Source organism: Bidens hawaiensis, unplaced genomic scaffold (genome assembly GCF_021521415.1).
Source record: "Bidens hawaiensis isolate Kalapana, Puna unplaced genomic scaffold, B.hawaiensis_p1.1 tig00005498_1, whole genome shotgun sequence".
NCBI lineage: Eukaryota > Viridiplantae > Streptophyta > Magnoliopsida > Asterales > Asteraceae > Bidens > Bidens hawaiensis.
This window is the reverse complement of record NW_027491353.1, coordinates 3,941-76,029: the sequence shown is the minus strand read 5'-3', so window position 1 is coordinate 76,029 and position 72,089 is coordinate 3,941. Positions and strand designations below refer to the sequence as shown.

General features: G+C 36.2%; 2 protein-coding genes and 1 long non-coding RNA gene across 3 annotated transcripts; 2 read left to right on the top strand and 1 right to left on the bottom strand.

Moving 5' to 3' along the window:
• Positions 1–10,718: 10,718 nt before the first annotated feature.
• LOC143629969 (GDSL esterase/lipase At5g45670-like) lies at positions 10,719–12,645 on the bottom strand. Its single transcript, XM_077099105.1, has 5 exons — positions 12,156–12,645; positions 11,928–12,052; positions 11,582–11,827; positions 11,104–11,359; positions 10,719–11,020 (listed from the first exon to the last, which is right to left on the bottom strand). Exons 1-5 carry the CDS (start codon positions 12,409–12,411, stop codon positions 10,797–10,799), a joined length of 1,107 nt encoding a protein of 368 aa, XP_076955220.1. The 5' UTR covers positions 12,412–12,645; the 3' UTR covers positions 10,719–10,796.
• Positions 12,646–41,795: 29,150 nt separating this feature from the next.
• On the top strand, positions 41,796–42,154 carry LOC143629968 (uncharacterized). The gene is made up of 2 exons (XR_013153059.1): positions 41,796–41,881; positions 41,946–42,154. It is a non-coding gene; the product is annotated as an uncharacterized LOC143629968 (long non-coding RNA).
• A 19,574-nt stretch (positions 42,155–61,728) lies between these two features.
• On the top strand, positions 61,729–63,275 carry LOC143629967 (ADP,ATP carrier protein 1, mitochondrial-like). Its single transcript, XM_077099104.1, has 3 exons — positions 61,729–62,217; positions 62,303–62,677; positions 62,979–63,275. The coding sequence occupies exons 1-3, from the start codon at positions 61,729–61,731 to the stop codon at positions 63,273–63,275; spliced, it is 1,161 nt and encodes a 386-aa protein (XP_076955219.1).
• Positions 63,276–72,089: the final 8,814 nt, after the last annotated feature.

The window sequence follows — 72,089 nt, the reverse complement described above, 5'->3', positions numbered from 1 at the left end:
GTGGTTGGCTACCATTAGGGTTTGTGTTTCTTGGATCATTAAATTCAGTGAGTCCACCACCTTTGAGTTGGACCAAGATCTTAGGTGTCGGCTTATCTTACTAGTTAGTTGATCGGGCTAGTCGTTGCGAGACCACGTACAGTTTTCCCATTGTCGGCTAGGTTAAGTTTGTAAGTTGAGTTATTTTGTCCATAGTATTGAATTACCCCTCTTCTTCTAGGTTTGTAATAGCTTGAGCCTTAGTGAGATCTGTAACTTAGACATGGACCAAGTGATGAGTTATTAGGGTACGTAGATAAATAACCACGAATTAAAAAGCTATCTAGACGTCGTTAGGGTGTTATGGTAAAAGTGACCGTAGGGACCCAGTTGCCTTGACCTCACCTATGTTAGACCATCTTCAGAACCTTGGCTTCAACCACATGTTAGTAGCCGTGTCATCTTACGACTGTTTACTCATCCTACCTAGGTGATTCTCTTTCTTATTATCGTTAGTTCCGTTAAGTTTCACCGTTAGTAAGGTCAAGTTAGTTAAGTTTAGTTAGTTTAAATAATTAAGATAAATAAATATATTGTTTAGGCTGGACTTAGATTAGGGTTAATTATCTGAGCCGTTCTCACGTGTCTTTGTGTTCGACATATGGACTTCCATTAGAGTGTGTTGCTACGCGACCGGTACCCTTGCCGTTTGTGTGAAGCTTAATTAGGCTTATTTGGTTTTATAAATTTAAGACTTTGCGAGAATTAGTTATTAATATTTATATATAGCTTTTCGCACATCACACCCCATCCATCTAATGATCAAATGAAGACAAATGCCCAAACTAATCATTAACTTTACATCAAACCCACTTAGATCGTACATGTTGCTAGCCTTTTATGATGCTAGTTCGAATCTTCTCATTTCTTGTAATCTTTTCCATATGAAGTTTCCCAACAATGCACATCCTGAAAAATGCAATTTCTCACAAAGTGTTCCGTTAGTACCACAATAGAGGATCGCAACCTTTTTTTTCAGATTTTATTGCGATAACTTATTGATATAGTTGTGTTAAAGGTTTTATGCGTTCCTGTTTTCCTTGAGTTTATTTATTACTTATCTATGCATGCATCAGAGTAGAAGGTTTATTTTGAACCCAAAAAATTATTGGGCAATGTGCGGTGGCCTAGCCCGCACATGCTATGGGCCGGCCCTGCTAAAACACTAGTGGATGCGAGCATGTATCGGACCGTTCTCTGATTTTCTTACTTTGTTAACATCCCACCTTTTATTATTGTTATTGATATTATCCACAAGGTTTATTAGGATGTCAACTGTTGACTCGGAACTAGTTTTTAACACCTTTTTTTTTTCTTTTTTTCTTTTTTTTTCTTTTTTTGCCAAATCACCATTTCAGTTGTAAACTTCAAGATTTAGGATAAAGTTGTACATTTTTCTCGCCTTCATAACTCAATCTAATAACGCACTAAATTCCCAAGCAAACAGTACTTAAACAAGTGACATTTTCACTAAAAACGTACCTCTTTTCTTTGGGAGTTCGGTTTTGGGACTTGAATTTTGAATGGGTTTAGATCTTGATGGTCGCTTGCTTCCTTTTTTTTTTCCTTTTGAATCCAAAACAGCAAGAAACAAGCTTTCAATTTCCTTCTTACCCTTAACTCAAAATGGTATGAAATATGAAGTGTGTGTTTCGAATGTGTAGATGAAATAGGGTTTAAGGAGGGGTTTAGGGTGTTTTTATAAGCTAAGCCTATGGACCTAATGTTTTCATTTCTAAGTCCATCTTTCAACTAATTACTATTTAAAATAAGATAAATAACAACGCACAATTATATTAATATTCCTTTATTTATTATTTCGATAAAAGCCGCATGTTACTACACATAAGCCTTTCTATCTAAGAGAAAAATATGTGGTTATAGTGCTCACCACCATGTGGATATGCAATCTAATTTACTTGTATAGTAACCTACAAACAAGGACCGGAAGGCCCAAAACAACTTGTTATGTCTAAGTGTGTTAGGCCATATGTACCGGGCGACAAAGAAGGGCGACAAGGGGCGAATTGGGGCGCGAACACCGTCTCCGTGAGCGATTTTTTGGGCGAATTGGGGGGGGGGGGGCACGAGGTATTTCTCGCCAGTGTTGTGTCTGTGTATTACTATTATATATATGCGTGTATGATATATATATATATATATAGGGTGGGGTTAAAATAAGAAGTGGAGTTTGTCTAAAAAGTGTAAGAAGTAATCTGGCGCGTTAGATATGTTGATCTAATAGTGAAAACACACTTTTTACACTTCTTAAGAAAAATCTACTTCTTATTTTAACCTTACTATATATATATATATATATATATATATATATATATATATATATATATATATATATATATATATATATATATATATATATATAAATATATATAAGGGGAGGATTATCCTAAAAATAAGTAGTTTCCTAGGAAGACTAAAAATAAATCATAGCCATTGGATCATATCAATCAATGGTTGAGATTTAAAATTACCAAAAACCGTCATAGTTTTCTAGAATTACTCTTTCACCATTATAACCGACATAGTTTTCTAGAATTATTCTTTCACCATAGGTTTTAATGCCAAATGTCAAAATTTTATTGGTTCTTACCATTCCTAGGAAACAACTTCTTTTTATTTGAACCATTTTCTATATATATATATATATATATATATATATATATATATATATATATATAACATGACGCAAAACGCCTCATTGTAGTCCCTCCACTATACATAGCCTTATAGACAAAACAACCTATCTAACACATTGTGGGACCATCAAGACCCAAATAGTGTACAGAAAACCACGCACATGTGATGTATATGAAGCCCTAAATAGAGATGACAAGTGAACCTGATCCTGACGAATAGATCCGATAACAAAATAATGGGACGGGTATTGTCCTTAGTATTGAATTACCCCTCTTCTCCTAGGTTTGTAATAGCTTGAGCCTTAGTGAGATCTGAACTTAGACATGGACCAAGTGATGAATTGTTAGGGTACGTAGATAAATAACCACGAATTAAAAGCTATCTAGATGTCGTTAGGGTTTTATGGTAAAAATGATCGTAGGGACCCAATTCCCTTGACCTCACATACGTTAGCCCATCTTCAGAACCTTGGTTTCAACCACAAGTTAGCACCCACCCGTGTCATCTTACGACCGTTAAGTTATCCTACCTCGGTGATTCGTTTTCTTATTATCGTTAGTTCAGTTAAGTTTCCTCGTTAGTTAGGTTAAGTTAGTTTAAATAATTAAGATAAATAAATATATTATTTAGGAAGGACTTAGAATAGGTTAATTATCTGAGCCGTTCTCACGTGTCTTTGTGTTCGAGACCTGAACTTCCATTAAACTGGGCTGCTACGCGACCGGTAAACTTTCCGTTTGTGTGAAGCTTAGTTAGTTTTGTTTGGTTTTGTAAATTTAAGACTTAGTGTTAAGTTGCGAGAATTAGTTATTAATATTTATATATAGCTTTTCGCACATCAAGTTTTTGGCGCCGTTGTCGGGGACACGGTTTGAGGCAATTAGAGAACGACCCGCGTTTTGGGACTTCCCTTTTGTATTTTTGCTTATATTTAGATTAATATAGTTAGTTTAGTTTATATTTTGTTTTATTAATTGTATAGTTTTAGTTTAATTTTAGTTTTAATTAATTTTCGTCTACTACTATCTAGTACCCGTGATCCGTTTCTATTTAAGTTTGCAGTAATGGAGACTTATGGGAATGGCTTTAAAGAAAAAAAAAACGTTAAACCATTTGGCATATGGAGATAAAGAGGATTTTAGATTGCAATGAGAGAAATCGAGTGAAACCCCAGTTACGTTTGATGTTTGATTTAAGGGGGAATCTTCTGGGTTATGAAAACTAAACCGGTGAATTCATTGAGCAAATACCAGATCCGGATGAGGTACTGTTTAATTGGTTACGCATCATCCATGATACAAATCCAAATGCCCCATTTCCGACCCAACAAGCTTTAGATGGAATTCGGCTTGGTTTAATGAGTTAGTCACAACTTAGTGAGCCGATTATCGAATTTGAGAATGGAAAAGCAGTCAGAGGAGTATGTTCCCTAGTGGGAAGACGAGTTTAGGGGTGAGTTTGGTGAAGAGTTGATAGATTTTACCATGATGGATGAAGGAGAGTTTGACCCACTTGGTGATTTAAAGTTGCTTGAAGATCTATTGTATAATGAGCCAAGTGTGGGGATTAAGAAGGAGCCTTGTGAGGAGAGCCATGAGGTGGTTGGTGATTCAGTTTTTCCACTATTGCACTTTAATTGTGGAAAACCAAAACATGAACTGTACTCAATCTCCATTCGGGACGTGTCGAGGTTTAAAAAGTTGGCTAAAAGAATTAGAAGGAGGATATCCGTGCTCAAGGATCATAGTATGATGAAGAGTTTGAATTCCCCACCTCACTTTACTGAATCATTTTCGGGGGAATTCAAGGATTGGTGGTTCGAGTTGAATTCAAATTTTCAGGGCCACATGAGTTTTGCAGTTGGTTTCTTCCCTACTTATTGTAAACAGAGAGTGTTGAGGAGCGTTGATGGGAAGCGGGTAAAGGAGAAGCCTCCTGCTTGAGGTTTAGGGAGTCAGTCCGGCTGAAGACTCTCATATAAACTTAGCGCTTCCCGGCAGGCAACCCGGTAATATGTTTCATTTTATTTTGTTTTAGTTTTCGGTTTTGTTTCTCAGATACTCCAGTTGCTTCTTTTCTTAATTACAGGTTGTTTAATTGCTGGTTGATGACGGTTGATGAGATGATTATAAAGAAGTGTGGGGATGCCACTTGTTATAGAGGAGTCGCGTTCGTGAGTGAGTGACAGCTTGGTAGAGAGAACTTGAGTTTGAGGCTTGCGTTCAAATTGTAGGGCATGGAACATGACTCATGACACATGTTCACTTCTATTTACCAGGAGAGTCTATTCTAGTTTTTTGTTATTTTATTTTTATCTTTTTCCTGTCTCATATTGAGGACAATATGAAATTTAAGTGTGGGGGTAGGGAATTGATGTGTTAAATGTACTAATAAATAACAAAAATAAAATTAAAGAAAGGCTTAGAAGAAAATTTGATTAAAAATGGTAAAGGATTTTAAAATTGTTGTCCCTTGTTTTCAAATTTTATATGCATTAAACAGAAAATAATATTAACTACCGATCATTATCACTCTTGAATTCTTAAAAGAAAATGATTTATTTAAATTAGAGCATATAATTTGGGATGTGTCGGTGGGCCCAGCTCTTTAGTTGATATAGACAGTACATGTTTGACTTTAACTGATTCTTAAAATTGCTTGAACTTTAGTGGGATGCATTATAATAATTTTGGGATGAAAGCCTAGGCCGTACTCAAGCCTCATGTTTGATTTGATTGCTAAATTTTTATGAAACCCTGAATGCTGAAATACGATGCTTGGGTAGGTTTAACGTTGGGGCATACTAGTTAGCCCGTTATATAAACTTAAAAACATACTTCTAGTTTAGTGGTAGACACTTCATAGGTGTACGGTTTTATAACCTTAAATCTTGTATTGATGGGATGCTCCAGGGTTCGGAGACTATGGGTCGGTATACGGTATTTCATCTGGGTATTCACATCGCTTAAGTGGATTTGTGAATATTTAAATAAGTTAAAATTAGCAAACCCGTAATTTATTGCCAAATCACAAGTCATAAAACTTGATCACTCGTGCTTTAAATTACAAATTACATTACTGACTTGATCAAACCATGTTGTTAGCCATATGATATCTCCTTGCTCGCGTCCTATTACCATTAAGAAACAGACCAGAAGGCTCACGTCATATGTAAACCCACAGATGAATTCGTGTATACTCAACGATGGTGATGGTCCCGGGGTGTTTATTGATAACGTGGGTATGTCATGTAGTGGGGAACACTAGCTAGTTAGTTCTTAATTTCACTTAATTGAGTATCTAAGTGGTTGCCTAGTAGACCTTAATGCTTAAACTTTGGTGGATATACAATATCCTTGATCGTCTCAGTTTTGCTTAAATGTTATATAATAGTTTTACTCAGTTAGATATGAGGTTTAAGTCAACTTGGGGTGGTTCCGGGTCAGTAAAACCGAGCAAAAGAAAGATATTTATTAATCTTGGCATCCACTAGTTCATATAAATTTAAAAACCGTCACATCATGTTATTTGTCTTGTTGCGTGTGGAAAGGGCATGGATTTAAAGTGGACCAACACACTGGCAATCGTAGTTAATGTTTTGATAATTTTTTTGAATATTGAAAAATTCAAGAGTTGAGTTGCTACTATATCGATTATGATCCTGTGGCTGTGCATACTTCTTTTTCAGGACGAAAAAGGTTTAAGTGTGGGAATGTTTGATGTGATGTCAAACACACATTTTTCCTTGCTAGTTTCTATGTCGTTTTACGCTTAAACGTTAATGAATATCATTTGTTTTTGCATTAATTTACATGTTTGTGTATGTGATAGGTCCCATGTTGAAGAGAGCGAAAAAATGAGATTAATGAAGAAGAAATCAGCTCAAACGGGATTCGATAAAGCCGGTATGCACTTTTGAAGATAAGTGAGTCAGGAAACGAAAAACCAGCCAAGTGACCTGGCCACACCACGCAGCCACCTAGGCCTTGGTGGTCACATTGCGCGGCGCCCTAGGGGCTGCCCAGACCTTTGACTTTCGTTGACCACAACTATTTTGTTTCTTTGTGGGCTTGTTTTGGACCTAGTTTTGCTTGTTAATCAAGTTTAAGTAATCCATTTAAACCCTAAAACCCGATGAACTAAATAGACCTTCCCAGCCGTCCAAGACCTGTTCCAGGCAAAATACCAAGAAGAAGGAGCTTCTGGATCGGAGTTTCATCAACCGGTTGTCGTTTTGCTTGTTTTAACGTTTGTGAGTTCTTTTTGAGTTTTAGACTTTGAATAAAGTTCCAATCAGTATGTAACGGATACTCTGAGATTAATTATGATGATTGGCTAAACTTGTTTGAATCGCCTAGTTTGATGTTAACGTATATATTAACTAGTTTAGGGTGCTTAACAAGTGGTTGATTGTTTTTCTGTTGTAAAGTTCATATTTTGTGATATTATTCCGTGTACACCCGCTGCCTTAGATATATCTCAGGTTGCATGTGCACCGTGTGGTTGATTGTTGAACGAATTAGTTTCGTGTAGGCGTTAATTGCATGTTTCGGTTAATACTTTGCGTGTTGATTGATTGTGGTTGGCTACCATTAGGGTTTGTGTTTCTTGGATCATTAAATTCAGTGAGTCCACCACCTTTGAGTTGGACCAAGATCTTAGGTGTCGGCTTATCTTACTAGTTAGTTGATCGGGCTAGTCGTTGCGAGACCACGTACAGTTTTCCCATTGTCGGCTAGGTTAAGTTTGTAAGTTGAGTTATTTTGTCCATAGTATTGAATTACCCCTCTTCTTCTAGGTTTGTAATAGCTTGAGCCTTAGTGAGATCTGTAACTTAGACATGGACCAAGTGATGAGTTATTAGGGTACGTAGATAAATAACCACGAATTAAAAAGCTATCTAGACGTCGTTAGGGTGTTATGGTAAAAGTGACCGTAGGGACCCAGTTGCCTTGACCTCACCTATGTTAGACCATCTTCAGAACCTTGGCTTCAACCACATGTTAGTAGCCGTGTCATCTTACGACTGTTTACTCATCCTACCTAGGTGATTCTCTTTCTTATTATCGTTAGTTCCGTTAAGTTTCACCGTTAGTAAGGTCAAGTTAGTTAAGTTTAGTTAGTTTAAATAATTAAGATAAATAAATATATTGTTTAGGCTGGACTTAGATTAGGGTTAATTATCTGAGCCGTTCTCACGTGTCTTTGTGTTCGACATATGGACTTCCATTAGAGTGTGTTGCTACGCGACCGGTACCCTTGCCGTTTGTGTGAAGCTTAATTAGGCTTATTTGGTTTTATAAATTTAAGACTTTGCGAGAATTAGTTATTAATATTTATATATAGCTTTTCGCACATCACACCCCATCCATCTAATGATCAAATGAAGACAAATGCCCAAACTAATCATTAACTTTACATCAAACCCACTTAGATCGTACATGTTGCTAGCCTTTTATGATGCTAGTTCGAATCTTCTCATTTCTTGTAATCTTTTCCATATGAAGTTTCCCAACAATGCACATCCTGAAAAATGCAATTTCTCACAAAGTGTTCCGTTAGTACCACAATAGAGGATCGCAACCTTTTTTTTCAGATTTTATTGCGATAACTTATTGATATAGTTGTGTTAAAGGTTTTATGCGTTCCTGTTTTCCTTGAGTTTATTTATTACTTATCTATGCATGCATCAGAGTAGAAGGTTTATTTTGAACCCAAAAAATTATTGGGCAATGTGCGGTGGCCTAGCCCGCACATGCTATGGGCCGGCCCTGCTAAAACACTAGTGGATGCGAGCATGTATCGGACCGTTCTCTGATTTTCTTACTTTGTTAACATCCCACCTTTTATTATTGTTATTGATATTATCCACAAGGTTTATTAGGATGTCAACTGTTGACTCGGAACTAGTTTTTAACACCTTTTTTTTTTCTTTTTTTCTTTTTTTTTCTTTTTTTGCCAAATCACCATTTCAGTTGTAAACTTCAAGATTTAGGATAAAGTTGTACATTTTTCTCGCCTTCATAACTCAATCTAATAACGCACTAAATTCCCAAGCAAACAGTACTTAAACAAGTGACATTTTCACTAAAAACGTACCTCTTTTCTTTGGGAGTTCGGTTTTGGGACTTGAATTTTGAATGGGTTTAGATCTTGATGGTCGCTTGCTTCCTTTTTTTTTTCCTTTTGAATCCAAAACAGCAAGAAACAAGCTTTCAATTTCCTTCTTACCCTTAACTCAAAATGGTATGAAATATGAAGTGTGTGTTTCGAATGTGTAGATGAAATAGGGTTTAAGGAGGGGTTTAGGGTGTTTTTATAAGCTAAGCCTATGGACCTAATGTTTTCATTTCTAAGTCCATCTTTCAACTAATTACTATTTAAAATAAGATAAATAACAACGCACAATTATATTAATATTCCTTTATTTATTATTTCGATAAAAGCCGCATGTTACTACACATAAGCCTTTCTATCTAAGAGAAAAATATGTGGTTATAGTGCTCACCACCATGTGGATATGCAATCTAATTTACTTGTATAGTAACCTACAAACAAGGACCGGAAGGCCCAAAACAACTTGTTATGTCTAAGTGTGTTAGGCCATATGTACCGGGCGACAAAGAAGGGCGACAAGGGGCGAATTGGGGCGCGAACACCGTCTCCGTGAGCGATTTTTTGGGCGAATTGGGGGGGGGGGGGCACGAGGTATTTCTCGCCAGTGTTGTGTCTGTGTATTACTATTATATATATGCGTGTATGATATATATATATATATATAGGGTGGGGTTAAAATAAGAAGTGGAGTTTGTCTAAAAAGTGTAAGAAGTAATCTGGCGCGTTAGATATGTTGATCTAATAGTGAAAACACACTTTTTACACTTCTTAAGAAAAATCTACTTCTTATTTTAACCTTACTATATATATATATATATATATATATATATATATATATATATATATATATATATATATATATATATATATATATATATATATATAAATATATATAAGGGGAGGATTATCCTAAAAATAAGTAGTTTCCTAGGAAGACTAAAAATAAATCATAGCCATTGGATCATATCAATCAATGGTTGAGATTTAAAATTACCAAAAACCGTCATAGTTTTCTAGAATTACTCTTTCACCATTATAACCGACATAGTTTTCTAGAATTATTCTTTCACCATAGGTTTTAATGCCAAATGTCAAAATTTTATTGGTTCTTACCATTCCTAGGAAACAACTTCTTTTTATTTGAACCATTTTCTATATATATATATATATATATATATATATATATATATATATATATATAACATGACGCAAAACGCCTCATTGTAGTCCCTCCACTATACATAGCCTTATAGACAAAACAACCTATCTAACACATTGTGGGACCATCAAGACCCAAATAGTGTACAGAAAACCACGCACATGTGATGTATATGAAGCCCTAAATAGAGATGACAAGTGAACCTGATCCTGACGAATAGATCCGATAACAAAATAATGGGACGGGTATTCATGTATGGGGTACTTGGCATGGAATCAGTTTTAAAAATTCCGTGGGTAAGAGACGAGTATATATGGTATCAGGTGGTACCCGAAACACGTATTCTAGTTTACCAAACCATACATGTAAATGTTATCTATTTTGTTTTCTATTCCTTTGTTCTTGGTTAATAGAATAATTTACTAATTCATTTACTTTTGGCTTTAATATATTTTAATTTCTTTGACTAATAAAATTATATATATGAAACTATAAATAGGAAGAAATGCATTTTAAATCCCAATCGGAAGTTTTTGACAAACCTAGTTACATGCTCAATACTCGGTGAGCATGGAGCCGGATTTGAGACATGGCTTAACAAATGTATTCGTATACTTAAGCTTAAACTTGCTGTTTTCATTTCATTAACAATATCATAAATACATTTATCAAAACAATCACAGTAGACACAATTTATCAAACACAATTGCAAAGGTAATAGATACCTACTGAAGTAGTTGGTATGTGGGATCTAAAACCAATATTTTGCCTTCTCAAAAAATTCCTGTATTCTGACCCGTAGGTATGGCGAAACCTAGTAAGTTTAAAGCTGAGCCAGTTGACGGATATCAATCGGATAAGCATCAGACGATGACTGAGCATTGTAAGATCTCCTGCCAACGATTACATTTGCGGCTTCAGTAGGGTGAAAAGCGTCCCAAAATAGATGTTCATCTCTGTTTGGGCAAGGTGTTTGAGCAGGAAGACACGTGATTTGCCCGTTGTTCTTTCCCACTCCACAACATCCGGCATTTGTCACTGTGAAACCTACATGTTTCATTGATCAGAACAGTGTTAATTTCTTGAAAAATGTTCCTTCGAATTACAAACTATTTGATATAAATATATACCGTAGGACTGAGCGTTGTTGATCAAGTCTTGGAAAATGTCGTAATTGTTGATGTAGATGAATTTTGCATCGGGTAGGTCCCTGTTGAAGTTATCGACAAGAGATATTAGCTCGTTGTTGAACAACTTGTTCGCAGAGTTTATTTTCTCATCACATGTAGATCCGTCGGCACTGTTTTGAGCCAATGCGTTTGGACTACACCCTATCTGTCCAATGCCATTCAACACAAGTTTCCTTGCACCATAGTTATATAATTCCTGATAGTACCAAAATTCATATATCTCGTTATTCTTGAAAACAAAATGTCAACAGAGTTTACCCATCTATTATAGTTGTTGTTATTTGATTTATTTTGACAGTGTTTATATGCTACTATTGTATCTTCCATTTGAATATTAGGATAGTTATTGAAGTTTTATCATTACCTTATTATCTTGTAATCCAGTAACACCTGTTGAAATAATAATTCTATTACTTACTCGTATTAGCTCCGAATATTGTTGAATGAGAACTGAAGCATACTGCTCCGGTGTATACTGACTGCTAGTTCGGTAGTAATTAGGCATGAAATAGTTATTAAGGTAATCGTTGCTTCCTAATCCGACCGAGTATATACATTGTCGAAGATAATTCGCTGCCGAATCTTGGTCTCCGAGTATATTCACCACTTGTGACACTGTATTTTTATAGTTATTCACCTGCCCACCGAAGCTAATTCTTGCACCCTATAAATCGATGAATGAATTATTAGCGTGTAGTTGGGTAATTAAGAAATGTTTATAGATGTGCCAGCAACATCATTTTATAACTTTAGATAAAATGTACCAATTGTTGTCCTGTTTCATCTCGGATTCCTGCTGCTGCTGAGGCGTAATTTACGCCCTTAAGTATCGCTCGGCCCCCAGCATTCGCATACGGTGGAATATAAGCGTCGAATCCCAGAAGCTCAGCTACAGATGAAGAAATATGTAGCTTTGTAAGATTAATACATGATCATATTAAATATGTATGTGTATGATTATATAAGTAACAAAGTAAAGTGATGAAACTTACCAACAGTATCAACAACTGTTTTTCCATTGCTAAACCTTCCTGTCGGGCCATTCGGGAAATCAATACCGTATGGCAAGTAATTAGCTTTTGCCAATGATACGATACCGTTATTGTTCCCGTTATCGACCAAAGAATCGCCAAAAATAAAGTAACATGGAACTTGAGGGTCAGCATGAACCTCAAAAGAAACCATTGTTAGTGTTATGACTATTGAAATGACATGCACAACAAACCATCTTTTTTGCTCACGTGTCATTTCTACAAATTAATAGTGAAAAGTGAATGCAAGCAAGAGGAGTTATCAATAGCAAAAGTGTGGGATGATATTGATATCTAAGGTCTTGGTTGGTGTATATATACACACAAAATCACATGTGTTGTGTGTGTTTATGATGGAGAGATATCAAGTGGCATATGACTATTTTCCCATATGAAGTTTTGTAGTTGGGAAGTTGGCAGGATGCATTGAATTCACGCGGAATTGTGTGGGTTTCAAGTACAGTAAGCATAAGTTTTTGTGGGAGTACTAGTGTCTTTCTGGTTGAGTGCTGATTGGTTCATTAAATGCGATAGCAATCAAGTTTTCTTTATTGAAATGGTCAAAATAACAAAATTTCAAAAATGTCTATTTTCACTTTCCACTTTTTTAAAAATGTTCATGGAATTTATAAAATCATTCGTCGGCTTGTGTAACAAATTCGAGCCCCTCTAATGTAAGCCAATAAAATCAAGTCATCCGTTTTGTATTCTTTCGGTCTTACCATTTTAAAACGACGTTTTTAAAAAGTGGCAGAAAAAGCTAGCATAGTTTTGATGGCACATGTATATATGAGAGGCGACGAAGAGTAACAATGGTGGTGGTTAGTGGTGGCCACTAACGGAGGTGCACTATTTTCAGATTCTTCAGTTTCATAGAGTCGGGTATAAAGAGTTCTGGGTCGTTTCGATGGTTTGGGTCGTTTTGGTGGTTCGAGATTCGGGTCTGTTTGAGGTTCGATGGTTCAAGCCGACAAATCAATTCTGAAACACTTAGGGTTCAGCTAGTCTGAACCCACAATTTGAAATCATCACCAAACACAATATCAATCCAATTACTCATGTATATACCTTCTACTTTCCTAATCATGCGTATAACAAAAGCCCTAAGGTAATTTAAACAAACATACAAGATCAAGTAACCAACAAATACCCACATAGGGTACGGTTTTGAAAAACAGTTAAGAACAAGAGGTGAAAATGATGATGTGAGTTACTTATTAAAACTAACAAATCAACAATTACAAACTAACAAATTAAAACTAAAATTTAACAAATAACTTAACAAGTAACAACATCAAATATAATTAACAATAACAATTAACAAATGAATGTAAGCTTACCTTAAAAGTGGGAGGATTCGAGGAAGAGTAGCAAGGCAGGAGGAAGGAGATACGGACCAACGGTGGTGTGTGGTCGGCCGGAAAAGCAACATGCAGCAGCGGTGGTAGGTATATGGTATAAGACTGAATTATAAAAAAAAATCAAAAATTTCGCTAGAATCCGGAATTGAACATGTTGCATTTAGTTTACAAAACCAACCATTTACCATATGGACCAGCGCCTTTAATGTTAACAGGGTGGTTCCTTCCTAATTTATACGGTGATTTCTCTAATGTTTTCTATATATAAATACACTATTGTTTCGAAACTTGGATGGTTCCGAGGAGAACCACCCATTCATGCTATAGATCTGCCCTTAGTGGTGGCGGCTATGTACCCCTCCCAATACCAGTAGGGGCGAAGCAGGCGAAATATAGTAATTTCCGGCAAAGAATCCATGACCACATATGTACAACATTAATCGACCTTTTTAGGCACTTATGGGCCCAAATATTCAGAGATCATACATCCAAGTGCCTAAATGGCAATGTCAGCATCGCATGCGAAGAATCCATGACCACATATGTACAAAAATCATCAGGTGACACCGACAAACACATCCATTATAGAGAAATCGAGGATAGTGAACTTAAAATCTGAGGAGACTCTAGAGAATTCGATGGAAACCGAAACCGGTCAATGATTTCTGATAGATCACTAGCGGATATCTAGAAACCTTTATTTATTCCTTTTGTTTGATTAATCTTTCGGCTCTCCAGTAATATCGGACAAGCATCGCGAATTAAAATAGGTTGATCTAGCGCTATTGTAAACCATGAATAAATTATTTTTAATTTAATCTGATTTACTTGAAAAACACAGTTTATATAATATTTTCGTGAGCTAAAAAATAACATCAAACAAATAATCTTCGTATCCATCTTTGTCTATAGTTAAACCTCGAATCATCATCACCGACTTGTAATTATGGCTAAATCCAGCCCATTTCGCTCTGCATTGTCCTTCTACATGTTACGATTGACTTGTTCAACTATGCAACCAATTAATGCGTTTGACTTCATGGATAACCAACAACGATTATAACACAGCAAGCCATATTTAATTTTGATAACAACTTTCTTTGTTTAGATATATATACTTTTTATTTATTTTATTCATTTTCCGTTATAGGACTTGAACTCAAGTCTCCCTCCCATTCAAATGTTTAAATGTTTTGTCTTTTTTAGCGAACTACTAACCCCTTTGCTTGTGTTTACATATGCTAACTATGTTTTTTTTTCAACGAACCATTGACGCATCGATCTTCATTCCATCCTCAAGAGAAAACCCATCAAATATGAGAAAACCCTTAACCCAACCTGAAATCCGCTATTTTGTTTTCTTTTTTTCTTTTTCTTTTTTTTTTGGCACGGGTATGACATAATCCCAAGACCTAACTTTTTTTAAATTAAGTTTTTAGTGTGAATGCCAATTATGTACTCTTTTTTAACGACATAGATATTATTTTATTTAAAGATCTAGCTTAATGTATATGTAAGTTTACACACCAATTTAAAATTACATCAATTTAACCCATTTAAACATGAGGGATTAGCCTTATTCTTTGTTTGTGATTTTAGTATAATCGATCTATTTTATGTAAATGGGATTTACTTATCGAAATATTATAAACCTTGATACATATTAGGAAGTATGAGGTGCATGTTCGATAAAGACTTTTATGATTTCAAGCACCATGGAACCTTAAGGATTCTTAGGGATGAAGCCCCTAAATCTAAGAGGAAGGCCCCGGGCTGGCATCGTGCTACCAACTGTGGAACTTTTCATTAGCACTCTCGGGTGGTTTTTTTGGTATTGAAAAGATTAAGAATGTGACATTTTTCCTTGTTTAAAGTTCTTATACCAATCTCTGAAGTTTATGTCATTGAGTTCAACATCAAGAATAGATTTCGTAGAAATTTTGGAATTAGAGGAAGACGTAGGAAACAAATTTAGTATTAGTATTATCGACTTTTAAAACCCTTAATTAATAATAACCCAATTAAAACCATTATTTGTTAAAAGGAAATGAGATTCATGGTTTCATTGACAGCGGACCTAAGTTGATGCCATAGGGATCGGCCGACCCTGTGAAAAAAGTGTTATACATGTATTAAAATCTTGACCAACCCTGTGAAATTTTGACACCAACCTCTGCGAAACCAGTGAAATTGTAAGATAAAAAGAAAAGACTAAATTTGCACTAGCAGGAAATTTTCCATTGTCTGTGAAGACGCAGAGGGAGCTCATAGTGTAGGTTAAACGAGGAAGATGATGACTTAATATTTAAAAATGAGAATTGTAATTTATATTGTAAAAAGAAAGTCTAGTAAAAGACATATCTATACATCCTTTTTATATCTTAGTTCATTATATTAATAAACAAATTTTCCATCTTTCATTTGTTGTATCCTTAATATATATTCATTTACTATTTATTGTTTTATCAGTATATCATTATTAATAATTTCTTTCAATGTTTTGTATCCATGCTATTTTTTTTAGAATAAAAACTAGATGAATATATGAATTTGTGACCTCATGACCCGACCGAACATAATGGTTTATCGGGCATGCATACGATCCCCATGAAAAACTAATGCCCATGAAATTAAGAAAGTTAATGGGAAACATTAAAGTTTAAGATTTTCTGATAGCTTTGCTAAGGAATAATGACACAAGTAAGAAGATGAACTAGTTTTTAGGTTAAGTTATTAGATATATATATAGTTACGACAAAAACTAACATTTAGTTGCTGAATATTACATTTCACATTCTTTTTTTGTTATATGGTATTTTATTTAGTTATTTTGTTATTTTTTTATATGACGTACCCGATTTGACCCGACCGAAGAAAACGAATCGATCCGGAAAAGAATTTGTATACCGATTTAACATGACCCGAACAGCCGAACCCAACCATAATAAAATTCAAATACCGATTGTCAATTGAGTACCGACCCAAAAATATTCCGACTTCTGTGTAAAAATTTTCTGGATCCGCTACTGTTCATTGATCCAGTGAATGGCTTGGCACTCTTTCACATGAAAAGATTATGTAGGTAGGTAACTCATTTTTTCAAACTAGTGTCCTAGTCCGTTTTTTGTTGCACATATAATATATGAGTAGTTTTTATTTCTTTTTCACAAAATCTGACTATTATGTGTTTGTAGTAGTGAAGGAAAACAATATATAATTAAGTGATACAATCAATTCCATGCATGAATGCTTTGAGAAAGTGTTTGGCATAAAAGTTGTTTAGTATTAAAAGCAATAGACTTTTATGAGTATAAGAAAATACAACAGTAATCTTGCACATGATTTCACACATAATGTCTATATGATGTTGTGCCTTCTACGATTCAATTTCGTTGCTTTCACACATCAGTCACATTCCTCAATTTTCAAAAGTGTACAAATTCCATTCCTTTGCCATCATTTCTTCTTCAGAAACACCATGATAAGCGAAGAATTTGACGAATCAGAAGTTACTTTTGTGGAGTTTGAAGCACAAAACACACAAGAACATCACACCAAAAGGCGACATTACAACTTAAAGACCAAAAGTAAGAAGAAAACGAAAAAGCATTCGACTCCAATCAGTATTCCAAAATATAATTCCCGTGTCGGATATGTAGAGTCTGATTTATTTGAAGATGATTATGAGTGTGAAAGAATAGTACCGCCCCATGTAATGTTACGGCGAAGAGTCACAAGAAAAGTAGCATATTCAATTTGTACCGGATTCAGAAAGACTTCAAAAGGAAAGGAATTGATTCAAATGAGGGATTTGGTGTTTAGGCTCATGGGTTATCTTGAATGTTGATGTACATGGATGATTTCTTTCATCTTTTATTGATAAACTCATGTCGGTGGTATTTTGTTTTTTGTTTCTTTTTTTTTTTTTTGTGTGTGTGTTTTTTTTTTGTTTTTTGTTAGTCTCTTATTTTGTTTTAGTTTCGTCATGTAATGAACGTAATGGAAACTGACTGAATGTCAATTTTTTTTTGTTTTTTATTATTTTGTTTTAGTTACGGCATCGTGACGGACGTGACGAAAAGCGACCGAATTCGTGTAGACTCACCGTGTTTTGTTTTAGTTCCAGTACCGTAACTAAAACGGAACGAATGTTGATTTTAATTTTTGTTTTTTTTAGTTCCGGTAACGTAATGAACATGACGAAAACTGACTGATTTCGCGTAAACTCACCGCCTCAACGTCCGAGATCAGTAACGGTCGGGTTTTACCAATAATCGATTTTTACCAATCGACGCCACACCATTGGTCCACCCCAATTTTATATATTTTTTTATGTTTTATTTTTTGTGTTAGTTCTGATACAATAACACACTTAAGATAACCGACCGAATTCGCGTCGACTTACCGCATCAACGCTTGGGTTTACTATCGCCCGGGTTTTATTGGTCAAGTCCAATAACGAGCGAAACCCTCATTTTGTGTTGCTGAGACATGCGCCTAAGGAGAAAGTCTTTGCAGCCGAAGTCAGCCGAGGAGCCGAGTGACGTGCTAGCGCTACTAATTGAGTGCCAACACGTAGTTGTGCTTGCAATGCGCCTGAAAAAACACTAGTTTAGTATAATTAAAAACCAGAATTAAGAACACTTACTATAATAATTATTTTCTTACAAAGTGACGGTTCTGTATGCCCTAAGGACGAATCAAACAACAAACAACTAGTTTACTTGGATCAATCTCAACACTAGCTAGCGAAAATCACCAGTGAGGAACCGAGATCTTGGATCTTGTTTGGGTTTCTTATTTGCCCAAAATGGAAAGTTAGATATGGAGAGGAGAAAGTTGGTGAATGGATAAGATAATATTATGCAAAAGGTTAATTGTGCATGAGTATGCTTCACCTTATATAGGTGAGAGCATATCATGCACTCTTCCATTACATGGGCCCAAATGGGCTTATGTTTACATGGCCTTAGGCCCAAACATACAAGGAAATAAACCGACAAGCTAACTAAATTACAACAATAGTAGAATGAGTAAATACAAAAGACTTAATTGGCAAAACAAGGCCTTGTAGTCTCCCTTTAGTCTTTAATATTTAATCCGTTAGCTCTCGTCTTTAGTCGGTTTCATAGTCAAAGCTGTCTTCGCAATCGTATAGTTGATTGTCAACAAGAAAGTGTACGAACTTGTTGAACTTCTCAACTATGTCATCAGTTTTGTCACGTCTGACGTCCTCAATCGTTTCCAGTGGCGAATTATATAGTTTCAACATACCTTCTTTACCATGAGCAACCAATTCATGCTCATCAAAGAACCGAATATGGTGCATCCGTTCACAGTGGATCACAAATTCTCTAATGTCGTTTTCGAACTCCTAGCAGCTTGAAAGGTTCTCCATGATATATCGGCCTCCCATCTTTGTGGGTCTTGTATTGCCACGCCTTCTTTTTCTTACCTTCAGCAGAGGCATCCTTGGTTCGGCAGCGGTAAGACTTACCCTTGTTCAGTTTGAAATTGGGGTAGCCTTTCTTCCGTTCCTTGGTCAGAAATCTCAAGAACCTGCCTCTCAACTCCTTCTCTTCTGCACCCGGACCAACAAATCTTCTAAAGTAGTTCATGTCCAGCTCAAACAAGGTATGCATATTCGTGTCATACATGTAAATCAAATCCCTATTGGCACGTCTAATATCCTAAGTTTTGCTAGAAGGGTGCAAATTGCTGTATAGTATAGGGAGTCATCATGGTACGGATAAAGTCGATCCCTAAGACTTGCAACCTGGTTGACATAGTGTCTTTTCTTCATTTTTCATCTCAGTTGTTGAGAAGATTCGCCACCAATTGCTTGACCAGTTGTCGAAGTCTCATGTTACTCTCCTTCATCACCACGAATCGGAGTATCCGGGTTCCGTGAATAGTTGATGTCATCATCATCAACTTTATTTCCTTCTTCCACGACTTCTTAAACAGAGGAGTTGGTACCTTCAAAAGAATAAACATTAAAAATTGAGGCTATTTCAGCCTCCAGTGCAGCATCAGCTTCCTAACTCTCCTTGCTTCACTTGGTGAGTCTTGTGATTTGCTCGTCGTATTCCACAAGTGGCTTCATCATCGCCACTGTCATCATAATCATCATCACCGCTTTCATCACGTGGTTCGTCAAAGCTGTCATGAGGATCATCATGTTCATCATCACCTTCATCATCATCACCATCTAAGTCATCATCATTTAACTCGTCATCATCGTTGTCATCACCATCGTCACCTTCAAAAACTTGCTCTTGCACATCAAGAGCAATCATATGAGCAGCAGGAGCAGTTACTTGAGCAACTGATGTAGCTGCAACAAGTGCAAAAGTCATTGCACTGACCTGACTGGTGCTAGCAGCAGTAGCAACAACAATCTCTCTGCTTACAATGGCTCCAACAACCACAACTGGCCCCTCAACGGCAACACCAACACTACTTCCACCAGCTTCTTTCCTTGAGGATTGAGGGAGGGTTCCATCAAGATTGCTTTATGCTTTAACCCTCTTGGCGTCAGCACAAGGTCAGCGAGTACCAACCCTCGAAACGTTTCCATCAAACGTGTCCTCAAGTTGTCAGCGTCTTCTTCGATTATCCTCAGCACTTCAGTGGCTGCAATATAGCGGTTTACAATACCTTCTTTAACACAATTTTGATCATTGCTGAAGCGTCTTTGTTCCTCTATCTCTTTCTCCAACCGCTCGATCATTGACCGCAACTCAACATTCTCACCAATAAACAAGCCCACGTTCCTTGAGGAACTGGACTCTTCTTCTAAGAAGCTTACCCGAGACTCAAATCTCTCAAATTCCATCATCGCCCCATCAACGATTGACTCAAGCTACATCCTCAGATTTTGTGCAAAGTTGGAGAAGGATTGAAGATCAGTTTCCAGATGAGAAACTCTTGACATAAGCCTTAAGATATCGTCATGATGTTCGACTTTTCTCAGCGTGTTTTAATTGATCAACTGTTGCTGATTGTCTATATGTTTTTGTAGATTTTCAATCAAGCTCCTTTGGCTTTCAATCCGAGCTCTATCAAGCTCTCTATCATGCTCCAGCTGAGCCACCAGTATAGCAAGAGCATCCATTTACCTTGTCACCTGCTCGTTGATCGCCTGTTGTTTTTTCACAAACTTTATCATCAAGAGTTCTCTCTTCACCGTGTTCTCTTTTGATTCTTCAAGTGCTCTAATCCTATCGAGAATAGGATCTCGAAACACAGGAGACTTCGTTGATTTACCACTTGACATGGGTTTGGCTGCTATGACTGGGATTTTGTTTGTGGGGGGAGGTGTGATTGAGAAGGTTTGTTGTATGGTGGTTTGGGTAGGCATGGTTATGGTTTGGGTTGGTAAGGATGTGGTAATGGTTAATGGTAGGCTAATTGGTTCGGTTGATGTTGGTATGGTTTGTGATGTAGTTTTGGGTGTGGATAAATGAGGTAAATGTAGAGGTCCCGAAAGATGAACCTTTAATGGGTGAGGTGAATTGGTATGTTGGTGAGCTAAATTGTGAGGTGGTCCTAGGAGGTGATAGTGTGTGTTGTGCAGGTTCGGTTTCTGCTTAGGTGGTTGTTATAGGAAGATTTTTTAAAAATGAGGGCATGGGTTCGTCTAGCCTAGATGGTGAAATAATGAGGGCATGGGCTTAGGTGGTGCCTAAACTTGTACCCGCTTCTCCCAGCAGGTTCCAACATCGCCTTAAACACCGTCTGTCTAACCATGTTTGCATTATGAGGCTTAGATGGATCGAAAACGTTTCCTTCATCGTCAACCTCTTTTGGATATTCTGGTCTTGGAATGTTCTTCAGTAGATCATCCAGAATAAGTTGAACGAAATGAGGATACATCTTCCAGGTTTTCTTCGCGAGCATATTAGAATGCATGCTCATGAAGAAAAGCCTATAAAAGTTGTACTTAATTTAATTGGTGAGGTAAGACATCACTCCAACCCACTTTATGCTCAACTTGTCAACCCCACTGTAACATCCTACTTTCGGTTATTATAATAAAAATAAATTTCGTTATTTCATAGTGTTTCGTTATCGGTTTAGATAAATAGAATACGAGTTGGGCCAGTGCTGGGTAAATGAATATGGGTTATGGACTTGGGTTAGGAAAGAAAGAAGGAAAGACCATGGGCTTAAGCCCATGATCCATAAATATATAAACCCTTAATATCCATTTAATCCTCATTCACACATATTCCATACACCACCCAAAACACACACTTAAAATTTCTCTCTAATTCTTCCTTATCTCTAGCCGAAATCAAGAAGGAAACCGAGCACCGACCCGAGGTAACGATAATTTAATATTGTATGAGCTTAACCCGTTAGATAAAGTTGCGAAACGACGAGCCGACACCGTTAAACCGTTTAAATCACGAGATCCGGGTGGAATCGGGTATAAACCGAACCTATGATGAGCTTAGGGATCACCCTAGCTCAGATCTGGACCGAACGGGGCGAAAAACGGTGAAAAACGAGTTAAGAATCGTTTTTCCGGTGAGTTCGCGTTTTTCCGGCGGCTTTCCGGCAATGACAGCGCCGGAAAGGCGGAGCCGGAAAAGTAATACGAGGTTAAGGGTATGTCAGGGAATGTTCTGACATTCCCTGACCTAACCCTAGTTCGCTAACGGGAATTTAGCGAATTAAGGGTGATTCGTTAAGTAGATTCGCTGAGGAAAGATAACGAACTAGCCTTAGTTCGTGTCCTGATTCATTAAGGAAAGATAACGAACTAGCCTTAGTTCGTGTCCTGATTCGTTAAGGAAAAGATAACGAATTAACCCCCCCCCCCAATTTCGTTATAGCCATTCGTTAAAGGAGATAACGAATTAGAAGGTCCAGTTCGTTACTTGAACTGATTCGCTATGTGGACTGGTTCGTACAAGGACGGATTCGTCAGAGGTCCAGTTCGCTAGAGGGTTCAGTTCGTTACAAATGACCAGTTCGCTAAGATAAGTCAATTCGTTAAAGACTGAATAACGAACTAGAAAGTTTAATAAAATGACAGAACAGTCCCTGGATTTAGAAAAAGAATGAATTAATTACAATTCACCCCTTGAACTTTTGAGTTAGCAAATTAATTAATGATTCGAAATTATAATGGAAAATGTGTTACGACAGTTAATGGAAATAAAATTTTTCCAAGCTGACCTGGCAGCTCGACCCCAGCTAGGGGCTCTGCCCCTTAGACCTTGCTAGGGGCTGCCGCCCCTAGACCCCGCTGCCAGGGGCGCTGCCCCCGGACCCCCGTTCGTTGTGGGTTATGTAAAGATAGAAATACAACATGAGGAGTAGTAATTAATTGATACATGTAAATATTATACAGTTAGCCGTGCACAACTCAAGAAGGGAATAACTATTAACGGAGAGCGTAACAGGATCCAGGTGAGTTTCTAGCCCCATTTATGTGTTATGTTTTCGGGGCTGTGTGCATACTCAATATGTTTGTTAATACGCTTATCCTAAGAGATAAGTGTATGCCTTATGTGAAAAATGTGAAATGTATGAATGATTTCCTGATGGTACGTGAACGATCTTCGGATATTGCACGTACTGTCAGGTTGTAACGCTATGTGTAAGGTAAGTATGATATGTACGCTTATGTGTATGAATGTGATAAAGTTAATAAAAGAAGGAAAGGATGGTTGTATGGTTACGAAGAGGGTACCGGGCCCTAATAATACTCGATGTATGATGTATGGTTGTATGGTAACGAAGAGGGAATCGAACCCTACTAATATTCGAGAACTAGGGAACCGAACCCTACTAATATTCGAGGAAAGAGGGTACCGAGCCCTAATAATACTCGAGGAAGGAGGGTACCGAGCCCTAATAATACTCGAGGAATGTAGGGCGTAATGCTCTTTATAACGTAAGATATGAAAGCAAGTTAATACAAAAGAAAGTATGAAAGTATGAAAGTAAGAAAGTATGAAAGTATGAACCGTATGAAAGTATGAATGAAAGAATATAAGTTTATGTGTATTGTATAATGTATGATTAACTAGAACTCACTCAGCGTAGCTGACTTTTAGTATGCACGCAGGTGAGTAGGATGAGGCAGCTCGCTTGAGGAGACACGTGGCACTGAATAATGTTGGCATCGGAAGATTCGAGACGTTTAAGTTTAATGTTTTGTTCATTTTGAAAGACAAGATGTTGTTTTAAGACAAGATGTGTTTTGCTATGAAATGTTTTACGAAAGTTTTTATATTCCGCGAATGTTTTAATTAACTCTGATATTAGAACTGCGTTTATGAGTAAATCCAACACGAAAGTAGGGCTACCGGTAACGGGGCCTTACAAGTTGGTATCAGAGCAAAGTTCGAGAGATTTAAGCATCCTACATGCTTAGACTCGAATAGAGAATGGGATTTACGTAAGAAAAGAAACAAGATGCCAGTTCAAGAATGCCATGGGTCACTCAAGCAAGCTCAGCAAAGGTAAGATGTATGATTAAATGATGTATGATAACAGATAAAGAAAGGATATGTGATCGATAGGGATAGGATTACTTGATCATTTTGATTGACTAATTGTTTAAGTAGAACCAGCACAAATAGACTCATAACGGGAAGTGTATAGGACACGGAAGGTAACGTGATCAGCTAATCACAGCTGGCCACTGTTATTACCTGTTAGCCTTACTATCCTTGTACTAAATAGTTCCTTGAGTGATGATGTTTGTGTTTCCATTTTAGAATACGATGGCTGGAGCTGGAGACATTGCTGGAGCTGGAGGTCGCACTGGACGACGCGGCAGTCCTCGTCGTGTCCAGCAACCTTCGGTTGAGACAGCTTCCAACACCGGGGATGAAGGGAGTGCAGCTGGAGGAGGCCCGGTCAACATCGAAGGGGTTCAACTGGATCCCGCAATTCAAGCAGCTATTGTTCAAGCTGTAGCCACTGCTGTGAAGAATATAACTCCTGGAGGGTCTGCTGGAAGCCGTGAAAGAACTGCTGAAGGGGCAGGTGGTGATGGTAGGAAAGATGATGAGAGGGAAAAGGGTGATTCAAGCGAGGTAAGGTCTGTGAAAGTTGATGATAGGAAGAGGGGCCGAGGCGATTGCAACTATAAGTCCTTCAAAGGTTGTGACCCGCCTATGCTGACTGGTTTAGGAGACGCAATCGCTACTCTTCAGTGGATAACCGCTATGGATAAAATTATCCGAATCAGCGAGTGTCGTCATGACCAAGCTGTCGGTTATGCCACCCAATCATTTGAAGATGAGGCTATGTATTGGTGGGAGAGTGTGGAGCAGAGGAAGACCCGTGAAGAGATCAAAGCGATGAAGTGGGAGGATCTGAAGGAATTAGTGATGAAGAAGTTCTGTGCTGACGCCGAGGTTGAGAGGGCGGAGATGAAGTTCCTGAACTTGAAAGCTGGGACGATGACACATCGTGAGTACACCATTGAGTTCAACCGAATGTCTAGGTTGGTGCCCGATATGGTCAACACTGAGGCTAAGAGAATCAATTGTTATGTGAGGGGATTACCACAGAGAGTCCGCATGTTAGTCAGGACAAGTAAACCTGCTACTTTCGATTCTGCTGTCGAACTCGCAGAGATGGTCTATGCAGACCTGGCTGCGGATGATGTGGTGGTGGGAGACGAGAAGAAAGAGAAGAAATGGGTCGCTCCTGCTAAACGACCCGGTACCCAGATATGGAACCCTAAGAACAAGCAGCCAAGAGTTTGGGAGAACAGGTCGTGCAAGACTTGTGGCAAGGCACACAGTGGTGAGTGTAGGTGGGGAAAGGGTTCAGATACATGTCATAAGTGTGGAAAGATGCATGCTGGAGAGTGTAGAGTTGGGTCGAATGTTTGCTACAAGTGTGGGAAGGCAGGCCATTATGCTCATGAGTGCAGTTCTAAGCCTGCATGCTACAAGTGTGGTAAGACAGGTCACTTTGCTAGAGAATGCACCGAGGGTGAAGCTGGAGGTAGTGGAAGGAAGGATGCCGATCAAGCTAGGCCAAGAACCAGAGCCTATATGCTGACCCAGGAACAAGCTAGACAGATTCCTGATGTTGTGACAGGTACGTTCTTAGTAAACGGCATTTCTGCTTCCGTATTATTTGATTCTGGCGCGAATAGAAGTTTTGTAGCTACGACATTTAGTAAACTAGCTAAAATGAAAGACTGCCGAGTGTCTGAAACTTTTATAGTAGAAACCGCCAGTGACACTTCGGTTAAATTTAACAAAAATGGTAAAGAATTGTAAGATAGAGTTAGAGGGACATGAGTTCCCTGTTACTTTGTATGTTATGACCTTAGGAGGGTTCGATGTAGTCTTGGGAATGGATTGGTTGTCTGAGTTTGAAGCTCAGATAGTATGTAAGAGTAGAATAATAAAGCTAAGGTCTTTAGATGGTAGTGCGGTGACGGTTTACGGTGATAAAGAAAGTTCTGGGTTTAACGTCATTTCGATGATAAAAGCCGATGGGTTATTACGAGGAGGATGTGGTGCCTACTTGGCGTATGTTGTCAACGCTACGGCCGAGATGAAAGAAATGAAAGATGTTCCTATCGTGTGTGACTACCCAGAAGTGTTCCCGGAGGATCTTCCGGGGTTACCACCGGAGCGAGAGATAGAATTCCAGATAGATTTAATACCAGGAGCCCAGCCCGTCGCGAAAGCACCTTACCGTCTAGCTCCGTCCAAGATGAAAGAATTGATGTCCCAACTGCAAGAACTCCTCAACAAAGGTTGTAACGCTATGTGTAAGGTAAGTATGATATGTACGCTTATGTGTATGAATGTGATAAAGTTAATAAAAGAAGGAAAGGATGGTTGTATGGTTGTATGGTTACGAAGAGGGTACCGGGCCCTAATAATACTCGAGGTATGATGTATGGTTGTATGGTAACGAAGAGGGAATCGAACCCTACTAATATTCGAGAACTAGGGAACCGAACCCTACTAATATTCGAGGAAAGAGGGTACCGAGCCCTAATAATGCTCGAGGAAGGAGGGTACCGAGCCCTAATAATACTCGAGGAAGGAGGGTACCGAGCCCTAATAATACTCGAGGAAGGAGGGTACCGAGCCCTAATAATACTCGAGGAATGTAGGGCGTAATGCTCTTTATAACGTAAGATATGAAAGCAAGTTAATACAAAAGAAAGTATGAAAGTATGAAAGTAAGAAAGTATGAACGTATGAAAGTATGAATGAAAGAATATAAGTTTATGTGTATTGTATAATGTATGATTAACTAGAACTCACTCAGCGTAGCTGACTTTTAGTATGCACGCAGGTGAGTAGGATGAGGCAGCTCGCTTGAGGAGACACGTGGCACTGAATAAGAGGCTGGCATCGGAAGATTTGAGACGTTTAAGTTTAATGTTTTGTTCATTTTGAAAGACAAGATGTTGTTTTAAGACAAGATGTGTTTTGCTATGAAATGTTTTACGAAAGTTTTTATATTCCGCGAATGTTTTAATTAACTCTGATATTAGAACTGCGTTTATGAGTAAATCCAACATTAAAGTAGGGCTACCGGTAACGGGGCCTTACACCCACCCTTTTGTGCAGATAAACGGTGGGCAACAATATTAAAAAAAGAAACTTCCAATAAGCGGGTAGATGTCTCTTCACGCATGTGGTCCAAACAATGTCGTACCCGATGTCTTTGAGGAACTTTGGAATGTCTTTCTTGTCAAACTTCTCATATGGATCATCAGGGGAATCATTGACCTTCAGTGCCTTTCTCACAACCTCCTCAGTAATAATCAGCTTTTGATTAGCTACTTCAGTTCTAATTGAGGTCCCCTTCTTTGTAGGCTTTGCATTTACCCAAAATTGTTCAACCCAAGAGTCATGAATCTATGAGTTGGCGGATATGTCAAACATCAACGGGCAACCTTGCAATCGATTGATCATTGAAGTAAACACCATGTGCTTCCTCTTCCTTGGAAGATCAAGCGGACATAACATGTTGTGTAGCTATAATAAGACATAAAAGGAACACTAGAGATAATTATTGAGTTTTAATCAAACAAGTAAAACTATATAACTGTTAAAAGAAAAAAAATATATATATAAACAGTATGTAATTTAATTAGATAGGTGATGTATTAAACATAAAAGATTAAGAAATTAATTTTTTTTAAAATAAAATAAAGTAAATTTAAGTTAATATGAAGATGTATTTAAGAATGCCAAGGAAAAACCAATCGAATCGAATAGCTTGTTAACAATTTAATATAATAATAACAACCGATGAAAAACTCTAAGTCCCAACCATTCGAATGTAAACCATTTGAATCGAATACATGAAGTAATCGAATCTAACTTGAAATGAAACTAATCGAATCCAAGGATTCGATTCGAATCACAACAACTTAGGTTGGATTAGTTAAGTGTATTTAGTTAGAATTGGAATACAGGTTATTCAAATCCTTTATATTAGTTAAGATTTCAAATTGTCCAAGTATCAACCATTCGAATTGAGCTTGAAACTAATTAATCGAATCGAATTTCAAAGCATTCGAATCGAATGGGAATTCGATTCAAACGGTTTTGAATTAGATTTGATTGGAATCAAATTCAACATCGATTCGAATTCGTTTTATATTGTCTTCGATTCATTTGTTTTATCCATAGAGAAATTCTGAGAGACTTCATTTCATTCGAATAGAATCCACATTCGATTTGAATGGTTTATACATTCGATTCGAAGGGTTTATACATTCGATTCGAATGGAATTGAGATTCAAATGGAATTCTATAACTTGTCCAGATTCAAAGTCTTTCTCTTTTCTAGGTTTTTATAATCCCGTCATGAGTTTCTGGGCATCTTAAACTTATCTTCAAACACCTTTTCCAGGTCAAATAAGACCCAGAAGGTCCGATAAAGACCTAAATATGAAAAACTATACAAACTACTACCAAAATTCAATTAAATCAATATATTAATCCCTTATAACGGCGATAACAAGACTATAACACCAATATGAGCCAATAACAACATGTATTATCCTATTTGGATATGAACAGTTCTTAAGGGAATTGTTCTAAGACCCAGAACATAAAGAGGACGAAAACCACCATGAAAGGTGTATTACTGCGGGTGATGGATTCATCATAGTGATTATCAAGTGGGATTATGAAGATATAAGCAGCAGGTTTGAATTTTGGATCTTGGGTTTGAAGAACCAAGGTAATGAAAAGATACGGTAGAGAGAGAGTTGAGAGTGTTTTTCTTTTAAAAGTGAAAGATATTTTGGTTGGCCCTATTTATAGGGTCAGCCTATCTCACGATAGGGTCAAAACGTCTCTAGTTTTAAACGATTTACACTCTCGGCCCCCAAACTTTGAAAATACTTACAAATTTAAACCCAAAAAATATTTACCTACCGAATCCAAACACTGTAATATATACAAGATATATTTTTGTCGATCCGACACTTAACAACTTTTGAACGAATGACATTTTCCTGAACCCATAAACCATTCATAAAATCAAAGATAATAATAATTTAAAATAAAATGTAAAATAAGATAAAATAAAATAAATATTAAAAAAATAAAATTAAAATCAAAATTAAAATTAAAATTGAAACATACTTAATAGATTAAGTTAAAAAAAACAAAAACAAAAATGAAAATAAAAAGGTAAAGATGAAATTAAAATTATATTAATTATACTAATTATAAAAATTAAGAGCGTATATATATTTTAGTGAGAAAGATCAAGACATGAAATCACATTGTCTGTCAACTTTCTAGGTCGCACTTCTATTTAGATATTATTATGCCAAAAACCCAAAGTTAATTGTGGATATACTTTTTCCACTTTAAGCTTAACAAGTATTTAATGTCATTGTGGTACGTTAAGGTATATATTAAGCACAACAAATTACTAACTCCATCATACATTGGGCATAGTTTCTGTTCATCAGTATCACCCCAAATTACTAACTCCATCATACATTGGGCATAGTTTCTGTTCATCAGTATCACCCCAAATTGACTCCGACTCCTTAATGATTGATCAAAATTTTAGCATTTTTAGACTTTTTGCAAATTTTTCTTTCAAACAATAAAGTTTGAACCATGGAATTTCTTGCCATATTGATTTACAAGCCTTCATATAAAGTGTTTAGAATTTACTTGTTTGCCCCACATTACGTGGTTCTAATATGCCCCCTTTTGTTTGTTGATTTTCAACATTTTTGTCTTGAAATTAAATTCTTTTAAGCACTTTGCAGTTTTTCTGCTTTATCATTTTAATTTTTAATATTTGTAGTTGAAGCAAGAATAATTTTTCTGGTGATCAATCACTAACGGGCTCGTGTATGGCTGACTAATAAAATTTTTTCCTTTATCTATATGACTTTTATTGGAGTTGATAGCTGCTTATGAGTGTGTGCCAACTAGCATAGGCAAGAATTTAAGTTTATATCACGTTGACACTTACTTGTTTGTCAAGCCTACCTACACATCAAGGGATGATCTTATTGCCTTTTTATATACTCTTTTCATATGCTAGGATCATTAGAGACAATTTCTTATCGTTTTTCAACGGTCGGATCGATTTCTCAAAATTATAATTTTCATAATATTCAACTCTCTCTAAACAGGAGCTCCCTTTAAACGACATAATATATTTTTTGAAACTTTTTCTGAATATAATATAATAAAATAAAGATAAAATATAAAATATTTTTGGCAAAGTCAAGTGATTTAATTTTGTTTTACTTAAGATTAAAAGTGAAAATATTTTTGGTGAGTTAAACATAACTCATTTTCTCCCTCTAAAATTGAGACATATTTTAAAATAGACAAAATGGCAAAAAAACGTCATTTATGTTTAATCGTTTTTTCAGTTGACGTCCTTTAGCGAAAGACATGACATAAAACATCCATTATATTTAAAATCTCTATCACATTATGTCATTTGACCCTAACCCAATTAACTTTTCATGTTAAATATAGTCATGTGCATCCCTTATGAGGGTGATTTTGTAAATTTATAAATATATATTTAATAATCAATATTACAACTCTCTCCACATCTCTACTCTCTTTCTTCTTCAACCCACCAATTCATCTTCATCCCCATTCCACATGTAACTCTTTCTTCTTCCACCTTTCAACTGCCCCTCCTCCGGTCACCTCCTCCACTGCCGCCACCTGCACTACCCACCCAAACACCACCACAAGTTGACGCTGGAAATGTGGCTGGCCACCATCAGCGCCTTCCCAAATCCATAACCCTAGCCGCCGCATCAAAACCCCATCACAACCATAAACCAACACCTTACCGTAACCCTACTATTTAATTGAATTGAACAAAATCCTAGAACTTGAAGCAGAGATTGAAGGCTTCAATATGTGTTCCATCCTAATTTTGAATCGAAACCCTAGAAGGCTCCTACTAGTTACAACTTGTAGATGACGTTGCTGTGGTGGTGGCCTGGTCAGCTAGTAGTGATATTGGTGGTGACTGGGTGGCCGGATTTAATGGTAGACAGAGGTGGGTTTTTTTTTGGGGGGGGGGGGTAGGGGGATTAGATGTCTTGTAGTGGTAATGGTGACACATGTTGGAGGGGATAAGTGGTGGTGGTGTTGGGTGGTGCAGATGATGGCGGTGGTGGTGGCCGGAGGAGTGGTGGAAGAAGAAAGTGTCGTAGGTGGAATGGAGATGGAGATGAAGATGAATTGATGGGTTGAAGAGAGAGAGAGAGAGTTATTTTTACAAATATTAATTATTAAATATATATTTATGTATTTTACAAAATTACCCTCATGTGGGATGCACATGACTATATTTAACAGGAAAAGTTAACTGGGTTAGGGTTAAAGGACATAATGTGATAGTGTTTTTAAATGTAAAGGATGTTTTATGTCACATCTTTCGCTAAAGGGCGTCCACTGAAACAACGATTAAACATAAAGGACGTCTTTTGCCATTTGTCTTTAAAATATTTGCACGTTTATATACAAAAAGATAAACCAAAATTAATCAAAGGCGATCATGCCCAATGACTCAAAAAGAAACAAAAATTGGGCACGATCAAAGGCTTTGGTAAAAGGATCAGCAAAGTTGTAATCCATGTCGACCCTTTCAATATTGAGAAGTTTTCGGTCATAATAATCACGAATGAAATGCATTCGGATGTCAATATGTTTTGTCTTAGAGTGGTGGACCGGGTTTTTAGCAATACAAATTGTTTCCTCTTTATCACACTTGATAGGGGTGTTAAAGAAATTCAAACCGTAATTCAGCAGCTGATGTTGGATCCAAATCACTTGTGAACAGCACGCGGAGGCAACAATGTATTATGCTTCAGCGGTGGAGGTGGATACGGTCACTTGCTTCTTGCATTGCCAAGAGATTAATCGGCCTCCTAGGAACTGACATCCGCATGATGTTGAATTTCTATTAAGATTGCATCCCCCACAATTTCTATCGACGTAAGCATGCAGTACTAAAGGGGAGTCCTTGGGGTACCAAAGACCTAAGCGAGGCTTTCCCTTTAGATACCGAAAGATACGCTTTACAACGGGTAAGTGAGATTCTTTTGAATCACACTGACAGACATGGAACATAATGTCCGGTCTGCTGGCAGTGAGATACATTAGGGAGCCAATCATTGGCAGGTAAAGGTATTGATCAACTGATTCTCCCGATGGATCTGGAGCTAACACGGGTTAGGTAGAAATTGGAGTGAGGAAGTAATTGGAGTCCTTGAAACCAAACTTCTGAATAATGTCATGAATGTATTTCTCTTGATGTACCAAATTCTCGTCCGATTTTTGTTTAACTTGAAGTCCCAAGAAGAAGGTCATGTCCCCCAATGAGCTCATTTCAAACCGACTTTGCATGACTTGTGAAAAATCTCTACAAAGCTTATCATATGTGGATCCAAAGATAATGTCATCAACATACACTTGGACCAGAATCTGATCGTCTTTTACCTTCTTGATAAAAAGTGTATGATTAATAACACCTCCTCTGTAGCCATTCTTCAAAAGATGTTCTGCTAATGTAGCATACCAAGCACAAGGTTCTTAATGAAGGCCATAGAGATCTTTATCAAGACGATCAACATTTTTTAGACGATCAGGATCTTCAAAACCTGTTGGTTGCTTGACATATATATTCTTTCACTTTTCCATACATAAAAGCAGTCTTCACATCCATTTGATACACTTTAAAGTTCATGTATGATGCATAGGCCCAAAAGAGACGAATTGCCTCATGCCTAGCAACAGGAGCATAGACTTCATCGTAATCGAGACCTTCATGCTGAGAGAAATCTAGAACTATCAACCATGCCTTATTTCTTATAATCACCCCCTTATCATCCTTTTTGTTCCTGGATACCCATCTTTTCCCAACTGGTTTCTTGTTTTCTAGCTTCTTAACTAGCCTCCAAACATTTAGCTTCTTGAATTATAACAACTCATCTTACATTGCTTCAACCCACAAGTTTTCCTTCAGAGCTACCTTGTAGTCCTTTGGTTTGACCTGTGAAATAAAGCAAGTAAAGAAGACATCTCTTAATAGTACCATATTTACTCTATGTTTGGATGCCGGTTAAGGGACAATGATGTTTTCGGTGGGATGTGTCCGATGAATGGGTAGTTGGGGTGTGTCTTCCACTTAAGTGACTGGTTCCGCTTGAAGATTAACCGCCAGACTCTCAACAGGATGGAATATGCGAAAAGCATTGATTAGAACATCATTGACAGTCTGAACAGTGTCAGGTTGATCAACCAAGTGTTCTTGTGAAATGGGTTCATCCCAGAGATTCTCAACAAATGGAACAACAACTGCAGGAACTGGAGTTGATGCAGTGTTATCAGATTCACCAGTAGTGGGTTCCTTAGCATCAACAACTTGCACCATGTCATTTGAAAAGGGAGGTGTGACAACAGATTCTACCACACTTGGTGCTGCTTGAAAATTTTATACTGGTTCCGTCTGAACTTTTTCAACATTCTCAACTGACGTATACGAATCGTCTAAATCAGAATCATATGCGTCTTCAACGACAACTAGATTAGTTGAATCAGCGGACTGAGGAGCAGGGTTGTTAACAGTTGGATTATTATTTGGTGAAGGAGGGGTTGCAGGTGGTACAAATCTGTTGGAGGTGCCAGCAGATAGATTTACATCAGACAAACTGTTGGCAAGAGTTTGTATCAACAGTGGTTCATGGAGAGAATATGGAACATGAGTAAGTAGTCTTAGTCAAACAACCAGTTGGGTCCCGTGCGAGCATTGGTGGCGTTAAGATCTTTCAAGTCAACATTGAAGGATTCCACCATCACCTTAGTCTTCTTGTTGTAGACACGATAAGCTGTTTTGTTGGGAGCATATCCGACAACACTACGTGAATATTGACCTTCAGCCACACGAAAAAAGTGTGGCCGTAGGCCTTTAGCCACACACATTTGGTTCAAGTCATATGTGGCCAAAGGTCGCGACACCGTGGGTATGATATGGCCACACACAGTTTTTGGTGGCCTTATGTGGTAATAAATGTAGCTAAAGGGTACAGGCATTAGTTGCTGTCCATCAAGAAGCCTCTCCAATAAGTGTGGCTAAACGGTAGAAAATGGCCACATGAGTATTTACTATGAGTGACCATTTCACGTATATAGCCACATGAATTAATGTTTCAGCCACATGAATTTTATAATAATGTGGCTAATAGGGTTGTGTTAAGCGTGCATTGTGACCTATACCATGTGGATATAGCAAAGCAATGGCCACTTAATTTAATAATAGTGTGGCTAATTATATTATATAGACACTGGATATTACATTAAAAGTGGCTAAATATATTTACTTGCCACTCAAAAACTCCTTTGTAGATTATAGTGTGGCCATTGTCTTACCGTTTGTCACACAAAATGTTTTTCCTAATATAAAGTGTGGCTATTGTAAAACTTTTCGTCACACATAGTGAAGTACTGTGTGGCTAATCATAACTTATAGACACTGGAGGTTATTGTAAATGTGGCTAAAAATGTGAACTTGCTAGTCAAAAACTCTTTTTTTTAGTTTGTGGTGTGGCCATTGTCTTACCGTTTGTCACAAATAATGCTTTTCCTAATTTAAAGTGTGGCTATTGTCAAACTTTTCGTCATACATAGTGAGGTACTGTGTGGCTAATAATATCATATAGACACTAAAGGTTGTTTTCAATGTGTCTAAAAATGTGAAGTTGCCACTCAAACACTCTTTTGTGGTGTGGCCATTGTCTTACCGTTTGTCACACATAATGCTTTTCCTAATTTAAAGTATGGCTATTATCAAACTTTTCGTCACACATAATGAGGTACTGTGTGGCTAATAATATCATATAGACACTAGAGGTTGTTGTCAATGTGGCTAAAAATGTGAAGTTGCCACTCAAACACTCTTTTGTGGTGTGGCCATTGTCTTTACCGTTTGTCACACATAATGCTTTTCCTAATTTAAAGTGTGGCTATTGTCAAACTTTTCGTCACACATAGTGAGGTACTGTGTGGCTAATAATATCATATAGACACTGGAGGTTGTTGTCAATGTGGCTAAAAATGTGAAATTGCCACTCAAACACTCTTTTGTTGTTTGTGGTGTGGCCATTGTCTTTACCGTTTGTCACACATAATGCTTTTGTAATATAAAGTGTGGCTATTATCATACTTTTCGTCACACAAAAATGTTTATGTTGTGGCTAATGGTCATTTATAGACTCTCATGTGTTCTATGTGGCCAAATTGTGTGTAATTAGGCAATATATAATTATTTTTATTTTTTATGCAGTAATATAAAACAGCTATAAGCAAGCATGACAAAACAAAATTAGAAACAAATTATATTAACAATAATACTCACTTAAGCAAATGTATATGCAAAATATCTTACAAAATACAAAAATAACGACTACCTATATACTAGCTAAGGCGTCGGTTTTCTTGGCACTGCTCCTTGTCTTCTGTTTGGTCACCCGGTCTATCGTTGTGTACTTTGCCTTTGCCTTCTTGCCAGCTCTGTCTGGTTCTTTTGAGGATGAGAGTGGTGGTAGCTGGAACAACAGAATATGAAAAACAAATATGTATAATTAATGTCGTATTTTGTAATTGAATAGAACAAAATAGTATGCATACATACATACCGAACGTTCGTTTAACTGTTCGTGAACCTTTCGGCGGGAAGTTCGTTTATGTTCGTTTATCTTTGTTCAATTACGTTAGTTTAGATTATAAACAAACGGACATAAACGAACACAAGTGTTCATTTTTTAAACTAAATGAAAAAGAACATAGATATTTGTTCGGTTAAGTTAAAAGGGAACAAACCTCTTGGTCAGATAAAATTAGGTGTTCTGGCCAAGCAACAAAAGAACCACGTACGTTGCCAACAGTCACAATTTCACCTGCCTCACAAGGAATAATTGCTTGTTCCTTTATGACTTCATCAATACTAACTTTATAGCAACCCTCCGGGATTGCTTTTCCATGCAACTGTTGTGGAACCGGTGACCAATAAACTTTACCATTTTCCACCTTGTTACGCTTGTCATGCACACACTACACCTATAAACCAGCATGTGAAATTAAGATGGCTTAGTTGAAGTCAATATATAAGTACATACCCATGTTGGTGGAAATTAACAATGTTTCGCGCAGTACATACCTTTATTTCAGCAGGTGGGGAAGCTTCATCCATAGATACATCAACTTTTCTTTTACGGCTTCTCCGTTTTACCTAAAAACCGTTCAATGAATCAATCAACAATTAAAGGAAAAACTGAAATTGCCAAATACTTACTGATGGTTTTTCGAGCCGTTACTATCCGGAGTGTGGTGTAGTTGTGTTGATGATTGGTCAACATTGTTCTCTACAGGCTTCACTAGTAATATAACAGAAATTGGAATTGTTAGGACTTATTAGGTTATAAAATATAAAAACTGAAACTGCCAAATACTTACTGATGTCGCGCTATGGGGATCGACTACCGTTTGGTCAACACTTTTTTCCACATACTTGGCCTGCAATTCGGTAAATAGAAAATGAGCACACTCACATTGGAAACGAATTATAAAAAGTACTAAAATTGTCAAATGCTTACTGATGTCGCGATATGGGGAGCGGGTACCGTTTGGTTAACACTTTTTCCACAGACTTGGCCTACAATTCGGTAATAGAAAATGAGCACACTCACATTGGAAACGAATTATAAAAAGTACTGAAATTGTCAAATAAGTACTGATGTCGCGATATAGGGAGCGGGTACAGTTTCGACAACTATTTTATCCGCAGACTTGGGCTACAATTAACTTATGCAAAATCAGCACACTCACATGGAAAGTTAATTATTAAAACAAATCAATCAAACTGTCAAATGGTTACCTGAGAAGCGGATTCTTGTTGCACAGCCTCACCTGAGGTTAAGATGTTTCCCACAGAACTGGCCTACAAATCAATTTATTAGGTTATGGAAAATGAAAAATCACATGGAAAGTTGTAAAAAAACAAAGAAACTGTCAGATACTTACTGGTCCTGGCATTTTATTTTGCGCCACAGCACTAGTACTTTGGTTAGAACCAACCTGGTTGGGAACAGGATTTACCTACGAATTGTGACAAAAACAGTGCCAATTATGTATGTCGAATGCATTAATAATATGTAGCATACGTCACTTACTTGACTTGCCGAAATTTGCGGCAACAATCCTTCGAGATGTCTGAACCTGGCCTCAAATGCTAACAGTTCCTTCTCACGGCTTGCTAGCATAGTACTCGTGGATTCAAGTAGAGTCGTCAACTTGTTCACCACTTCATCTCTCTGCACCGCCTCATACTCAAGTTGGGCAATCCGTTGCTTAAACGAGCCTTTTACCCGACTCACACCCTAATATTTACCTGTTGTCAATCCGTACCCAATCCCTTTTAAAAACCCACCTTTCTCTATGCCAAGCACTAAGGTGACGGCATCTGTGTACGGTTTAAGTGCCAGGGCTCCGGAGGCGATCTGCTCCTCATGCTGAGCCTGCAAGAAAACAAATATTATAATACACTTGTAACACGCTTATGTATCCACATAAAGTGTTGAGACAAGTTATACAGACTCAAGTTTTTTTTGACACCAATATAAGGCAATGAATTGACTTTAACATGATTTAAAAAGTTTAATACTAAAACATACTAATTTGGTTGTCACGCCTTCGACAACAGCATTCTTGTATGCACCATCTTTGTCCTCCCTTCCTTTCATCCACATTAATGCACGGCCGGGGATCTCATACGGTCCAATTTCCTTCTTTTTGACCTTGTAAAATATTCAAGAGAAAGCAGCTGACGGTCATGCGTTAGACACATAACCAACAAATCATTGAACTAGAGAGAAAGCAGCTGACGGTGATTACCAGTTTCTCTCGAAGGTAGGTATAACCCCCTCGTCCCATGTGATGATCAAAAACATTCTTTGCTCGAGCTCCCTTTGATGAAGCCGATTTTTTCTTCAACCACACATTATAATCATTTCATTATATTTAAACAAAAAACATAAACCATATATAGTCGATCAATCTACGTTTGCAGAGTAGAGAATTTATACCAGAAACAGCTCTGATTGTGTGTACTCAACGAAGCGATCCCAGTCTTCTTGCCTAATCATCGTCCTGTGTCCCTAGGGTATCGCCTTCAGCTTCAGAGGTTTACCGATGTTCGGCATAATGTATTTGGCATACATTTTTCTTCTGAAATCCCGAAGAAGGTGTTCGAGTCGATTCATCACAGAAGGCCTGTGAGACGCCTCAATCTCAAAATATTTCTGCATAATATAATACAATAAAGGTAAATTACTTCTCAAAATATAAAATGCACAAATAAAAATTAAGAATAACCGTTATTTGTTCCCACAGTTTATCTCTAAGCTCCTTTGTGACCTCCCTCCAACTTAAATGTCTCAAGCCAACTATTTCCCTTACAACATCCCCTAAAAAACTTGCAAACTTTGATCTGTTTTGGCCAGTGAACCTACCCAGATTATCAAACTCCACTGCCAGTTTGACACCACCAGAGTTTGCATATTGGGTACGCAGCTTAGGTAACCTCGTCAACCCCATTGTAGGTTTTTTCGTAGTAGCAAAACTCTTGAGGGGTTCGATAGCCTCCAAACTGTTGAGGGGTTCGATAACCATCGTCCCTATAACCTCGTCTGCTTGACCGTCGTCGTCGTTGGCTTCCTTGCTGGAGTAGCCTTTAGTGTCGTCTGATTGAGAGTCGTCGTCGTAGTTGGCTTCCTCATCGGAGTATAAAACATGTTCTTCGATTCTTTCATCTATAAGCTTCATCTTCGATTGTTTTTTAATAATTTGGAGTATAAATCACTGTCGGCCGATTTGTGGAGTGGAAAATTTTTAATAATTTGGAGTGTAATTTGATTTTTTGAGTGTTAAATGTAATTTGGAGTTTTTGAATATTTGGAGCCAATATTTTGGAGCTTTTTGAGTTTTGCCTCCCTTTTAATTAAGAACCAATAGATTATTGACAAAGTTTTTATGGCAGAGAACCTGTGGTTGAAAATAGGCACTTTGACAGAAGATGGTTGGATAAGCGTGTATTGCGTATTAGGATATTTATATATGTTTATGTATATTAGCGTGTTACAAGCGTAATAGTATTTTTTAACAAATGTATATTAGCGTGTTACAAGCGTAATAGTGTTTTTTAACAAAGTGTTTTTTGTTTTATTTTTAGATTTAACCATAATTACCATTCATTAAAAGTTTTCAAACAAAAGGCACCATTACAATACATTCCATGAAACAAAATAAGAGTGAATAACAAAATAGATGATAAAAGAAACTATAAAATTAAAGCATTTAAAAGCTAACCAACCAACATTCAACACAATAAACTAAAAAGTGTATTAATACAACCATACATATACAAATAACCAACCAAATCATAAATGTTCCAAAATTCACCAAACACGTCACCAAATATTTCCCAAATGTTCCAAACATCACCAAATCACTGATCAACTTTTGAAACTAACAACGTAGCTTCATTGAAGTCATATTCAAATCTGCACTTACACCAATCTGTATTTCATTTTCCACCTTGAATTTTTTCCATTTTGGTAACCGATATCTGAATTTCAGGTCCGACAGTTCACCATGAAGTCTCATTTTTTTTACGACCTTCAGGATTGACAAAAGTGATTGGCATTCCATCATAGGCATCAATCTTGGTGGCAATGTGACACGGAAGACGTTGTGAAAAGCAAATTTCAAATATACTTGTAAATAAAAAAGAAATTTAAAAATTCAATTTACCAATTTCTTGGTGACGTTCACGTGGAAGACGATTTTAGAGTCATCATCTTGCTCATCAAGATGAATTGGGTTTTGGGAGGAACTACCTTGATTGCTTAATTGATAGTTGAGAAACAGCTGATTTGGACCAGGAAGGATAAATTCTATGCCATCTTCATGAAAGACATTAATATGAAATGTCTTATCTGATATGATTTCAAACACAACAAACGAACCACCTTTCAAGTTGGTTTGTTTAAAAACCTAAATCCATCCATCCTCTAGCCTACAACCCATTCCATCCCAAAGACATGAAACTTTAAACATATATCTATCTGGAGAAATAAGCTCGAAAAGAGAATTCATGTAATTGTCACCAAATTCTTGAATCACATACCACTCAAGGAAATCCTATTAAACATGTTAATTAAAACACATTTGAATTTGGAAACAATCATTAAAAACAGAAATTAAAAACTTACCAAGTAATGGACATGTCGGTTTCTGACTGGAATACATATCATAGTACCGGATTGATCATTTACGTTTCTTTTGAAAGTAAACATATTCAACATAGATCTTGATTTAAGCTCAAAAACAACATATGTTCCAACTTGTATACAACATTCTCTGATTAATTCAGTCCAACTAGTTCCAAAATAAAAGCCATCAAGTACTTTAATTATAACAACAGAAAATATTCTACCACTTTGATCATAAATCAAACAACAGTCAGTATTCGATTTCATGTCAGCAAACATTGGTTGAACAACTTTAGGAATGAGCTATAAGTAACACAAAAAATGTTCTTAGAATGTATATGTTGCAAAACTGTAAAATGTTTCATAAAAAAAAATTAACCAGATAACATTAACATACCATCCTACTCATGGAATCACTGTCGATATCTACCAGAAACTTAACTCCATTATTGAGATGTGGCATTTTTATGTTCTTACCAGGATAAGCGATGTCTACGAATTACAGTAAAGCGAAGTAGAAGTCAATTTAGGGTTTTGAAGTTAAAAGGGTTTTGAATTTTGGTTTTATTTATTTCTACACATTTAATTATTTATATATTTTGGTTTTTTGTTTTATAACTTTTTAAAAAAATAGTATAAAAACATAGTCTTACTTTTAGTTTTTTTTTACTAACATTCCGGTATTAAATTTCGTTAAAAGTTGAGTTCGTTTAATAAATCGTATTTTTTAAATAAATTTGAAATTTTATCCATTATTGAAGTATTATCTTAACTGTTAGTAAGATTATAGGATAAGATTTACAACTTCGTAATAGAGAGGCTCATAACATTCTAGTGTTATCATTATCATATGTAGTTTTGTATCATTATCATCTTCTAGGTTATCATCATCACCATATGTGTTATGATGATGATCAACATCATAAAGTTATCATCGTTATCATGTATTATAGTGGTTATCATCATCATAATCATCGATCACCATCACCATGAAACGGCATCATCATCAGACGTGCGGGTAATCAACGTGGTCATTATATAGGCTATCGTAGTCGGCGTTGATCATACGGGTAACATATATCTCGCTATCAGTGTCGTCATCGTCTTCACATATCTCCATCATCATCATCAGCATCATCATCATCATCCGATTGCCATGTACGGGATGTAGTCAGCATCGTATAAGTTATCGTAAACAAAATGCCCAATATTAGCGATCACTGTCGGCACCATCTTATGAATTGTTGTCGTCATTAAATGACATCATCAGTCGTACATGCTACCATAAGTATGACCATCGTATACGTTATCATGGTCGTCGTCGATCATACGGGTTACATGTCATTAAACATCGGTGTCACCATCATCATCAACATATATATATGTGTGTGTGTGTGTGTGTGTGCGCGCGCGCGCGCTCCTGTGTGGCGTATTGTCATATAGGTACATATAATTGGTACTCGTCATATATGTGTGTGATCATCATCATAGACGTCATTCTCTTCGTACGAGCTACAATCGCCATCGTATGGGTTGGCGTAAGCAAACCGTATATATAGGTTAGCAGCATCAATATGATAACCACCACCAACCCAGGTAGTTATATTAGCATCGTCTCGTCATAATTGGGCCAATCATCATGGTTATCATACGGGATAGCACTGTCATTGTCTCATGTATTACATATCCGCAATCATACTACACACCACCGCCCACATTCGCCACAACGACCCCCAGCACCAACCACTAACCACACTCCACCACCACCCACCACAACCACCCACCACACCATCACCACCCACTAATATTATATATAAATATATATATACATTTATTTATACCCATCCACCACCACCACCCACTACCCACCACCACCACCACCACCCACCCACCACCACCACCACCACCGACATCCGCCACCACCCACCACCACACATCCGCCACCACGAACCACCGCACCTCCGCCACCGTCCACCACCATCATGACCACCTGAACCCACCACCACCCACTAATATTATATATATATATATATATATATATATTGCTACTATAAAATACTAACCGTATGATTAAAATTTAAAAGCACGCGCCTTCTTTTAAAAGGGTCAAATAACTACCCTCGTAAGTCACTCATCTACTTCTGGAACGTGGATAAGTAAGTCAAAATTCCTAAAAACCGTCGACGATTCGTTTCTACTGTGAAGCACTAGCACAAGCTCGAGTGGTTTAATTATTCTGGAACGGAACCAAAATGAAGAACCCTAACTCATCTACTTCTGGAACGGAACCAAGGACGAAGCAAAAGCACGATAGGTCTCAGAATGAAGATGGAATAGGTGTTACTTTATGATTTTTTTAGCGTTTTAGGTTTACTTAATCTTAAAATGTAAGCATTTGTTTGAATCTTCTTATGTATTAATGCGTTTGATAAGCGTGTTGTTATTGTAATACATATCCTTGTTTTTTTAAATCTATGTATAATATTAAAGCATGTTATATGCGTATGATTAGCATGTTATGGCTTTGGTATGAGAATTTATCATTGTGATGTTTGATAAGTGTTTTATGTTTTGTGATTCGTGTTGTTATCCCCTACCCCCGTGTTTTATTGTATGTATGTGATTCAGTTGTCGAAAAAACAAGACTGATAAAAGGAAGACTAAAAAGTTGCTCCGGTGGGGAAAACAAAACATGTTGTAGAAGCAGTCTCTGATTCAGACCTTGACACAAAAATCGACAAGTTGTTGTCAAAGAGGAAACAGGTGGAACACAGCACCTCTGGCCCGGACTTTCAGCGCCCGAAAAAGAGAGCCATTAAAGAAAAGAAGCCAGCCGAGAGGGGACAACCTTTTGTTGAATTTGTAGACAAAAAATTGATGAATAGGTGTGCACCTATTAATATTGTTGATGCAGTGAAGGCAATGACCATTGCCCAAAAAACTTGCGTAGAAGAAATGGGTTTCGGGTCAATGTTAAGACTTCAAGTAAGCCAAACTCTAACAACTTTGGGATATTGGTTGCTCATGAACTATAATAACCGTTTAAATGAATTGAACACTGGGAGCGGTGTTATTAAGATAACACCACAAAAAGTACATGAAGTGTTAGGGATACCAATGGGTAAGATTCCTGTTTTAAGCAAGAGTAGACCAAGATTGGGGGGAGATGTTACTACAGATTTGTTCAAAAATCAATTCCCGACAAATGCAAGAATAAGTATAAAGCATGTGAAAGACAAACTGGCCGCGGATCAAAGAGTTGGTGAACTGTTTAAGATTAATTTCCTTGTGTTGGTCAACACCTGTATAGGATTTTTGACAAAATCAACAACAGTCAATCAACGATTCATCTCCGCAATTCATAAAACCTCGGATATTCCAAATATGAACTGGTGCAGCTATGTTATTGAAAACTTGAAAATGACAAAGGAAGAATGGAGAGGTATCAACGATCAATACAACGGTCCGATGACCTTCCTTGTGATGCTTTACACGCATGAATACCAGAAAAAAATATGGTCCATTTGGGACTCCCGTCACCACGCCTGTAGTCAACTACATAACAACAACTACTCTTAATAAGATGGAAAAATACTTGGAGAATAATGGTCCTCCCTTAGAAGAAGATGCTACTGAGGTTGTTGCTGCTGCTGCTGCTGTGACGTTTAGTGTTGACGGGAAAGGGATTGATGCGGCTGCTGCTGCTGTGACCGTTAGTGCTGTCGGGAAGGGCCTTGATGAGACTGCTGATGCTGTTGTTGCTGATACTGCTGCTGTGACAGTTTGTGCTGCCAGGAAGAGACTTGATGAGACTGCTGCTGCGGCTGCTGCTGCTACCGCTGCTGTGACGGTTAGTGCTGCCGGTAAACCTGGAGTTGAAGAAAACACTGCAACTGAAGAGAAACAAGAACATGGTATTAAACTTGTTATTTTCTTCTAAAAAACTCTCATATCTCTTATCTCTACATGCATTTTATTTAATACAACATTATATGTAATTAAAAAATAGATGGTCAAAGTGCATCTGAAACAGATAATGTCGATCAAACAGCTGAACAAGATTTGAATGATTATGTAAGCAATTATTCACCTTTAAGTTTGCAAATGCCTATCGTGCTTGTTGACTATTATTTAACTCCATTACAACTGGCTGGGATAAATTGAAAATGTTCTTGAATTAACAATAACTATATTTTCTTTTATAGTCTTGGAATAAGGCAATGGATAACAAGTTGAAGAAATTTGATAAAATTTGCTCCGAGATCAACGAGTTGGTCCGTCAAGGAAAGGATAGACATCCATCAAATGAGAATATCTTTGCTAGATGTTGTGAATGGGAAAACAGATTCACTAATAATGTGGTCCCTAAAACACAAGATTCAGATGTTGGTGTTGGTGGTCCAGTGGCTGCTCAGAAAGGTATTTGGGCTAAATTAATTATTATTATAATTAAAACGCTCTTAAAACACTTCTTTTGTTATTTTAAACTTATTACATCTGTGTGATGCAGTTGATTCAGATGTTGGTGTTGGTGGTCCAGTGGCTGCTCAGAAAGGTATTTGGGCTAAATTAATTATTAGTATAATTAAAACGCTCTTAAAACACTTATACTGTTATTTTAAACTTATTACATCTGTGTGATGCAGTTGATTCAGATGTTGGTGTTGGTGGTCCAGTGGCTGCTTAGAAAGGTATATCATATATGTACCAGCTTAATTATATACCAGCTTAATTATATTCACAGTTGAACATATTACGTCTTTGGCTGTCATAAAAAATGATGCAGGTGATGCAGGTCAAGAAAACAATGTCTCATGCACAGATATTGATGAAGTTGTTAATACAGTGCTTGCGACATTAAAAGAGGGTATTTAATTATAAATAAAAACCAAAAGGGGTTGAAGGTATTTAATTATAGTTACAATTATTTTCAGTCAAATTAATGTGAGTTGTTTTATGTTTAACATTTGACACCGGATTGTCAACAAGTGATAGCCCGGATACACTGAACTCTCTAAATCTTCTGAGAGAGGTTGACGTATCCGCTGGTGTCACGGAAGATGAAGAAATAATTTCGGAGTATATATTTTTTTGTCTTGGAGACATTTGGGAGGAGGTCTACAAGTCCACTCACACAGAATCGTTCAAGGTGGTCTGTGAAAGCTTCTGTCCTGGCATTTATATAGCCGCCAATGCAATGGATGCATTCAGCTATGTAATGAACGATGAAGAAAAGAAAAAATCTGCAGCATCACCATTCAGATTCTTTGCTTCAAGCAATGTGCTGGTACAAATTAATCTATTTTGTTTGCACTATTAGAAAACGCACAATAAACGCTTTAATCATCTGCATTTTAATTATTATACAGACAAGTGACCATTATTCTGAGTCAAGGGGTTTCACAGACAAAGAAAGACTAGATGTGTTTTCAGACAATATCGAAAGAGAAATGGCAATGAGTGGAATTCTATCACTCAAGGAGGTTGCTATAATGCTCGTGCCAATAGTACAACGCGATCATTTCTTTGTGGTTACCTTCAATCTTCAAACAGGAGTGATAGAATTACTTGACAACAGTTCAAATCAAGAAATACCAGCTGATGCAAAGTTTAAAAGCTTAGAAGACAAATCAAAAGCAATTAGAGAGAACTTTGAAGAAAGATACGGAAAGACTCCTGATATACTGGTAAACATATATACCTTTAACCCAAAAAACATACATACCTGTTATAAAAATTGTCAAAATACTTAAATTGCTTTCTATTTTGTGTAGAGAAACGTTTTTTACATGTATCTTAAAACAATCAAACACCCCATTACTCAGCAAATCCAAGTAGCAACAATCAATAGACTGAAGTTGAGATGGAGAACAAAAAGTAATGGAATAGATTGTGGTATTTTTGCTATGAGACACATGGAGAAATATGATGGGAAGAGACCATGGGGTGGTAATCTCCAAAAGGAAGGCCCTGAACAACAAAGATAGCTAAAAGGGTTGAGGTTAAAGTATTTGTGCAAAATCCTCCTCTCGGATACAAACCAACACAGAAATACTCTTATCAAGAATGCACTGCTATTCCATGAAAATGACGACACTCGTTTAACCGGAGAAGAGTTGATTGATGAACTTAAGAAAAGGCAACAAAAAGTTTGAATGATTTCATGCTATGTACTTTAAGATACTTGTTATGATATGGACTTATGAAGATCTCTAGTCTTCTGTGAAACTGTAGAAATGGTAAATGCTACAAAAGACAATTTCAAAGGCGACAAGAAGTATCAATAGTTTCTACAACTACTTGTTGACGCTGAGAAGCCCCTATATAAAGGATGTCTTGACTTCACCAAGTTGTCTGCATTAGTACAACTACTCAACTTGAAGAGCAAGCACGGGGTATCTCATAAGTTCGTTGATGAACTTCTGAAATTGTTGAAAAAGATGCTACCTGCAGATAACGAAATGGTAAATAATATGTATGAGGGAAAAAGGATGATGAAGGCAATGGGCTCAGGATACGAAAAGATACATGTGTGTATCAATGACTGCATTATTTACTATAAGGATTACAAGGATTTGGAAGCATGTCCAGTTTGTAACAAGTCAAGGTGGAAGGTGGATGAGAAGACTAACAAAACTTACATAAACACGCCCGCTAAGGTACTGTGGTACTTTCCCATTATTCCACGATTCAAGCGCCTCTTTCAATCAAAAACCACAGCAGAGAATTTAACATGGCACGCCACGAGTACCAACAAACCCGGTGTTTTACGCCACCCATCAGATTCACCAGCATGGAAAGCCATAGATGACAGGTACTCCGATACCATTGGAAGCAATCCAAGAAATCTTCGTCTAGGGATTTGAACTAATGGGGTCGACGTACATGAGGCAACAGAAACCACAATGCCTAGCTTGTTTTAGCAGTCATTTACAACCTTCCGCCATGGATGTGTATGAAAAGAAAATTCATCATGCTTTCCTTATTAATATCCGGAGTGCCAGGAAACAATATTGATGTGTTTTTACAACCTTTAATTGACGATCTAGCATCTTTATTTGAGGTTGGGGAGCCAACATATGATACATATAAACAAGAAATTTTTACACTACGTGTAGTAGTGTTATGGACGATTAATGATTACCCTGCTCTTGGTACACTATGTGGTTGCCCTTACAGTGGATTCAAAGGTTGTGTGGTGTGTCGGGGCGACAGTGTGTTCGACTTTATCACACAAAGAAGCAGAGTTATGCTGCCCACAGAAGGTATTTATCACATGACCACCCTTTCAGAAAACAAACAAAGACGTTGCTGAACATTCCCGGTAGGACAAAAAGACGGATTGCAGCTAGAAAGGATTTGGAGTTTTTAGGGATTAAAAAGGAGTTGCAACCGAAAGCAAAAGGCAACAATACAGAACTGCCTGCAGCATGCCTCACATTATCAGCGCAAGAAAAAGACATGTTTCTTGAAACACTGTATAAATTGAAGGCTCCACTAGGGTATTGTTCTAACTTCTCTAGTTTGGTGAATCTTAAAGAAAGGAAGCTACAAGGCCTTAAATCACATGATTATCACATGCTTATGCAACAGTTTCTGCCCCTTGCAATACGGTCCATCATGCCAGAACCAATGAGAAATGCTATAATCAGGCTTTGTTTTTTTTTTTCAAGTCAATTTGTAGCAAATAAATCATTGTAGAAGAGCTTGATAAGATGCAGGAAGAGCAAATAGTTACACTGTGCCTGCTAGAGAAGTACTTTCCACCATCATTTTTTGATGCCATGGTTCACTTAACAGTGCACCTTGTAAGAGAGATAAAATTATGTGCGGCCACCATGCTTTCGTTGGATGTATACCTTTGAAAGGTGTATGAAGGTTATCACAGGGCATGTGCGAAACAAAACTTATCCAGAAGGGTGCATTGCTGAGGAGAACATTGCGGAAGAAACAATCGAGTTTCTGAGCGAATACCAAAAAAACATCAAGAGTATTGTTGGTATTCCACATGATAAGCATGATGATAATGGGGAGACAATTCCTGTCACAGGCGTTAAATCAGTTGAAGTTTCTCCTGATCTTTTCAAGAGAGCACATTTCTATGTGCTGCAGAATACGCATGAAATAGCACCGTATATCGAGTAAGTATTACTAACATATATACTCTATATTATCTATATATAAATATATATGTAGGGTGCAGTTACTGTACACTAATGCCTTAACTTACGGTAGTTACGCGAGACGTTCAAAGGCAAAAAACAAAGCTAAAAACCTAAAACGCTAAGCAAACGCACCCAAAATTAATATATACATATATATATATATATATAAATATGTATGTATGTATATATATTAATTCGCAATATATTATACTCTTACTTGCAGATAACACAAGACCTCTTTGAAAAACCAAATACCTGGTAAACGACAAGCATTGCTGGAGAAGGAGCATACTTTAAAGTTTGGTGACTGGTTACGCGACAAGGTAGGTCAATTTATTAAGTCTTCAATAATTTTTAAAATTCTTTTATAGTTTCTGCAATGTAGGTGAAGAATCTAATCCTTGTAATGAAATTCAGGATGAAAGAGAGCTAGCGGGCTCCCCGGGTTCTGTATCGGAAACCGTAAAGTGGATTGCACACTGAGCACACCGCAACGTTTACAAATACGACTCGTACGACATCAACGATTTTGAATTTCATACAAAATCTCATGATGGTAGAGTTTACCAGAACAGCGGGGTTGGTGTAGAGGCGGATGACATGCACATCAAAAAAGACATGGTGACGTATGGACAAAACTTTTATTTTGGGGTTTTGCAAGAGATATGGGTCCTAGATTATCATACTAAAAGTATTCCTGTCTTCATGTGCCAATGGGTTGACCGTAAACATGTCAAACATGATATTCTTGGTTACACGTCGGTCGACCTAAACAAATTTGGCCACAAGGATGATCCGTTCATATTGGCCTCGCAAGCACGCTAGGTGTTTTATGTTCAAGATCAGCTGGATAGAAAAAAGCATGTTGTCCTCATGACTCCACCCAAGAATTATAGGCATTCGTATGACGAGGTCAATGAGGAATTTAGTACGGTAACTTTCCCTCATGAGGGTAATACATTGCCACTTGTACAACCAAATCAACTGCTTCGTAATGAGTCCCCGGATGATTACTGAAGGCCCGGGAAAAAGCCTACAACTATTCGTAATGGAGATTGACACCGATGTCCGGGTTGTCGACCCAGCAGTTGTGTTCGTTCGGCTAGTTAGATGTAAATAATGTTTAAATATAGTTGTGATACATGATATCACCATTCTTTACTTTGTACTTATTAATTCAAACTAAAGAAATATTGGTTGTTTTTAATACTATTACTACTTATACGTACAGGCCGGTTTGTTGAATTCATTTCATCTTCTGGCTATTTTGGTCAATTGGTGTCAAGTTCAAACATACATCATGTTACATCGATAAAAGTCACAATTGACTTGTAGTGTACCATAGTAAGATCAATAAAGTCATTACACTCATAACTGACTCGTGCTATATCAAAGTTACATTAATACAAAGAAAACCCAAAAATGCATCATGTTGTCTAGGGTGTTCGGTGACAGTCATCATTTCTCGTCTGATGGTTTTGTTTCTTGCACAACCTCTATTTGGTTATGTTTCAACATACTTTTCAACAGCTGGCTTCCTGCAAAATATTATCAACTCATTTTATAAAAAAAAGACCATTATGCCCTTCTTTTCACTAACCTGCATACCAAAATTGTACCCTCCAGACTTTGAAGAAGCCTTTGAACAAATAAAATTCAGTTTTGAAAAACCACTTCCAAACTCAATGCCATCACCAGTAACCTTAGATTTAAGATTTGGTGATGGCATTGAGTTTTGGAAATGATTTTATCAAAATCTAAGATCTTTGGGAAGTTTAAGATCTGTGGAAACCTTATATTTTTTCTACTTGGCCAATTTTGGAATTCACATAACATATATAGAAGTGTAATAAATTTCAGTCACCAGTTTTATTGCAGTCATTAAAGTCTTTGTTGTTATATAGTTGGTTGTTGAGTGTATAACACACAATAACTGCATACTACCTGTCAAAATGGTTTCCACACGCTTTGGAAACGCACAGAAGCTAATTATTTTTGGAAATTAATTACATTTATACCTACTACCTGTCCAAAATCTTGGAAATATATTTATGTAATGATAGCCTACATTCAAGTTAATTAAAATAAAAAAAAACTAGTAAATCACACACTTTGTACGCTTTTAATACCTGTTAAAAATCTTGGAAATATATTTATGTAATAATAGCCTACATTCAAGTTAATTAAAATAAAAAAACTAGTATATCTTACTAGATACGCTACAAATCAACTGAACTACAATAAATTACTGTCTCAACTACCAAAAATTAAATTTTAGGTCTATTTTGTTATTCAATCACACTAACATCTATTTTAAAGTTAATTAAAAAAACTACATCCAATACACTATACATACGCATAAACCAAAATATAATAATAACATTTGCAGTTAATAATTAATAACATTTACAATAATAACTCCTAGTTAATAATATCACGCTTTGGAAACGCTCCACGCTCTGCAGTTAATAATAACATTTACAATAATAACATTCACATAATATAAGTGATGAGGTATTAAAAAAACCAGTCATTAAATTTCAGCCACCAGTTATATATATCACGCTTTGAAAACGCTCCACGCTTTACAGTTAATAATAACATTTACAATAATAACATTCACATAATATAAGTGATTATGTATTAAAAAAAATTAATATGATTAATCAAATCACATAACATATTAATACCAAAATATAATATTTACAATAATAACATTTACATTAATATAGAAAACCAAATTACATAAAACTAACTAGCTCCTAGCATCCGACTCCGTCTCAGAATCTACATCGAAATCCATCGTAGACCTCCCTATAGATTCTGTATCCGAATCTACATCCGGATTCTCTTCTGGAGTATGAGAGGGCATGATCCTCTCGTACATGCCATCCGAGGTATAGGTGGAGTCCCTAAGCCTTTGGAGGCGAAGGTTCACCTGACTACGGAATGCTTCATAAACGGACACCGCCTTGAAGTCCTCCAAGTCGTTCAACTCGATGTAGGCCACCTCGATTCCCGGCACTACCATATCAATGCTAAAATAATCAGCAGTTGTGTACCCAAGCCACCTAACCAATTGTTTAAGTTGTTGGTACGTGAAGGTGTGAGGGTGGACATAGTCCACATACCTCACCCTTCGATTCCTCCGGACAGCGTCGGAAGAAAAGTGGAATCGTATGGTGAAAAATGTGGGGTCGTAGTAGATGGGGGCATGAGCACCCGGTGCACGTTCGACCCATGTTGAAGCTATTATCGGAAATTATAATCGGAAGAAAGGTGGATTGTGATTGTGATTGTGGATTTTGATTGTGACTGTGACTGGTATTTAAACACCATCGTAACCTGGCGCTACATCTCCCTGACAATTTGAATTTGGCGGCACAAGAAACTGTAAAGGCAATGATGACGTCGCCACTCGTCAAATCAACGTGTGGCCATTAATTATGTTTTTGACACGCTTAAACATATTTTAGTGTGACCGTTTATCACTTATAGTCACACATAATAAGTGTATCTGTGACAATAAAAAACTTAGAAAAAATAAAACTAACATACTCTTTGGTCACACAACCTCGTATAAGTGGCCATTAATTACATTTAGACACACTTAAAAATATTTAAGTGTGACCATTTCTAACTTATAGCCACACATAATAAGTGTATCTGTGACAATAAAAAACTTATAAAAAATAAAACTAAGATACTCTTTGGTCACACAACCTCGTATAAGTGGCCATTAATTACATTTTGACACACTTAAAAATATTTAAGTGTGACAATTTATCACTTATAGCCACACATAATAAGTGTATCCGTGACAATAAAAAACTTAGAAAAAATAAAAGTAAACTACTCTTTGGTCACACAACCTCGTATAAGTGGCCATTAATTACATTTGGACACACTTAAAAATATTTAAGTGTGACAATTTATCACTTATAGCCACACATAATAAGTGTATCCGTGACAATAAAAAACTTAGGAAAAATAAAAGTAAACTACTCTTTGGTCACACAACCTCGTATAAGTGGCCATATATTTTAAGCGTTTTAGCCACATTACTAATAAATACAATGGTTGTTCGTCATATTTCGCCACTTTATTAAAAATGTGGCTAGAAAATGTGACATTAGGTCACACAACGTAATATAAGTGGCTATATCTTTAACCTTTTAGACACATCACTTATCAATACAGTAGCCGTTTGTCACATTTGGCCACACTATTAAAACATGTGGCTAGTTAAATGTCACAGTTTGTGGCTAATGCATGTGTTTTTGGTCACATGTATCAAAGATCAAACAAACTATGACTGTAGGTCACATTTCGCCACACGTTTTTATAATGTGGCTAGTTTTTGTCACAGTTTTTTTCAAAGTGTAGCCAAAAGTACCTGAGTAGGTATAGAATGGTCACATGAAGAATAATATGTGTGGCCAAAACATTCTGGAAGGTTTTCAAACATGGTCAAAGACCTTTTAGCCACACATTTAAGCCGAAGTGTGGCAAATCGCCCAGACCACATGTGTGGCCGAAGGTCGATATTCACGTAGTGCAAAGTAACACTCAACTACTTTTTCAGCAAACATAGGATCTGGGTGATCACCTGTATGGAGCAAGTCTTGATGGGTTATTATTCTTATTCTCATATTATTATGGTTGTGATTATTATCATTAACGTTATTATTATTATTACTATTATTATTATTATCATTCTTATTATTACTTTTATGTTTAATATTTACATAAGTAAGGTAGACATTAAGAATAATATAGGTATATATTAGCAAAAAGTTAAACGGAAAATTTTGAATATCTAATGTAATTTGGTTCTTCAGCGAGAGTCGTAAAAAGAATTATTATTTATATATATATATATATATATTTATCTTATAAATTAAATGTATGTATATAATATATATATAGTTATATAGACTTATTTATGAAAAATTTAAACAAGTATATATGCACATGAATATGAAATGAAAAGAGTTGATTTGGGGTTCGGTTTATCAAAACAATGTTTATTTAGTGTTATGTAGGTATAATAATTGTGAAAAGTTGTTAAAACAGAATTGTTAATAAAATAAACCCGAAAATCGGGCTTGGGAAACTCGAACCTGCGCCCCAGGTCGGTTCAATGCCTTAGAGAACATGCGCTGGCTATCAGTCCAGCGACTCTACTTGATAAAAGGACGACACTGTTTTATATAAATACACTATGTCTACTTTATCTTCTTCCCTAAATTCAAAAACAAACCCTAAGAATAGAATTCCTTTAATTGTTTGATGTTTATTCAAATTAGGTTAGGGTTATTGTTACTTGGTTAAAAAACGAATCAAATTCATATTAAAATTACCAGAAATCTAACGGATTGAATGTGTACGGGTCCTAGGTTTCACGGCGTCAAAACACGAATGAATCTTGATCTTACGTTGTTGCTAGGGTGCAATTGGCATAGGCTTTAGGGTGGCGCTGGTGTGAGGATGATGTGTGTGCGTTTAATTACGTTTTGATGGTGTTTATATAGTGTTTTAGAAATTTGTTAGCCGCGGTTCGTTTTTGGTAAAATGGTTGTCAATAGTTAATCGTTTACCAAGATTAAAGTGTCGGTGTGACGCGTTTAAGGTAAACAATTGATTTGTGATCAATTCCGTTTATTATGTACGAAAATTGAGGTCCAAGCAATGGGGGGGTATGTAGATGGTGGTGGTATAGAAAGGAGAAAAATATATTATTATTTTTTATGTTTATTTACAACTTGGTCCTTGATCTATGGTGTTGGATGCAAAAGTGAATAAATTGTTAGTTTGGGGTTGATTTTGTACAAGTCTCATAGTTATAATCAATTATATAAAAACAATAAATAAATAAAAATATCAAACAAATATGGGACTTTATTGATAAATTACCTGAACCCGAACCCGGGTCGGGTAATGATTACAAATATGAGAGATTCGAAAACCCGAAATGTTACAGCATTCCCTACTTTTGGAAATTTCGTCCCGAAATTAGAGATTAAGTCGTAAAGAAGAGGTGCGGGTACTTGGTCATCATTCGGTCTTCACGCTCCCAAGTGAATTCGGGACCACGTTTAGATTCCCAGCGAACTTTGACAAACGGAATACGACTACGTTTGGTTTCTTCGTCCATATGATCCGTAATTTCAGCAGGCTTTTCGATAACGCGCATAGACTCATCAATTCGGACCTCGTCGAGGGGTATGTGGAGATTCCCCTCGGCTAAACACTTCTTGAGGTTGAAAACATGAAAGGTTGGATGAACAATGGATAGCTCTTCGGGTAGCTCGAGACGATAAGCAACTCTACCAACCCTTTCAACGATCTCAAACGGGCCAACAAAATGAGATAGTTTATTCCTTTTACCAAAACGAACTACCCCTTTCCATAGAGAAACTTTAAGAAAAACTCGATCACCAACGTTGAACTCGAGAGGTTTACGGAGCTTATCGGTGTGGCTCTTTTGTCGGTTACGAGCGGCAAGAAGATTTTGACGAATAAGAGCGATTCGATCGGAAGTTTCTTGAACAAGCTCGGGACCGGTGATTTGCGATTCACCAACCTCGTTCCAACAAATTGGGGAACGACATTTTCGGCCATAGAGAGCTTCAAAGGGTGCCATGCCAATACTAGTGTGAAAACTATTATTGTAGGAAAACTCTGAAAGTGGCAAGCGAGTATCCCAATTTCCACCAAAGTCTAGTATGCAAGAGCGGAGCATATCTTCAAGAGTTTAGATTTTTCTCTCCGATTGACCATCAGTTTGCGGGTGACAGGCGGTGCTTAGATCAATACGGGTACCCAAGGCGGTTTGCAACGATTTCCAAAAATGAGAGGTAAACCGACCATCACGATCGGAGATAATGGTCAACGGCGTTCCATGGTGGAAAATGATGTTCTTGACATAGATTCGGGCTAATTATCTTACGGAGGAATTCTCTCGGAACGGTATGAAGTAAGCCGACTTGGTCAAACGATTAACAATCACCCATATACTATCATTGCGGCTTTGAGTAGTGGGGAGTTTAGTAACTAAATCCATGCGCTATGCCTTCCCATATCCAAACGGGGGTCAGAGGTTGCTCGAGCAAACCAAACGGCTTTTGATGCTCGGCTTTAACCTTAGAGCAAGTGAGACATTTAGATACATACACCGCGATATCTTTCTTCATTCCCGGCCACGAAAACATGGAACGCAGATCGGCATACATTTTATCCGCACCGGGATGAATATACTATCGTGACTTATACGCTTCATCAAGGATGAACATGCGAAGACCGTCACGATCAGAAACCCATAAACGGTCCAAATAATAGAGTAAACCGTTACGTTTGGTTTCAAGTTGGAGTTCGGCGCCACATGACATCTCGTCGTATAAGTTACCTTCGGTGACGGAGACGTTTTGTGCGTCAAGGATGCGGTATTGAAGGTCGGATTGGATGGTGGCACAGTTTGAGCAAAATGGATTTAATGTGACTCTTACGACTTGTCCCGAAATTAAGGAATACTATATCTACACCATAAAAGAAATTTTTTTTTACTTATGATTTAAACTAATATAGAACTTTGAATAGTTGAAATCTAAAACTAATCGTAATACGAAAGGAAAAACTTTAAAATCTAAAACTTATCATAACTCGGGACTTAAAGTAATAGAAATAACGCTACAAATGACAATCCGATAAGAACACTTATATATAGGATGTACCAGCGGTGTGTATCCACCATGTTCTTATCATCTCAACATTGTACCGTTATCCCAAACTACCATCAGTTCTAGGATTATGACACACGAATGTACGTATCATGATATTCATGCGAGGACTTGGGTAATTATGTTTGCATCCATAATTACTTAGGTCGCCGGATGGTCCGCATAATTCGCCCCATCGTGTGGGTTACCAAGCGTTTGAAAACATTATTTCATGAAGGAACATTAGTTTTAAATGTTTAACTATAAACTAGGAAAAAGTACAGAAGTTTCTAAGACATTATTTAAATATAAGTCCTTAAAGTTGTAAAGGAATAACATATTAGTAGTCGAGATTAATAAAATGGTTTGTGATGATTGGGGATGATAAAAATAAGGCAGATGCAGGCTTTAATAAGCAATCTACTTAAATAAAAGGAACTTTATTTATAAGATACGCGAATGATCATTAGTTCAAACTGAAATAATTCGATGCCATAAGCAGGCGGTACTAATTCATAACTGAGAAAAGACCAAAATAACTAAGATCGGCTAAGAGACACAGCACAAGTCTTCGGATTTCTTGAGTAGCTTAGCTGATGTGACGTGAAGCACCATGAGAAATTGACTTCATAAAAGTTTGATCAGTCGGGGTAGGTTATCTCGTAATAGCTTGAATAGGTTGAGCTCGAAGGGGTTGCGCAATTTGGGATTCCAATAGAGTATAATCGGTGAACTTGAGCTTGCGGGTATGGAATTTGGTAGGGTTGGATTAGGTAATGAGGATCTTGATTGACTAAAGAAACTTGAAAGATGTGGGGTTGATAGGTTTGAACTTGATGAAAAAGGGCAAGTTGGGGACACATATTACGAAGATGATTTGGGTCTCCACAATCGTAACAAGTGCGGGTGTCAAGAACACCGGTTTGAGTATGTGAGGTAGGCTGTTATGGGATGGCTCGTGCACTAGGCGGGGTACGGAAAAAGCTAGCAAAGTGACCATAGCGATTGAAATTTGTGCATAGTTGCCATAGGGATTGAGCAGGGTGATGACGGGTGAATACCGATGTATGGTTTCCTTTTTGAATGTGATTCGGTTGTTGTCAAGGTTGAGGGTTGGTTTGATAAACAACATGATTTTGGCGATTGACTTTACGGTTGTGGTTGTTAACTGAAGCATATTTTGGTTCGGCTTTAGCGTCAGCGGATGATTCGGTTTTGGTCTTGTCTGGAACAAATGATGTAGCAGCACAATTAGAGTTAAGGCTCTGAACTCGTGTCACGATTTAGTATAGTAGTTGCAAGCTATTTGGTGATCATAGTAGCCATAAGGCAGTCGTGTGAATCTGACAAACGGCGATGAAACGTTGATTTTCTTAGTGAAGGTATCTTATAAGAACATAGGTTGAAATGGGATGATGGTAGATACAAAAGGATCATATAGGTGAATTTTGACGTAAAATCTTCTCGTTTAAGACACTAAGATTGGGTTGGGTTGTCGATGAATAGTAAAGCTTAACGATTTTTACTTGCGTTTGCCAATGTTGGTGGTGAGGATAAGCAGTGGGTAAATGAGTCAATATTTCCAAAAATTAGCTTAACGCACAAGATTGGGTTTGATTGCTTTCAACATTTTGCATTGAAGTTACTATGCGAGTGACCATAGAAGAATAGTTGATTAATTTTGAGTACAAGGATTTATTGCTTAAAACCTTTTATGATTAATAATGACACGATTTTCAAGAAATGAGTTGATGAGTTGTGTAAACCACAAATGAACTATTAAGAAAAATTGAATTTGAAATGTGTTGAGCTAGCGTTTACTCTTAACTTAAGGATAAGTTAGAATCTATATTGAGAATTAATCAGATAATTTTGATGAATGAGTTTTATCAAAGTTTGATAAATTGATAATTTTTAACAATTTTAAAAATCTCAGATTGAATACTTGAAAATAGTTTGTGTGTGTGATACCATAAGTATGAGAAAGTCATTTGATTATTAAATTATGTAATAATGTTGTTGATGTTTTAACAATGTGATAAAATAAATAGATGTAAATCAACTCAATAATATAGTGTAAATTGTTTGATTGACTCGTGATAGTCGAGTCTCAATAAATGAGGAATTTGTATCTAATTATGTGGATGACAATATTTCTGAGTGTAAGAATAGATCGAATCAATATATCTTGATTTAAAAGTGATTTAGTAAATAAGTATTTGATGTAAATTGATATTTGTGTATTATAATAGTAGTTTGCGGTTGGGATTGTGTTTGAGGTTGAGAATTTCCAATACCTATGCATATTTGATTATAGAAGTCTTATCATTTTTTAATATTATGAAAACATATCTTAAAATGTAAATGGGTTCATTTGTTGGTTATAGCTTCATGAATCACCATGGGTCCTTCCAACCAAATGAAACACATTGAAAACTCAAATAAAATCATTTAAAATCTAATTGAGTGGGTGTTGAGGTAGACGGTTGAAGTAATTCGGGAATCACCCCGTATCTACATACTTCACCCATCAATTTCAACAAAACACAATACGGAAAAACCGAGTTTAGCCACGTATCACCGTGAATTCAGTTTATTATATAAGAGTGTGATCGTCACATGACCACATTTGATACAATGAGGGTAGTAGATTCGGTTTCGTTTGGTGTGATATGATTTGGCTTAATAAATTTCACACCCTTAACGAACACTCCAGGAAGGCAACCAGGTCTCGCGGTTGATTGAGATTTATGCGCATCGCACTTCCTCAGTCTCACAAGCCTTGGTGTCAAGGGTTCGGTAAACAAGTGCGTCCCTCTTACAGTTTACTACATATCCGTCCCACGAATCATCTTCAAGGAGAGGGGAGTAAAAGGTAGGTTTTCTCAAGGAATTTCCCGATTAAAAATCATCCTAGAGATTTTTTTTTTGAGTGAGGCATAGCCTCAGAATAAGTGTGTGCTTTTGTGTACAATTGTATATGATAAAAAATATAAATATGCTAAGTTATGTACAAAAATTTAAACAAGTGGGGTGTATGTATAGGAACATGTATAGGGACCCTAAGCATGCTACTAGGTCGTTACGTCTAATCACCTATCTTATAGCCTTCGGCTCTGATACCAATCTGTCACACCCCAACCGGCGGTGGAATATGCCAGGGCGCGACAATATTGTATCATAGCTCAGAAGACACTAAGTAAAATACACGTGTCCAAATTATTCATTCATATATCAAATTTCAAAAGCACAAACGTTATCTCAAAAATATCATTACAAATAAATATTCAAATTATAAATAACTTAAAATAAATGTGTTCTTCATTCATAAAAGCAACCTAATGTATCATCTAAACTTCAATACTTGATTCATCCAATAAAGCTCCTTGCGTCATGCGTGAAAATATATATATATATTTGTCAACATAAAGTTGAGCAGGTAAATCACAGTTTTGGTATATATAATATTTAATACAACAATTCCATGCGATAATTGTAAATCGCTACAACTAGTATAACAATAAGTAAAAGTTGTCTTTTCACCCGAATCATATTGATAACGAGTTAATTCGACGACGTATGATCATACTATTGAGGATAAGATACCAACCACCATAACAAAAGTAAACACATAGTCACATTCACACGTATCAACTAATCGAGCAATCTCAATAAACGCGTATACTGGAATCGTAGTGAAAATCTATAATAGGTTTGATTGTGAACGCATAAGATCCCAAAAACGTAAAACGGTAAAAATGGGATGTGAATTTACTTACCTTATAGAGTAAGATAAGCGAGGACAAGATAATAAAAAAGAACTAGGATGAAAACGGTACTGATTAGGATCGGCAACAAGTCCAGTCAGGCGAGCTCGAGTCATGTGTAAGACCAAATTAGGGTCATAATGAGTCGATACAAAAAGGGTTAATTTAGTTCGGTTCGTGTCGGTACGATTTTGAGTTAAAAGGGGTCAAGTCAGAACAGGTTTCAGATTAGAACAGTGTCGGGTCGGAACATGATTCGGATCAAACCATGTTGATTTAAAAAATTACCTATTTGAAATTGCTGTATATTTCAACTTTGCTTCTTGATTTTCTCCACTGGTAACATGTGTGCTACATTTGCACGAATTACATGTTTACATTTGGGTCATGTGTGCACTGTCATCAGGTGACTCATGTACCGACACTGATTATGTAGTTGATGGCAGATTACATGCCCAACACACCGCACCGCGCATGCACCCAACTAGTTTTATTAAAAACTCCAGATACTCTGGCAAACACCTAAATATATCTAAAAAACTACAGCTAACAGCTTTCAACCATCAACTTCTAACCAACGATCATCAGCTAGTTTTGCTAAACATACCCATAATGTTATACCAAGAATATATTATACGTGCATTTGAAACAAATTCAGTTAATTTAATATTATGGTATTTTTCCTATAAAAAATGTATTTATTCATGCATTGCATTGGGTAATTAAAGTAGAGAACCCAAAATACCCGAACAACTAAACTACATATATACCCGAAAATGAAACAGCCACCTCATAACAGTGAGTCAAAAGCCGAGTTTAAAGGTGAGCCATATTTTTTTGCACCTTAATTTGTTAATTAACACCTTAATTCTTCATTTCTCATTCTCCTTGAATTTTTCTCGGCCTTTCCCTCTCATTCTCAAGTGGCATCCTCTCTCTCTAAAAAGGGTAACTCGCATCACTCTTTCTCTTACATTCTCTCCTCAATACCTGTTCATCAAATTCTCTAGGTATATTATTTGAAGCTAATTTCTTCAAGCAGTTCTTTGATTCATGATTACATCTTCCATGCCTGAATTTCTTATTATGAATCTCATTTCAATAGTTTGTTCGTTTTATTATTGATCCCATTGGTTTTCTCTGCAAATTATATTGCGATTGCGTATTTCCTGAAGATCACCGATCTCGCGTGTTTGCCATTTTGATTTACACCCTAATGTGTGTATATTTAGTTTTCTAACAATTTCGATTTCTCTTAGAAATTTCAACGGTTAGCCGTCAAACTTTTTAAGGCCTAAAGCGGATTCTAAAATCATAGTCCTTTTATGAAAATATTCTTTTTCATAAGATCTTGGATGACACACATATTTTTGTATATGATTTCCAAATAAACAAATGTACCCACTAGAATCCCATCCAAGATATTGGTAGGATCTAGAGCGGTATATGATTTTTAAAAGGACACAAAATCACACAAATCCAACTTCAAGTTTGAGAGATTGAGAGTGAAGAAGTTGTGATTAAGATAAAGATGCTAATGGAAATTAGGGGCTTCTTTTAGTTTGATCATTTAGAACATATTTTTTTAGTTTGACAAAAACAATATTTTATAATTTGTATTTTAGAATGATAACGTATCTTCTTAATCTTTGTTGTAAATGTAGGCACTGCACCTTGTTCGTCTTTTCATTTCTAAGAAGTAATTTTTTTGTATGTATATAGGGTAGACATGATTGAACAAGCACATCATCCAAGTGTTTCCCAAAAGCTAGCTGGGAGTCTTATATCATCAAGCATGACACAGTTCCATGCTTGTGACCATGGTTTACAACAACTACATCTAAATTATAGCCGTTTTCGGAACAAAAACTACACAAATGCTGCCTTTCAGTACCCAATTCAGCGGCAAACCAAACTTCCCTTTGCGCTTGAACCATCTCCTATTTTTGTTCAAGCCCCAGCCGAAAAAGGGTTAGGAGGGTTCGTCACCGATTTCCTTATGGGTGGAGTGTCTGCGGCCGTATCAAAAACAGCTGCAGCCCCAATTGAACGTATTAAGCTCTTGATCCAGAATCAGGATGAGATGATCAAGGCCGGTCGATTGTCTGAACCCTACAAAGGAATTATGGATTGTTTTGGTCGAACCGTCAAAGATGAAGGTTTTGTGTCATTGTGGCGAGGAAACACTGCTAACGTTATTCGTTATTTCCCAACACAGGCTAGTAACATAATGTTTATAATAATCTTGTTGTCTGGTTTGGACTTTTGATTCATTTTGATTATGTGACTTTTGTGAAATCCAGGCTTTGAATTTTGCATTCAAAGATTACTTCAAGAAGCTATTTAACTTTAAGAAAGATATAGATGGGTACTGGAAATGGTTTGCGGGTAATTTAGCATCCGGAGGTGCTGCTGGTGCATCTTCTCTTTTCTTCGTGTATTCACTTGATTATGCGAGGACGCGTTTGGCTAATGATGCTAAGGCTGCAAAGAAAGGTGGAGGAGGAAGGGAGTTTAACGGTTTGGTTGATGTATACAAGAAGACATTAGCTACTGATGGTATCGCTGGGCTTTATCGAGGGTTTAACATTTCGTGTGTTGGAATTATCGTCTATCGTGGCTTGTACTTCGGCCTATACGATTCTTTGAAGCCCGTCCTTCTTACAGGAAAATACCAGGTAACTAGTTATCCTTATGTTTTTCATGTTCTTTGTCTAAAAAGTTTGTGTTTTAATTTTTTTTTTTTTCATATTACTTTACCATTAAATTCAAACGATTACACTAAAGTGGCAGACAGACAAACGGGCAATAATAAAGCGTTTTAATGAATATTGCTTTCACTAATCTCCTGGGTGTAGATATATATATATATATAGAATGAATATCAATCAAACCCAACACAATCTACGATTTACATAATCATTTTTACCTAATCCCATTGGTTAACAGGACTAACGATTTGTTGGGTGCACTTTTCAGGATAGTTTCTTTTTCAGTTTTGCACTTGGTTGGGTGATCACCAATGGTGCGGGGCTTGCATCGTATCCGATTGACACGGTAAGAAGAAGAATGATGATGACATCTGGGCAAGCAGTCAAGTACAAGGGTGCAATGGATGCATTCACTCAGATCTTGAAGAACGAGGGGCCGAAGTCTCTGTTCAAGGGTGCAGCTGCAAACATTCTCCGAGCCGTTGCTGGTGCCGGTGTGCTCTCCGGGTATGACAAATTGCAGGTGCTCATCTTTGGCAAGAAGTATGGATCAGGAGGTGGCTAATTAACAATGGTGCATGACTGCTCTCATGGGAGCTTGTTCCTGAACTATGGTGACGAAAGATTATGAGTTATTTATAGTACTTTTATTATTTAGTTTGAATAACGGATTGGTTTATTTTACCTCCAAATATGAAAATTCTGTTTTTTATGTATTTGTTAAGGTTATAACTAATTAGCACGATCAAGACTTAAGTCAGGGAATATGAAGGCATGCATGTTTTGGTCATAATCAATTTGTTTATGACTTTATGATATATATTGTGTGGAATTCATGTTCTTTTTCTGCAACTGTAAGTAAGAGGTGAAAATGAAGCAAAATAGAGTACACAATAAAGTTTGTAGTCAAATAAATGTAAAGCTGCTGGTAAGATATATAGATACACGCGACATGGATGTAATGTTTGAAAAAAAATCGACTAATTAAGCAATAAAGTTTCAATATATATATGTGAGATGGATATATATACATATTGCTTGAAAAAAGTTACTACCAAATTAAACACCATAAATCATAAGTGAATAGTGAGTGGTTTAAACAATTTACATTTTCACCTCTAAACTTTAATAAAGCTATTATGCGGGTCCTAAACTTTAAAATTTGTTTTAGACAATTTACATTTTTCCTAAAACTTTAATAGAGTTATATGTTTCATTTTAGCAATTTTTAATTTCTTTTATTTAACTTAGTATATATAGTTAAAGCTATTTTTCAACATTAAATATATGAAGGGGTATGCACCCGCCTTAACATCGAGCGGGGCGGGTCAACCCACAAGATATAGACAAGAGGCTTGAAACCAGGATGTCATGAAAACACAAAGCCAAAACCTATGCGCGTGGCACATATCACATATGCTCACGCATCACATATGCTCACGCATATCACATATGCTCACGCATCACATATGCTCACGCGTATCACATCTGCGCGTGGCGCATATCACATATGCTCACGCATATTACATATGCTTACGCATATCACATCTGCGCATGAAACATCTGCGCGTGAGAATAAAGAGAAGACCTTGCGCATCCCCGGGATAGGCGCATAAAGGACAACAGATGAGACAATAGTCTAATCCAAATCAGGATAAGGACAACCATGATTGTACTCATCGGACAACCTTCCAGAAGGTATCTTTTAAGGAATAAAGAATGTGCTGATGTTGACAGCTGCCAATGAAGGGTGGACAACTCAGCAAAACCCATGTGCCACCACGTGATGGCACATGGGTCAGGTAAAATACCTTGGTCAGAGAATAATCAATGAAAAAGCACCGGGTGTCCTAAGTACACGTGGCGCGAAGCAATAGGAGGAGGCCAAAAAGACCCTAATTGGGTCTGAGCCCAATCATTGGAAACCCTAATACTATAAATATCACACCACCTCCGCAGTTGGGGTCAAGCAAGAAATATATTCTGAATCCTTTACTCATTTTCACATTCTTATCTTCTCCTGCAATATCTTATTCTCACACCGGAGGGTTACCCCAAAGAGGACCCCTCTGTCCCTTTCTGAGGGGTAAGCTCACGGTGCTGTTCGTTTTGTAGGTGGAAGAACTCGTATCTCGGAAAACCATCGGTGATATAGCACACTCATACCCGAGAAACGTTGATCGAATACAAGTAAGTCGATCCACGCTTCTTCATAACTCTAGAGATGTTTAGTAACTTATTTTTTTTCTATTTTAAACAAAAAAATTTCTTTAATGTTTTTTAAATGTGTAATTCTTCGTTAACTCATTATTTAAATCTATTAGAATTCAACGCGTTGCCCGCTCAAAGCGTTTAGTAATATTTAATTTTTTTTATTTTAACTTATTATAGTACGTTAAAGTTAATTTTTAACTATAAACATGTTTAGTAGAGTTTTTTTTTCTTTTTTGAGCAAACTAGTGCCTTACCCGGCGCGTTACGCCGGGCAGGTTGTAAAATTCGAGCAGTGGTAAAATCCAAGCGTTGAGTTGACGCGAATTCGATTGGTTTCAATTACATACTTACATGCGTTATTGCACCAAAACTAATACCAAAGTATTCGATGTTTATTTGGTCCGTAAACATGGGCTGTGGTAATACCTAAACGTTGTCGGTCTCGGACATTAAGACGGTAAGTCGACACAAATTCGGTTAGTTTCGGATATGTTTGTTACAATACATGAGCTAAATATCTGAAAAAATATAAAAATTGAGGTGGACCAATGGGGTGGCGTCGATCGGTAAAATTAGCCGTTGGTAAAACTCGAGCGTTGAAGTTGTGAGTGTATACGAATTCGGTCGGTTTTCGTCACGTTCCTTACCGGACCAAAAATTAAAGAAACACAAAATTGGCTTTCGGTCGGTTTCCGTCACGTATGTTACGGTACCGGAATTAGAATAAAAATATCACAAAATAGACGTTTGGTCGGCTTCCGTTATGTTTATTACGGTATCGTAACTAAAACAAAAAAAAATTAAGAAAGTACTCAAATGCGAAGGACCAATATGGTAACGCTAAGTGGCTCAATCAAGAACATTTAATTATTGTATATAAATATTATTAAGAAATATAGTGCCATGCCTGAATTTTAATAAAATGAGTAATCTAAACAACAAATATAAGGTTGCAAATAGTCAAAATTTTAGGAGCATGAAAGGTAGATAGGACACCTATGTATGTGGCAGAATTCAAGTATATAACAAACTAATACTCTAGATACGTGATAAAATAATGCATAACAAACTAATACTTCATGCAATAAAATATGTACATCTTATGAATCTAACAATACTATTAAAACAATAGAGTTCTTTGACACATGGCCTCATTTTATTAGTCTAACCCTGTTTTTTCCATATATAACAAACTTCTTTGATTTTCTTCACAATTAAATAATTTAAAATGAAAATAAAATATCAAGCCTTACTAGATTTATTCACATTTAAATAATTCTAAATTCATATCAAATATCAACTTATATTATATTGTCATAGTCAATACATTTACTATCTTAAAATCATAGTCAATGCATTAACTATCTTTAAATACATTATTATGACCAATAAATTAGATAATCAATTTTAATATGATTGTTATGGATTTTTTAACATGCTTAATTAACTTATTTATAAATTTTTTTGTTTAACTCATACAATATTTTAAATTACAAAATAATATACTCCAAGTTTGATAAGTCAATCAATTAATTTTCTTGTCCCGCTAAATTAACGGTACTGTTTTTAAACAAATTTCCATGTTTACCATGTACGAAAATAAATTATGATATTTTATAATATCTGTATCTAATGCACTTCCTTACATATATCGATTAAAAAAATTCCTGGTTTACTAAATTAATCATTTCGGAATTGCATTTCTTATAATATGAAGGATTATTATTCACTCATACACAATATTGGATTTTCTATATACATTTTTCCAATGCTCATTTTCTATTATTTTATGACGTCTCAAGTTAATTGATATTTTTCTTATTCAATACTACAAGATGTGTTGTTTATGTTTTCTATTTAATCTTTAAATACTATTAAATCAATACAATGTGGACACATGGCCTTCTTCTAGGTTGTTCACATGTGCAATCCAGTCAGCATGTTTCCATTCTCATGTGCTCTAATATTCTGACATGTGTCATCTCACATACTAACAAAACTTTGTTTTTTTGTTAAATCAAAATAGTGTATGCGCTGAGAATCGAACTTGGGTGCAAAACCGAGATGCCAAGTTAGTAAATACAACAAAGCCAACTAACCAAGGCTTATAATTTGTTTTATATATGAAAGATATATTATACATATTAAAAACCACTATAAATGGTCATTATTAGAGATTGATTCAACCAATAAATATGGAATATCTACAATAGGTAACAATCATTTCTATAATTCAGTGTCTTGTGTCTGGATCGGTGGACTTGAAACAAACAAAATCAATTACATTAATTACAAAATGCAAAATATAATATATATATATATATATATATGTGTGTGTGTGTGTGTGTGTGTGTGTGTGTGTATGTATGTATATACACACATATATGACGTCATGCGGGTCCCGGGTGATGTCCGGGCCGGGTCCAAAAACATTGATTTAAACCTTAGAATTTTCCACCCTAATTATTTTAATATCTCCTTCTCTCCCTGTCTCTCTCTTTCTCGGCTAACTAACTCCACCATCCACCATCTTCTATATTCCGGTAATGTAGATCGAGATTAATCGTTTTCCGGTAAGGTTATATATTATACTCTAATGACCAACAATATTATATAATTTCCCGGCAAGGTTATATATTTTTCCGGCAACATCATATTTTCTTCCGGTTATTGTATATCTAACATTTTTATCTTTATTTTCATTGTTAACTGATTTTTTTTAAATCAGTTTAGGTTCTAAATCAAAAACGGCGATGAAGCTAATATTTCTACGTATTTATGTTTTTCCGGTAAGTTTTTCCGTTCATGTGTTATACCTGTAACAATGGTTGTTTTATATTTATTTGAAGTTTTATATTTTTCCTGTTTTTTTTATATGTTGTTCTTCTAGGTTCTAAATAAAAATCAATTTCATCCATGGACATTATCATTATTCATTTTCCGGTAAGACCAATTTAGATTTTCCGGTTATAAATTATAATTCAAAACTTTCATAATATCAATGTTATAACAAAACTTAATTATTTCAGGTTATTGTCCCGATTAATGTACGGAATATTTCATTTTACATTCTAAATAAAAATCGAAAATACCATCGTCATTATCACTATTTCGTTTTTCTAGTAAGACCATTCAAATTTTTCGGTTATAAAATTATAATTAAAATCTTCCATAATATGACTATTAATATTTAACTTTATCATTTCAGGTTATTGTTCCGACTCATATAAGCTAATTGCATGGATTGAACATTAGTTAATAAGATGTATTTTAAATTTTTTTTTTTAATATTGATGTATATTTTTTTTAATATTCATGTATATTCCTTATTTATAAGATTATAATATAAATTAAATTACCTATATAAATATAATCATTGTTCTATTGTTTTTCTCAACTTCCAGTTAAGTGACAAATATTTCGTCTAATCTAAAATCTCATTATAATTTTCAATCTTATATTAGTTTACATTTTTAGATTTATACACATTGAAGAATCTCATTAATACAATTTATAGAGTTTGACATTCCTTATTTTTTTAAAAAACCGAATTAACAACCCTTTTTTATGTTTTTAATTTCCATTTTTATAAACTCATTCCTTAATTTGTGGTTTGACCGAAATAATAACATAATTATCCCATTATTACAATTTATATTTTTTAACTTTCTTTATTTGTTAAAAAACCGAATGAATAAGTTATAACTTAAATAAAAATACGACCGATTTAAGTATTTGACCATTCAAATTAAATCGTTTTTGACCATTCATATTAGTTTACATTTTTAGATTATACACATTTAAGAATTCATTTATGGCACTTTATAAAGTTTGATATTCCTTATATTTTAAAAAAAACGAATGAACAACCCTTTTTTATGTTTTTATTTTTTTCATTTTTATAAACTCATTCCTTAATTTTTGGTTTGACCGAAATAATAATATAATTATCCCATTATTACAATTTATATTTTTTTGACTTTCCTTATTTGTTAAAAACCGAATGAATAAGTTATAACTTAAATAAATTTCCGACCGATTTAAGTATTTGACCATTCATATTAAATCGTTTTTTACCATTCATATTAGTTTATATTTTTAGATTTATACACATTTAAGAATCCAATTATGGCACTTTATAAAGTTTGACATTCCTTATTTAAAAAACAACCGAATGAACAACTCTTTTTTATGTTTTTAATTTTTTTCCATTTTTATAAACCCATTCTTTAATTTGTGGTTTGACCGAAATAATAACCTAATTATCCAATTATTACAATTATATATTTTGACTTTCTTTATTTGTTAAAAAAAACCGAATAAATAAGTTATAACTTAAATAAATTTCCGAGTCTTGCTTGCAACAAGGTTTGAGTATCCTATTAATACAATTTATTGAGTTTGACTATCCTTATTTGTTTAAATAACTAATAAGGATAGTTAAACTCAATAAATTGTATTAATGGTTTTAATACAATTTAATTAACATATTTAAACTCCTTTTAAATTCGGAATTTGACTAATCTTTCATAACAAAGTTTTAAAGGTTTTAATACTCTCCATAATTTTAAACTCATTTCAAAATCTTTCCATAATTTTTTGAAGTTTTAATATATTTGCAGGTGGCGAAGTAAATTGAGTTTGTTTTGATTGAATGTTTGAAGAAGTTGATGGTGGTTTAATATGAAAGAACATGTTTATGTATTTTGTTGATGTTTTCTGGTTGTTCGATGTATATTAACTTATTGTAACTTTTAACTTTTAATATCTAGACAACGTAAATGGTTAACGTTTTGGTCCGAAAGTTTGAATAAATTGTGTGTTGCATGAATTTGTTGTTTAAATTATGTTTGTTGACATGTTTTTCCACCCGTGTGTAACACGAGCTATACCCTGGTATTTGTAATGCCCATCCATTTAAAATGTTTATGGAACACTAAAACAATATAACATAGTCCTATAACTAAAGTTACTACTCTCAACAGAAGATGTTTGATAAATTCTATATATTGTGGATTATTATCATTCATTCAATTAATAAAACTTAATTACGAGATTGCATTATTTTTCTTCAACTATTATTAAATCTGGTTGTGTATATTGATAGTTTTTATATTTATGTTGTCGCTCATTGTTTTTCTTATTTACTACTTTATTAAAGTAATACAATAGTTCTACATGGTATCATTATAGGGTGTCCAACTAGATGTCATGTCACATATTTCTTTTTTTATTAAGTCAAATCACCCCTTTCATACTATATAAAGCTTAACAATACAAACCCTAAAATTTCTCTCTCTCTCTCTCTTACTCTCTCTCTCTCTTGCGATTTAGCCATTTCTGTCGACTTTCTTTTTCATATTTTCTGGTAATGTATTTATTCTACACAAATAAATAATTTTTTTATCGAAATTTTTATTAACATTTAACACAACCCAAACTACATCTGGATAATGGGTAAGCGAGCAACAAGTTGCGCCGCTATCCCCTTTTGGATCGCAAAGCCTATTCTACTAAATATCAATCCTTGGTTCCTCGGGCTCTACGAGTCACTGTGCACCACCTTCTGCACCCGCTCTAAAAAGCGAACCGCCTCGGGAGCTAGGGATCCAAATGTGTCGAAGGCAAATGGAATGAACATGTGTTGATTCTCCAAACACGTAGCCTCATGCTTAGCAACCTTCCTAGATTCCGCCCTCAAAACCGCATGTCTCGGAACGAAGCCACTGTCTCTCAGCCCCAACAATGAGGACACCCCAGTAAGGTCGACACACGCATGCTTACCCCCTACCAACCAAACACAAGAACGTTCGCAGGGCACAGTGTAGATCTTCCCTCTCTCGGATCAGTCAGAAAGTTAACGGGTGCCTCTTTTTTGGCTGAGATCCCGGCACGCCTAAGCACATCCCATAAGACATCTCTAACCCAGTCGTGATGATACTTGAACCCCGACAATTCCTTATAGTGGAGGGCATGCTCACCAAATTTATCCAAACAGGCTTTTTACAAATGGGGCATGATTCGTCTTGAGGGAAAATAGGAATCATGAGCCGGTATTTAAGGATGACTCTGTATTCAACTGCCGACATCTGTTGCCCAAGACCTTCAATGGGCACAACAGTCAAAATCTTTGGCATGAGCCCCCTTGAGACAAGCAAAAATTGCCTTTTGTCTCGGAGTCATATCGAATCGCTCCTCCAAATCATGTACGTGTTTACCATAAAGAGCACTCTCCAAGGTTTGTTGAGGTTTCTTGGGGGCGGTCTCCTTTGTAACACCCCGACCGATGGCGGATTATACATCGGGGCGCCACGTATTGTTTCATTACTCGTGACACTATTTGGGTGTCCATATTTAATAAATATATTTTCCTTGCGCACGCGCAGAACACGAATCGTAAAGTAACATAAATCATATCATAACTTAAAATATTCAAATAACATAATTTGTCTTGTTACATTTTAATCTAGGTCCAAACAAAAAGAAAGCATCCTACGTGTCCTTGAGATTCCCAAAAGCAGCTACAGCAAACCTGAACATGTGTTAAAATAAAACGTCAACACTTGCGTGTCGGTGAGAAATCAAGTTTAATAGATATAAATAGATAATACAAACACTGCGCGCAACATGTGCTTAACTGGGGTTTAACATAGGGTGTAATCAGATTGTGATCAAGCCTTAGATCATAGCTCATAGTTCAATCCGTGCTCCCAATTGAGCACAAAAACGATAAATCATACGTGCATGTGTAACAAAACAAGAAAACCGTAAACGATAGGTCTCCCGTGTTCATCTAATGGATCCATGAAAACTTCGGAATAGGCCGTCAAAGCGGTTAATGATTCACACATACAAATAAACAGCCAAGTAAACGTCCATAACGCATGGGGTTTTGCGCACATAAATTTCATAAACAAGTTTAAGACTCAAGTTGTACGAACACGTGAACATCCCAAAACGTTAAAAAGTAAAAGGGGATTAAGTACGAGATTACTCACCTGAAAAAGGTGTGTTGAAAGATAATGCAAGAATCAACTTTTAAACAAGCACAAGTTAACCTATAAATAAGAGGTTATTGGTTTAACGATTGATTTTATGTCTTGAATATATGCAGTAAGTATCGATTTTTGTTAGTTAAACAAATTAAAATAAAATATATATATTT

Coding starts and splice junctions, on each gene's coding strand:
- LOC143629969 (XM_077099105.1), bottom strand. CDS start 12,411: ATGACACGTGAGCAAAAAAGATGGTTTGTTGTGCATGTCATTTCAATA. Junction 12,053..12,155: donor AACAGTTGTTGATACTGTTG/GTAAGTTTCATC, acceptor CTTCATCTGTAG/CTGAGCTTCTGGGATTCGAC. Junction 11,828..11,927: donor ATGAAACAGGACAACAATTG/GTACATTTTATC, acceptor ATCGATTTATAG/GGTGCAAGAATTAGCTTCGG.
- LOC143629967 (XM_077099104.1), top strand. CDS start 61,729: ATGATTGAACAAGCACATCATCCAAGTGTTTCCCAAAAGCTAGCTGGG. Junction 62,218..62,302: donor TTCGTTATTTCCCAACACAG/GCTAGTAACATA, acceptor TGTGAAATCCAG/GCTTTGAATTTTGCATTCAA. Junction 62,678..62,978: donor TTCTTACAGGAAAATACCAG/GTAACTAGTTAT, acceptor TGCACTTTTCAG/GATAGTTTCTTTTTCAGTTT.